Source organism: Gigantopelta aegis, chromosome 6, assembly GCF_016097555.1.
Source record: "Gigantopelta aegis isolate Gae_Host chromosome 6, Gae_host_genome, whole genome shotgun sequence".
Classification (NCBI taxonomy): Eukaryota; Metazoa; Mollusca; class Gastropoda; order Neomphalida; family Peltospiridae; genus Gigantopelta; species Gigantopelta aegis.
Window position 1 is genome coordinate 51,312,405 of NC_054704.1, and position 72,089 is coordinate 51,384,493.

The 72,089-nt window shown below is 36.7% G+C and overlaps 1 protein-coding gene across 3 annotated transcripts; it reads right to left on the minus strand.

Moving 5' to 3' along the window:
- Positions 1–2,903: 2,903 nt before the first annotated feature.
- LOC121375836 (oncostatin-M-specific receptor subunit beta-like) lies at positions 2,904–57,193 on the minus strand. Of its 3 annotated transcripts, none has more exons than XM_041503503.1 (18): positions 57,155–57,193; positions 47,018–47,159; positions 28,418–28,563; positions 26,018–26,308; positions 23,517–23,646; positions 22,347–22,543; positions 21,170–21,315; positions 20,147–20,309; positions 19,577–19,671; positions 18,884–19,109; positions 18,030–18,205; positions 17,432–17,609; positions 14,269–14,427; positions 10,987–11,142; positions 9,849–9,942; positions 5,359–5,443; positions 3,540–3,650; positions 2,904–3,036 (listed from the first exon to the last, which is right to left on the minus strand). In XM_041503503.1, the coding sequence occupies exons 3-18, from the start codon at positions 28,512–28,514 to the stop codon at positions 2,941–2,943; spliced, it is 2,400 nt and encodes a 799-aa protein (XP_041359437.1). In that variant the 5' UTR covers positions 28,515–28,563; positions 47,018–47,159; positions 57,155–57,193; the 3' UTR covers positions 2,904–2,940. The 3 variants fall into 3 exon arrangements, with proteins under 3 accessions (XP_041359437.1, XP_041359438.1, XP_041359439.1); XM_041503504.1 differs by having other exon boundaries at positions 46,713–47,159; XM_041503505.1 differs by lacking the exon at positions 3,540–3,650 and having other exon boundaries at positions 2,912–3,036.
- Positions 57,194–72,089: the final 14,896 nt, after the last annotated feature.

The window sequence follows — 72,089 nt, forward strand, 5'->3', positions numbered from 1 at the left end:
AAAATACTTTCTGTGTACATTTTAAATTCTCTTGCACATGTGCCATACATTTCTTACAGCTACAGGTACATTCATTAATCTTTCCTTTTGAATCTTAGAAAAAACCCTGCATGTTTTGATTATAGACATCAAAATATATGTAAAGTTAATTAATGATTAAATGCTATTAACAACAACTTCTGTATATTAACAATGAAAGCCAAGTTTATCTGAAATGTGTAAATTGTGAAATGTTTGCAAGTATATAATTCAGGCATTCTTGATGCTAATTAGGGAAGATACATATATTATTTACAACACTTAGAATACGGTACAGGTATTGGGTTTTAATTTGGTAAATGATTTGTTCTATTTTTTAAAAGTAGAAATTATTTAATAATTAGCAGAATAACTGAAATAACTAATGTTATGACACACAGATACTTGTATATATATACATCTTTACCCCACATTTGTGTGAGAATGAATATGTTAGCTGGAGATGAAAAAGAAAGAAATGTTTTATTTATATTCAGACATATGGTTAAGGACACACTACAAAACACTTCATGGGCTACTCTTTTCCATTAGCAGCAAGGGATCTTTTATATGCACCATCCCACAGACAGAGTAGTACATACCACAGCCTTTGATATACTAGTCGTGGTGCACTGGCTGGAATGAGAAATAGCCCAATGGGCCCACCAACGGGGATCGATCCCACACCGAGCGAGCGCTGTACCACTGGGCTACGTCCCGCCCCAGTTGGAGATGGAGTACACGTTCTATATGTGCATGTTATTGGTTTGCCACTACCTTATTTTAAACAACTCATCAGACCATATTCTGATTGAAGGTTTCTTTAGTTTTTGATACACAAAATCTATATAATTTAATGCACTTGAAATAATGGCTAATTAATATTATTATTTTGGGAGAATTGTTTTCGAATATGATGAAAATAAAAAAATAACCAGTACTCTGGAATATTAACTTAAACAAAATAATGTTATGTTGTTCGCACTTCCTCTTCATTCAACATAAATATTTCTAGTTGGTCATAAGATCAACGAAGATACACTGATAACAGATGTGTTAAAAAGCTACAGAAGTAAATTACTATTAGATTTGTCAAGAAAACAAAATCAAACACATCATGAAATGCATGCTACCACATACACACAAAATAACAATTCAGTGATTTAATTATATTGTCTTGAGATCAATTATCAATGGATTTTGGTTTGTAAATGTAGAAAAATACACCTGATTTCGCTACATCTTTTGGGTACAGAAACCTAAACATCTACAACTATTGTCCCCCTCAATTATCTTCTCTGTACAGTTTACATGCTATTAAACCCCCCACCCCCAATTATTGAAAATGTCTGATGTTAGTGATGTGATAGAATTAGAACATATCAAAATCACATCATAGGGAGGGGAAGGAAGGTCAGGGTGAAAACGAACCCTATTTCAGATGTGTTTAATTTGATGTTTACCCAACTTTGTTCCTACATGTATATTTGATCAAGATTTAAAAAAAATAAAAAATAAATAAAAAGTAAAAGTAAATAGTATTTAATATGTTTTAGCCATCAACCCATTTTACAGTTCAGTAGTTGGTGACTTGTCATCATTGAACTGTGGGTCTTCAAAATAATGATGTGGCAGTTGCTTCATGTTTTAGCCATCAACCCATTTTACAGTTCAGTAGTTGGTGACTTGTCATCATTGAACTGTGGGTCTTCAAAATAATGATGTGGCAGTTGCTTCATGTTTTAGCCATCATTTTACAGTTCAGTAGTTGGTGACTTGTCATCATTGAACTGTGGGTCTTCAAAATAATGACGTGGCAGTTGCTTCATGTTTTAGCCATCAACCCATTTTACAGTTCAGTAGTTGGTGACTTGTCATCATTGAACTGTGGGTCTTCAAAATAATGACGTGGCAGTTGCTTCATGTTTTAGCCATCAACCCATTTTACAGTTCAGTAGTTGGTGACTTGTCATCATTGAACTGTGGGTCTTCAAAATAATGACGTGGCAGTTGCTTCATGTTTTAGCCATCAACCCATTTTACAGTTCAGTAGTTGGTGACTTGTCATCATTGAACTGTGGGTCTTCAAAATAATGCAGTGGCAGTTGCTTCATGTATTCACTCAGCGGCCTGGTGACGGAGAGAGCGCCGCCACCTGGGACCGTTAGCTCACTCGATGACATCTGATCGGCCGATGAAGAGGAAGGCAATCCTAGTAATTCAATCACTAAGGATCGTCAGGAAGTGTCACGTAGTCCAAGTTCACCGGCAGTGTCTGCAAGCCATCGACTCCAACTTGGCTGTAGTCTGCGAAATCGTCACCTTCATTGTCCAGCCCTTCTGGCTTACCGCCTGTCCTCAATGATGCAACGGCATCGCCAGCACGTGATGTCAAACTCTTTCGTCTCTTATCACCATGATCCAGCTTCTCTTCAATCTCTGGTGGAGGAGTGTCCGGGGCAGGGCAGCTGAACACAAAGCCTAGAGAAGGGGACTGGGGTGGGACGTAGTTTATGTTCTGAATCTGCTGCAAGTGTTTGCTGCTTGGTTCACACAGCTTCACGAAATGTTTTTCTGATTTACCCAGTTTTGGGCTCTGATCAGAATGGCTGCCAGGTGCTGCATTGGTCTGTCCTTCCAGTCCAAATTTGGTGTAACTTTCTGCTGAAGTGTCGACCACGACATCCTCGGGAATCTTTGAAACTGTCTTCGGCTTTTTATCACAGTTAGAATTGACAGAATCGTCCAACATATCCAAAGGATGCTTCCTTCCAAAGCTATTGCAGGAGGCTGATGCTATCGCAGAGTCATCACCCATTTGTGCGATTTTGGACCTTGTCCTTATGATTGTACTTGTCATCTGATCTAGAGTTGTCCTCCATGTTACCAAGGAGACAGGTTTCTGAGGTAACACTAATATTTCTACTCTCTGTTGTTGTTGTTGTTGTTGTTGTTGCTGCTGTTGTTGTTTGCCTTGGTTCCAATTGGCTCATATTTGACATCGTCTGATGGGTTAGACTGAAAAGTCAAGAAATCACACTGAAATTTAAGATTACAGAAATTTGTTTACCACATATTGAGTCAAACATTTTAATCTGTGAAAAATATTTTAAAAATACATGATACAGGGTTTATGATGATTGCCATTTTTGAACTGTACGAATCAATAAGTCTTCGCAAAAATATTTCAAACTGAAATCTTGACAGTAACCATGTTAGAATTTCTTTTCTTTCTGTTCTTTTGCTGGACAATAAGAGTCGATAACTAAATATAGAATGTGGCCTTTTGAATATTTCAAAATGTTAATCTCCATGTTTAAGTTAACTCTTTAGCTCTTGCTTAAAGAAAATGTTACTTTCAATCTTAGACAAAATATGTTAATTTTTTAACTAATCAGAAATTATGTTACTTTAATACCTTTTTTTTCAGTACTTTAACAAATCATAAATATTCATATTGTTATGAACCAATCAAAAAGCATGTTACTAGCATCAAAGCAAAAAGCAGATGATATATGTACCCCAGCACTGGAATATCCATCATCCAGCATACCCAGGCCAAATGGTGCTGCGTCTGGTCGCAGAGGAAGTGGGCGATCGTGGAAGTGATACTTGGGGTTGTTCAGAGGGTACTGGTGCAGAAAGCAGATGTGAGATAGTTCAGTCAAGCAATTAATAGTAACAGTAAACTACTTTAATAATAGAGAGGTTTAAACCCTGTCCAAGCCTGCACAAAGATTTAAAAAAAAATTGGATAATGTTAGTTTGGCATCATGTAAAATGAAAATGGAAAATGTTTTGGAAATAATAAAAATGTTATATATTTTTTATGAGCAATTTGCAAAAACAATGGTCAAGATTGAAATAAAAACAGCAATACTTCTCCACAGTGAACAATGTTTCATGCTCCATGGAGAATGAAATTAAAGTGTGATGAAACATACAACATTCACACAAATTTGTTCATGCAATTTAAAAAGTTTTATTGGAAACTACTAGTATTCTGAATTAAAATGGTTGTGAGGAAATTCAATAAATACCTGATTTCAATAAAATTATGTACAAGTTTGTATTTACATGTAGACTCAAGTTAAGACTCTTAATAAGGGCTCACATGTACCGAAAAAAAGAGTTTATTTTGTTTAATGACACCACTAGAGCACATTGATTTATTAATCATCGGCTATTGGATGTCAAACATATGGTCATTTTGATAGTCATAGAGAGGAAACCCGCTAATTTTTCCATTAGTAGCAAGGGATCTTTTATATGCACCATCCCACAGACAGGATAGCACATACCACGACCTTTGATATACCAGTCGTGGTGCACTGGCTGTGACGAGAAATAGCCCAATGGGCCCATCGATGGGGATTGATCCCAGACCGACCGCACATCAAGTGATCACTTTACCACTGCCCCGACATGTACAGAGTACAAATATGTGACATTCTGTATTTGATTATGCCAAACTTCCATCACTACATGAACACAGTCTAGATCTAAAGTTTCAAGTATGTGCAAGCAATGTAAACCTCTCCATTATAAAAATGGTTCTAAATTTTAGTGTTAAAATTTTTTTTTTTTAAACATTAGTATATGTGCAAATAAACTTATTTTGTGCATAAAATGTTTAAACTTATGTAATAATGAACATATTTATATGTTAAACAAATAGAAATATTATATACATGTACATGTTGTTACTTCCAAATTCAAATTAACATTTAAAAAAAAAATATAAAAGATGTTTAAGAATAATTTACAAGACAAACCTTGTATTAAAAGCAGAAGCCAAAATTTAATATTGCAAATCACATCTAAAGACAGTGTGTAAATAATTCATCTTCACAATTTATGAATTGTTTTATTAATCCAATTCCCAGCAAGTCTCACAAATTTATACAGAACACAAGCGATTATAAATTATTATTACTATGACTTGAATAAACTTAGATATTAATTTTATTTCAATTCTAAACTATTTTTGGAAAACTTAAGAGAGGGAAAAATCAATATATATACTTAAAACATCTGAACATGAGTCTTAACAGATTAAATGTTTTGAGTGAAATTGACTTATTACCTGTATATATGTAAGTGGCTGTATAACCGTTAATAAAAATTTATTCAGTGTCATTAAAAAAAAAAAAATTCTCTTTTCTTTTTTTTTTCTTTCTTTTTTTCAAACTGACATCTCATGGACATTACAAGTTTTATAAAAACACTTTTCAGCTTCCTCCAACCATCCACAGTGTGATCAGTTCCAGAACTGTTCTTAATATTTACACTGATGTTGTCTTTGTGGCAGATCATGAGCTACAAGGAGAAGACACTTACACCCTGTGGTAACAGTGGAAGACTCTTGATGCTGTGTGGGTATGACACATGGTAGTAGAAATTCTTCTTGACTCGTACACATTTCCTAAAAGAAAGAAAGAAAGAAGTGTTTTATTTAACGACGCACTCAACAGATTTTTTATTTACGGTTATATGGCGTCAGACATATGGTTAAGGACCACACAGATTTTTTTAGAGGAAACCCGCTGTCGCCACATAGGCTACTCTTTTACAACAGGCAGCAAGGGATCTTTTATTTGCGCTTCCCACAGGCAGGATAGCACAAACCATGGCCTTTGTTGAACCAGTTATGGATCACTGGTCGGTGCAAGTGGTTTACACCTACCCATTGAGCCTTGCGGAGCACTCACTCAGGGTTTGGAGTCGGTATCTGGATTAAAAATCCCATGCCTCGACTGGGATCCGAACCCAGTACCTACCAGCCTGTAGACCGATGGCCTGTCACGACGCCACCGAGGCCGGTCATTTCCTAAAAGAAGCAAGTCACAAAACATAAATAGGTAGTTACTACAGACAAATATGTGTCAAAAAAGTGTAGTCATATTAGTTGCACATTGATGCATAGTATTGTGGTCCAGGCCCGTAGCCAATGGGGAGTCAGGGAGGGGGTGGTCAGTCGACACCCCCCCTCCTCCCCCCCACCGGTGGATTTTTTTTTTCTCAATATGAACCTGGACCCCCTTTACAACTCGGGTGCTTCGTTCCCTCGTGTGACCCCCCCTCGTATGACCTAAATGACCCCCCCTCCAAATCCTGGCTATGGGCCTGTGGTCTATTAGAGTATGCCTTATGGTCCAATACCTCTGACTTCAGGACTCTAGGTTGTTGTCAGAGTTATCTCACCCGTGGCCCATTTTAGTCTACACTCTATCCATTGAGCAATTCAGCTTGGGTGTCTCAAGCAGAAGCTCAAGCTCCTACTAGTATATCTCTCTGGGTCATTGAGACATACATGTCCTTTCACCCAGACCTGTCAACCCTCCCGGATTCCATGGGAGTCTCCCGGTATTTGATCAAATCTCCAGCCTACTGTGCGGCAGACAATTTCTCCTGTTAAATGACATTTTTGTAAGCATAAAAAAAAAATTGATCCCATTTTGCCAAAATAACATAAGGGAAGTAACTCATTCTCATTCGGAAAATGTCGACTACTTTTGGTTTCCGAGAATGTAACCTTTGCCGAAGTAAGACTTGTGGGATATTTATAGTTAAAAAATACATGGAGTTTATAAAATGATGTGTTATTATAACGTTTGTTGTCATCGTAATGGCTATGAAGCGTGTTGCCGCTAATTCAACAGGCTGTGTATAATATATTGCCATTCAGTGCCATTCAGTGTTGCCATATATATAACTATCCATTTAGTTCTAATAACGCCTCTGAATTGTAAAATGTCTTCCCACTAGATTACATAATGCAACTATGACGAATCTGAAGTGCCAGACTGGCCCAGAGTTGCATGTTAAAATCACATGTCACAGCAAGACAATGAAAAGACCAATTAGCTATATAAACATACTTGTGTCAGTTAATTTTGTATGTTTGCGCAGTAAAATGTTGGTAACAAAGGTACAATTCAAGAGATTATTTTTGTACAATTAATAAATGTTGTGTTTGACATAAAGTTACTCACGGAAATAGGTATAATTCCGGTAAATTTCACACAATGTCCGTAATGAGGCTTTTAATGGAAATACATTGCATCATTATAATGATTTTAAATAAGTACCACGGTAAAAACAAGGTACTTAGCTACACAATGTCATAACTGTAAGTGTATATTTAATTTACTAATTAATTTTTTGTTCCTTTTCTTAACATTTTTCGATAAAAGAGTTTTTGTTTTTTTAAATATGTATTGAATCATAATAATATTTAAACTTTAAAAAAATTTTTATAATAATATATATTTTTAATTACTAATTTGTTTTTTTTTCTTTTTTTAAATGAAAAGATCTAGGGTTAACAAGTATATATGACATTATGTAGTGTTCATATAACTTATCGTAATATATATTTTTTCTAAATCTTGCAATTTTGGGTTAAATTGTGTTAATTTAAAAAATCTCCTGCTTTTTTACAAAATCTCCTGCATTTTCAACACACACCTGCTTTCTCTTGACTAAAGGTTGACAGGTCTGCTTTCACCTCATCAAGGAATGGACCATGAGAGGGGGAAAGTGTCAAGCAATCACTCAATGCAGTATGAATTGGTGGCCTCTTAATACAGGGCATGTCTCAGTGACGTAATGGTCAGGTCAGGTCAGAGTGCTTTACGTGCACATTCAGAGTAAGCTGTTGTAGTGCACGCCTGCCAGGACAGGAAAGGGGTTGGGGTGGGTGGGAGAGGGGACTGCCCGCACTGGCAGGTGCATAAGAGCACCAACAGCCCGACCGAGGTCAGTAGCAGGCAGGGGGTAGTTTTGGTGCTATGGAATTTTGAAAGTCCCATAGGATTAAGCCAAAAAGAAAGGTTGCGCAGTTTCAATGAAGGAATTTTGTCACCTTTTGGAGTGTCACCTTTTGGAGTGGTCCGGTGAAAAATAAAGGAGAGCTATATATATAATTTTGAACTTAGTATGCTGAGAGTAGCTCGTTATTGGAACCTAGCCTATTGTTGTTGTTTGTCTCCCTAGGTTGTTCCAGTAGTGGCCCTTAAAAGGGCCTGGGGCCTAATTCACTAAACTCTCACAACTTTGCAATCTCGTAGTACAATATAAAGAGGATGCAATGTTGCTTAAGAAAGCCTAAGAGAGCTGTGTGAATTAGGCCACTGATCTGTTCAGATCGTGGCAGGACAACCCATGGGAGAATCACGTAATGGTTAAGCCATCAGTCTTAAAATCATTAGAAACTTGGTTCACATCACAGTATAGCCTTCTACTCAACAATGGCTCTAAGAAGAAGAAAAAAAGGGTTTCAGTTGCTCAGTTGGAAAATGCAAGGCGACTTAACTGACTTCTCTCTCAGTAAGTCCATGAAAAAAATCATTGCTATGGTTAACTGTAGCAAGTTTTACAGTGTTAAAAAAGTTTGTTTTTTGTTTAACGACACCACTAGAGCACACTGATTTATTATTCATCAGATGTCACTACATATGGTAATTTTGACATATAGTCTTAGAGAGGAAAACAGCTAAATTTTTCCATTAGTAACAAGGAACATTTTATATGCACCATCCCTCAGACAGGATAGCACATACCCGGCCTTTGATATACCAGTCATGGTGCACTGGCTGGAACGAGAAATAGCCCGATGGGCCTAACGATGGGGATCGATCCCAAACCAACCATGCATCAAGCGAGCACTTTACCACTGGGCTATGTCCCGCCCCAGTTTTACAGTGAGTTTTACGACTGTTCCAAAAGGCAATCTTAGTTGTAAGTGTCAGTCTAACAATTAAAATCTTTCAGGTGATGAAATCAAATAATACATTGGTTATTGATGGTAAGTTCATTACTAACTACTAATGTACTTGAAACATCTCAAATATATTCTATTGTATCGAATATCCATGAAGTAACTTTGCCAGTTTATTTGAGAAATGATAATTGCCAAATACATAAGACATGAGAATTATATCTCCTATATTTTTGTGTAATGGTCGTATAGTATTGCCAAGAAATGGGTTTTTTTTTAAAAATATCAAATGGCAAGTTTCATAAATGGTATTATGTGTATAATGGATCCAAATTAAAATAAAAAAAATTGTACTCTTCAAAAATCATCAGTTTTACTGTAATTTACGAAAGTTAGTCGTGATTGTAGGTATTTACAATGATAGTTGTGCCGAGATTGTTTTTTGAATGAGGCCCAGGTCAGTACCCACCTCAGTGGCATAATGGCTAGCGAATTCAAGGTTCAAAACCCAGTACCGGCTTCCAAACAGAGTGAGTTTTAACAGCTCACCAACTTCTCTCTCTCACAAACTATTAAAAATTAAAGGTGCAGGCCCAAGTTTTAACCCGTAAAAAATGGACACTACGTTTTGTTAATTTACAAACCTGTAACTCCTTTCGATAAAGTTACAATAGAGTGAAAGAAGAGTCTGTGACGTTAAAACGGCAAATATCCTTAAAAATAGACTAGAACTTGAATTAATAAACCTCTACTTCTCTCACGCACGTGCGTTTTTAAAAATATGAAAAATGCTTTTTTTGGTATTAGAAACACCAGAATGACCAGAAACACTTCGGTTCTACAGAAATGGATCATCTAAAGAATAAAATATAAATAGTGTTTGATTTCAGTGATCATAAACGGTTCCAATAGTGAAAAATGTGCCTTTAATTTAGTGTTTAAAAACTAAAGTCTGTCCCTTTAAAGATCCACCCGTTTTGTGGACAAAAAGTTCACTAAATTACTAAATGTTTGCTAACACAATCTTGTCTCCCTATAGTAACTTCACATCATATAAATAAATAAACTACAGTGTATGTAATAACAAAACTGTAACAAACATACTCACTTGAAAATAACGATGCCTGAAAATGCCAACAGTATGACAAAAAAAACAATGCCGACAACGATCCCCATTATAGCTCCAGTGTTGCGACCTAAATCTGAAAGGAAAAAAACCGAATCAGTACAATGTTTGCTAAAGGGGGCGAGACGTAGCTCAGTGGTAAAGCACTCGCTTGATGCGCAGTCGGTTTGGGATTGATCCCCGTCAGTGGGCCCATTGGGCTATATTTCTCGCTCCAGCCAGTGCACCATGACTGGTACATCAAAGGCTGTGGTATGTGCTATCCTGTCTACTAGGTGGTGCATATAAAAGATCCCATGCTGCTGATCGAAAAGAGTAGCCCATAAAGTGGTGACCACGGGTTTCCTCCCTCAATATATGTGTAGTCCGAAGCCATATAACTGTAAATAAAATGTGTTGAGAGTGTCATTAAAAAAACAATTTCCTTCCTGTTTGCAACAGGAAAAAGTTCATTCAAATTGTTAGAAACATGACCACCACCACTGATTGCAATGGCAAAAAGCTAACAAATCTACCTACTATGTAAATACACTACCACCAGGCTAAATGCAGCATCATTGAAAACTCACATCACACAGGCCTCAGTAATGTACAGATAATGGCTTAATGTAGAGATGATAATCAAGTTACTGTTTTGACAAAACATTTAAATCGTCTTTCATTCGTTCACATACCTTTATCAGACACACATCAGATGACTTTCCTTTGTACTAGGGTGTTGTTAAACATTCATTCATTCGTTTGTTTGAAAATCAAGTTAAAGTTTGTTTTGTTTAACAACACCACTAGAGCACATTGATTTACTAATCATTGGCCATTGGATGTCAAACATTTGGTAATTTTGACATATAGTCTTAAGGAGGAAACCTGCTACATTTTTCCTATAGTAGCAAGAAATATTTTATATGCAGGATATCACATACCAGAACTGTTGATATACTAGTCATGGTGCACTGGCTAGAACAAGAAAAGGGGGTCTTTTATATGCACCATCCTACAGACAGGATAGCACATACCTCAGCCTTTGATATACCAGTCGTGGTGCACAGACTGGAACGAGAAAAAACCCAGTGGAGAAAATCAAGTTAAAATGCAATGACTGAGACCAGTTGCAGCTTACCATTGTCAGTGACCTTGCCCTTGAGTGGCTGACTCTCGGGTCCAGGTCCAGCCCTGGCGACTGCCTCTGCCGTGATCCTGTAGAACACGTCTGGTTCGAGATCTCGAAGAATGTAGCTTGTCTCTGTGTTCTCGACACTCACATTCTGAACTGGATCTAGAACAACATGAGTAAACTCAAATCAGGGCATTCTCACAGTATGGTTTACTCGAGATTTAATGTTAACACCAGGGCTAGGTCTGGCACTCGCCAAATTTGCTAATTGCAAATTTTAAAAACAATTGGCGAATTTTATTTCAATCTGGGGAATAAATTTTATGTAATAATTGTTCTTTTATAAGAAAATAACTGGGATTGTTTGCAATTTTTAAGTTTAAATACATGATTTGGCAAATTTTTCTGCTCACCCAGAACTTGCCCTGTTAACACCACAAGTCATAATAAAATACAAAATAAATCAAAATTCATAAGTAAATAACATGATGTCACATCCAAGAATTTAACAAGTTATTCACGCATACACTCTCCAGTGGCACTGGCTGTACAGTAAGGAATAACATGTGTCATCAAAGTTATAAACAAGTTGCTCACCATAACACTCTCTTCCAGTGACAACGGCCTTACAGTAAAGACAGACAATGTTTCATCCAAGTTACTCACCCTTATTCTCCAGTGACATAGGACATAGGCCATACAGTAATGAATGATATAATGCCTCATCCAAGTTTTAAACAAGTTACTCACCCTTATTCTCCAGTGACACAGGACATAGGCCATACAGTAAAGAATGATATAATACCTCATCCAAGTTTTAAACAAGTTACTCACCCTTATTCTCCAGTGAAATAGGACATAGGCCATACAGTAAAGAATGATATAAGGCCTCATCCAAGTTTTAAACAAGTTACTCACCCTTATTCTCCAGTGACATAGGACATAGGCCTACATTAAGGAATAACATAATGCCTCATCCAAGTTTTAAACAAGTTACTCACCCTTATTCTCCAGTGACAATAGGACATAGGCCTACATTAAAGAATGACATAATGCCGCATTCAAGTTTTAAACAAGTTACTCACCCTTATTCTCCAGTGACAATAGGACATAGGCCTACATTAAGGAATAACATAATGCCTCATCCAAGTTTTAAACAAGTTACTCACCCTTATTCTCCAGTGACATAGGCCTACATAGGACATAAGGCCTCATTCCAGTTTTAAACAAGTTACTCACCCTTATTCTCCAGTGACATAATAAGCCATAATCCTCATCCAAGTTTTAAACAAGTTACTCACCCTTATTCTCCAGTGACATAGGCCTACATTAAGGAATAACATAATGCCTCATCCAAGTTTTAAACAAGTTACTCACCCTTATTCTCCAGTGACATAGGACATAGGCCTACATTAAAGAATAACATAATGCCTCAATGCCTCAGTGACATAGGCCTACATTAAGGTTTTCCAAGTTTTAAACAAGTTACTCACCCTTATTCTCCAGTGACATAGGACATAGGCCTACATTAAAGAATGACATAATGCCTCATTCTAGTTTTAAACAAGTTACTCACCCTTATTCTCCAGTGACATAGGCCTACATTAAGGAATAACATAATGCCTCATCCAAGTTTTAAACAAGTTACTCACCCTTATTCTCCAGTGACAATAGGACATAGGCCTATATTAAGGAATAACATAATGCCTCATCCAAGTTTTAAACAAGTTACTCACCCTTATTCTCCAGTGACATAGGACATAGGCCTACATTAAAGAATGACATAATGCCTCATTCCAGTTTTAAACAAGTTACTCACCCTTATTCTCCAGTGACATAGGACATAGGCCTACATTAAAGAATGACATAATGCCTCATTCCAGTTTTAAACAAGTTGCTCACCCTTACACTCTCCACTGACATAGGCCTTACAATATATTGAATAACATAATATATAAAATATGTAAAAACAAATGTCTTAAAACTATCTTAAAATCCCATAATATGGCATAGTGAATAACATAAAGTCTCATATAAGTTTTAAATAAGTTACTCAACCTTACTCTCCAGTGACATCGGCCTTACAGTAGTGAATAACATAATGCCTCATCAAAGTTTTAAACAAGTTACTCAACCTTACTCTCCAGTGACATCGGCCTTACAGTAGTGAATAACATAATGCCTCATCAAAGTTTTAAACAAGTTACTCAACCTTACTCTCCAGTGACATCGGCCTTACAGTAGTGAATAACATAATGCCTCATCAAAGTTTTAAACAAGTTACTCAACCTTACTCTCCAGTGACATCGGCCTTACAGTAGTGAATAACATAATGCCTCATCAAAGTTTTAAACAAGTTACTCAACCTTACTCTCCAGTGACATCGGCCTTACAGTAGTGAATAACATAATGCCTCATCAAAGTTATAAACAAGCTGCTCACCATTACACTCTCCAGTGACATCGGCCTTACAGTAGTGAATAACATAATGCCTCATCAAAGTTTTAAACAAGTTACTCAACCTTACTCTCCAGTGACATCGGCCTTACAGTAGTGAATAACATAATGCCTCATCAAAGTTTTTACTCAACCTTACTCTCCAGTGACATCGGCCTTACAGTAGTGAATAACATAATGCCTCATCAAGTTTTAAACAAGCTGCTCACCATTACACTCTCCAGTGACATCGGCCTTACAGTAGTGAATAACATAATGCCTCATCAAAGTTTTAAACAAGTTACTCAACCTTACTCTCCAGTGACATCGGCCTTACAGTAGTGAATAACATAATGCCTCATCAAAGTTTTAAACAAGCTGCTCACCATTACACTCTCCAGTGACATCGGCCTTACAGTAGTGAATAACATAATGCCTCATCAAAGTTTTAAACAAGTTACTCAACCTTACTCTCCAGTGACATCGGCCTTACAGTAGTGAATAACATAATGCCTCATCAAAGTTTTAAACAAGTTACTCAACCTTACTCTCCAGTGACATCGGCCTTACAGTAGTGAATAACATAATGCCTCATCAAAGTTTTAAACAAGTTACTCAACCTTACTCTCCAGTGACATCGGCCTTACAGTAGTGAATAACATAATGCCTCATCAAAGTTTTAAACAAGCTGCTCACCATTACACTCTCCAGTGACATCGGCCTTACAGTAGTGAATAACATAATGCCTCATCAAAGTTTTAAACAAGTTACTCAACCTTACTCTCCAGTGACATCGGCCTTACAGTAGTGAATAACATAATGCCTCATCAAAGTTTTAAACAAGCTGCTCACCATTACACTCTCCAGTGACATCGGCCTTACAGTAGTGAATAACATAATGCGTCACATAACCAAGTGACTCAAAACAATCAAACGGCTGCCACTCAATTTTCAAAGCTCTATCATCCTTTATTCCAGAGATATGGAAGTTCTTTGGCGGTTTCTCTGGTTCTGAAAAAAATAAATTACTCTTTATTATCTATTAATTCCATTTATTCAACGGCTAAGCAGGATGAAGATGTAGGGTGGACGAATGCCCATTTGACCCAAGTTTTGAATAAAAATGTATCCTAAAATAGGTATTTGATAATATGAGTTCAGACGCAAAAACAAATAAATCCATTTTAGTAATTTAGTAGACGTTTTTTTTGTTATACTTTCTGTGTAAAACATATAAAGTCCACAATGGGCGATCTTAAGTTGAAGTAAGTAAAGTAAATAAAGGACAGAATTTCAAAAAACAAGGGTGAAAATTAGAACATAACACCTTGAACTGAGTAATGATAGTAGAAGTCGGTTTTTAGATAAAATGGCATTATCGTTTTTTGCGGCTGAACTCTCTATATATATTTATCCTATAACTTACCCATGATATTCTTGTCATAAACCCATGTGATAATTTAGTGTATTAACCCAGTTAATAATGGCATGCAAATTTGCAAGGTCTCTAGGTAATGTTTTTCTGCGGATGAGTCATTTGTTTACAAGACCTGTGTACCTGAGCGTAACGTTTTCAAAGAGTTAGTTAAAATGCGTGACGTCAAACTAATTTGTGCCAATTGTGATGACGTCATATTACTGATGATGGCGACGTTAGTACTGTGATTTACTAAAAATTTAATTAAAATGTTATTTTAGAATTATTACAGGATAAACAGAATTCGCTACTCATGTTTTTTATTATGTAAAATATCAACCTCGTCTAGTTAATCAGTATTTGTCTCAGCAGAGCCTCAACAAATACTGATTAACATAGATGAGGTTGATATTTTACATATTAAAAAATACTTGTGACAAATCCTCTTGGTTGCTTGATACATAGAGGATTCGTCACGAGTATTTTTTAATATGGGAAATATCAACCGAGGCTTCGTTAACCTGTATTTGTCGAGGCTCTGCCGAGACAAATACAGATTAACAGGCCGAGGTTGATATTTCCCATATTAAAAAATACGAGTGACGAATTCTATTTATCATATCACTGTCAATTTTGTTTATTTTCCACTTAAATGATTAATAAACAAAACCCCAACGCTCGGACGTAACAATCTGTTATGACGTATGAATACATGTACATGTCAATCACTCAGCTGATAATCGGTTTGTCAATACACCTTGAAGGTTATCTATCCTTTCTGAAACTAGGTTAAAAGCGGAAACAAAGATTGTAGCTATTTAAACAATTTAATACTAATTTAACAGTTTTATATATAAACCATGAAATTATAATAAAATAATTGACAATAGCCAAATTTTTCAAAATAACTTTTCGCGGCATTTTGCCGAGTACTACGTCATTGTCAGACATAGGCCTATCTACGTCACTGACCTATTTAAGGGCTTCATCAAGTTCAGTCTGAGTCTGTCGAAAATAAGTCTTCGTCGTTTTAGGGGGACAACAGGACTTTTAGGCTGAGCCACATTTATTACGATGTTGCTTTAGAAAGAGGTAAGACTGTTCGGTTCGTAATGTCCCCCGGTTTCTTTTCATACACTGATGTAAAACTTGCACAGAATTACATCGAGTTCTTTGGGGGGGCATTTCATGTATTGGTCTGGACTCATTGATTGATTGTAGATAGTTTTCAAAAATGCGCATGTCGTATAGGTTTGTTTTTGGCAGTATTCTTATTTTCATTTTCTGTAATGACATTACCAATCATCGTATCATCTACTTCTACAAATCTACGAGTTTTGTTTTTGGGCATGTCGGATTGTGGCGTCTGCTTCGATGTCCGTGGATCTACCCTATCCCGTTTGCACTAACTAAATGTTCTGGTGACAATTCAGCTTGAATCATAACTATATAATTACCGGAAGGTAGAGTTGCTTTGATTGTAGCACTTCCTTTTTTATCGATAGTAACGCTATCTCCGACTTCAAAAGACGCCATGTTTGTTTGTCAACAATTTTGACAGGTGAAAATAGTTCTACGTTTTCGGTATATAATTTGCATAATAATGTAATTTGCATACTTATGTTCTAAATATTTGCATACTTATGTCTCAAAATATGTGATTTATGTAATGGGCGTGCCCAATGCTATTCCTTAGTAGTGATATGATAAATAGAGAATATTTCATGTTTTTTGTCAAATATGAATTATATCTCATCGAGTGAAGTTTGCAATCATATCTCAAAAGTCACACAAGCGTGATGAATGTGATATGATTGCAAACTTCACGAGATGAGATATAAATCATATTTGACAAAAAACATGAAATTTTCTATTTATTATATAACTTTTGGCAATTTACCTTTATTTTTAAAATGCCAGCAGCAAAATAGATCTGGTTTTCTTACAGTGATGATAACACATTTTAGAGTGAAATAGTGAAATTTTCACTCTAAAATGTGTTATCACTGAGTGACTGATAATACTTTAATTTCACTGATATTTTAAGATATTTCACTAAATGTTATATAATACATGACTATTATTATGTTTAGGTAGAATTACTTTTAAAATGATAAAAAGCAACAAGAAGAATTCCACGGAATTAGACGGACATCCACTTGTACAACTAAAGTTTCATCGACCTAGGACACAAAAGTTGACACCATTGCCGCTAATGTCAAAAAGTAATACTTATAACTCACATTTTTACTTTGTAAAGATGAGTCAAAAAAAAAAACACAACCCATTATTATGTTAAGAAATATATATGTCTTAATAAATTTAAAGGCCAGGGCCCAATTTCACTAACCATTGTAAGCCTAGTTTTACACATAAAGGTAAATCTACAACTAAAACACAATTCTTATTACTATTATAGTACAACAAATATAGTTAGAAATATGCGCCATTTTCCTTAATGATGTAATTTTCTTTCTTGAAATAGATGCCAAACACTTGTAAATGTATGCTCGGTATAACTGCTAGTCACAGACATACGAAGTTTTGTGAAATTGCCCCCAGAATAGCAGTCACTACAAAGTGTAAAAATATACTCACTTGCTCCTTTAATATATGTGCACGGACTCCATGTTATTCCACTGCTAACTGTCCTGCCAGTCTCAGAGATTACCTCCCTTGAAATGCCAAACAGATGGCCATTTCCACTAACTTCATCTGACGATACATACTCATATGATGTCTGGCTTACTGGCAGTGAGATCCAGTCAATTTGATCCTGGGGAGACAATAACAACATGTACATACAGTCAAACGTCCAGGTTAATGTTGTATTATTGAGCTTATAACAAATTAATGTTCAAGTATGTTATCGTGATAAATTGTATTTCCAAATTTTCATGTGTACAATAATCAAATGGATTAAGAAACAGGGAAAAAAGTATAATTCTTTCAGGGTTTTGGGATCCAATTTAGGTGACCATTGGTCATGTCAGACAGGTGACTGCTTATTAATATCATGAGTGCAATGACATTAAAAATTATTTGGGAAGGGGAAAAAGTTGCTGATTAACTATAGCAGGTGAACACCGATTACAGGTGGCTGATAGGGCAGGTGGTTCTTTTTTTTTTTTTTTTTAGGGGGGGGGGGGGGGGGTTTAGGGCAGGTTTGACTATATTAAAGTGTATGATAATTTACCTCACAGACTAGAGGCAGATGTGATCTCTGACACCAGTACAGTGTGTAGCCCAGTGACTGAAGATTGAAGTCGTAGTTCATCTCTTCAGAATGTGGTGGCAACCAGTTCAGAGTGAATCGTGGATTCTTAGAGTGGCTGGAAGACTCCACAAGCAAATAACCAGGTCCTCGAGGCTCTGAAACATGTCAATTATTAACTCAAATTTAAAAATTAAAAACTCAGGACAGTCCCTTTCACTAATGAATATAAAAAAAAGAGAAAGTTTTGCTTTGTTTAACACCACCACTAGATCACACTAATTTATTAATCTTTGGCTATTGGATGTCAAACATTTTGTCCTTCTGAAATGCAGTATAAGAAGAAACCCACTACTTTTACGTGTGTCAGGTTTAAGTTGCTTCTGTCAATCTTTGCTATGAATCTTTAGTGGGACTTATTTTACCAACTTTCATTATCCCAATGTGATTAAAGCCTCCCTGGTCTAAAAGAGGGGCGGGGTGTAGCCCAGTGGTAAAGCGTTCACTTGATGCGCGGTCGGTCTAGGATCGATCCCCATCAGTGGGCCCATTGGGCCATTTCTCGCTCCAGCCAGTGCACCATGACTGGTATATCAAAGGCCATGGTATGTGTTATCCTGTCTGTGGGATGGTGCATATAAAAGATCCCTTGCTGCTAATCAAAAAGAGTAGGCCATGAAGTGGCGACAGCGGGTTTCCTCTCTCAATATCTGTGTGGTCCTTAACCATACATGTATGTCCTTAACCATATAACCATAAATAAAATGTGTTGAGTGTGTCGTTAAATAAAACATTTCCTTCCTTGTCTAAAGATGTGAGATTGAAAAACGTCTTACTTCTTTCACTCCTTGGAATGGACAAACTGGAGTTGGTGGGTGAGTAGCCCATGCTGTTTCTGGCATACAGCCAAACTTGATAGTCTGCTCCTGACAACAGCTGGAGCGTAGCAGACGTCTTGAACTCTGAGTTGATGAAGAAAGTTTTCTTGTCTTCTTTGTCAGTTGGAAGCAGTTCCACTTTATATCCCAGGATGTGACCATTTCGGTGACGTTCATCCACAGGCTGGTAAACATAATATGTTGATGTATTAGACAGAATTATTCATATTATAAACAGTGGAAAAAGAGGAAACAATTTTCATTTTAAGACATATCTAATAATCAAAGATATTATAAGAAGCCTTTCTTTTGTTACATGTTGAGAAATGAAAAACTGAGCTACACATTTAACATTAACAAAGACAATTCACCAAACTGTTAGTAACAAATTTCTATTTTCAATGTATGTCAGACTGTATTCTGTCATTTATTTATATAATAGGGTATAGTGTACACATCTGCAACATATGACATAGGCCCAGTTTTGGTGCTGAGGTTTGTTGCTAATGTCTTTCTCTATAACACATAATTTTATTAATACAAAACTGGCAATGGATTCTATGTTGCATGTTTTCTGATGCATGTGGATCATGAATTAACCAGTTTTAAATAAATGCATACATGTACTTAGAACATACAATCTTGACTTACCTGCCAAAACAGGGTCACCTTCCGACATCCCTCAAAATCATCGCAGGTTTCCTCAGTAAAACCACCAGGGCTGATCTGGGGAGCTTTTCCAGGCTCTAAATAAAATCCCAGAGGTGACCATGTTAACTTTTGTGTTAAAAAACTATGACCCATGAATATCAATACTACAACCCCTACCTCAAAGTATTAACTGAAGAAAATGGTACCTTTCATGGCTCATTTTCGGTATAACCAGATGTTTTTTACAACACCCCAAGTTTTGCAAATAAAATTAGTACTTTTTTCCACAGGTACCCCATACATGTTTCAAGCACAAGGCTACTTGACACAGTGGTACTAGATGAAATAAAATTGTGGTTGTTTTTTTTTGCCCAGATGAAACTAATTTTTTTTACAACCAACAAACTCACATTTACCACCAATCACAGGACTTGTGGTGTTAACTTCTCTATCAAAAGTTTGGTGCATTTCAAACTATGACCCAGCCAGAAGTTATTTGGTTTAGTACTACCCTTATACCTGATGGATGCTTTACTAATGAACATAAACTACATTCTAAACAACACGTACTGTTTTCGGCTGTCTGGCTCTCTATTTTCTTCCACCCACTCCAGAACCCGTCTGGCATGTCGTCTCCGGATGGAATGGGTAAACAGGCCACCCAGAACTTGTAGATGGTGAAGGGATTAAGACCACACACTGTCACATGCTCATCTTTGATCTGGCTCATTTCCTGCAAAAAAAAACAGAAAATTTAATTTTAGTCATTTAAATTCAAATCAAAATTTCAATTAATTTAATTGTAGTGCATTTTAACGGAAGTACAGTGGACTCTGTCTATCTAAACTGTTAAATCCTGATTTCTGTGTAAACTAGTATGATCACAGTCTCCTTCAGTGACAACAGTTTGGATGAAATCTATCCAACACTCTGTGTATACTGGCACATTTTATCAGTCTCACTTGAATCCAGGCAATTTGTACACTGTACACATATTGTTAAAGCAGATTGCCATGTCCTGGTAATGCATAATAGTTGCTTACTAATAGATGTTCTGGATCAATCATGATTGTAATTTTTTTTATATGCCTGGGCCAAATTTAACAAAACATAGTAAGCCTAGTTTTGCACATACACGTAAATTTAGACTAAGCCACAATTCTTATTACTATTATAGTACAACAAATATAGTTAGAAATACACGTTTTATTTTATTTTGTCCAAAAATGCTCCATTTTCCTTAATGATGTAATTTTCTTTTCTTCAAATAGGTGCCAAACACTTGCAAATGCTACTTACAGACATAAAGTTACAATGTTTTGTGAAATTGCCTCCAGAACCTTAAAAGGATATAGGCACATAAATACACTTTAAATTTAAGCTAATGTTTTTCATGAGCACACAAACTGCAATCTTTGTTTTTCACAACCCGTACCCTTCTAAAAAGTGTACATCAAAAATAAAAATAATTTTTTTCTAAATACTGCATACTATATAATATTTAACAGCCGTTATTAACAATGTCTGAAACTGTTGGTAAACATTTGTTTTTTTTCCTTATTTTCCTTTACTTAAATGAGAGCATCATTTTACCATCCAGTCAGCATCCTTGTCCCACTGAGGCCGATAACGTAGTCTATACACCTTCTCATAGGCCACCTTGTTGTGTTTCCAATGCAGTGTGGCACATGTACTGTTCTGTGATGTCACCATTAAGTTTTCAACATGGGCTGGTTTAACTGGAAAAATAAATTGTTTGAAATATAGCACTTTTGAAAATTAAGATGAAAATTAAAAATAAACAAAATTAGGTTGCTAATTAAATACATTCCTCCTACCATCAACATTTTTCTTATCTCCTAAATTCAGGGCCATAACTCTAAAAATGAGTAAATCACCATGAAACTTTAGCTCAATCTGTAAAGATATATACTAAAGCTATATATGCAAAATTTCAATAATAGGCATTGTAAAAATCTCAAATTTTCACATCTCCTAAATTCAAGGGCCATAACTGCGTCAAAAATGGGTAAATTGCCATGAAGGTCAAAATTTAGCTTAATATCTAAAGGTCTTCTGAAAAAAAAGAGTCCAGAAAACAAATTTTCACATCTCCTGTTTCAGACTTAATCCTACGGGACATTCAAAATTTCATAGCATCACAAGTGCCTCCACCCGCTACCGACCCTGGTCGGGCTGCCGGTGCTCTCTTGCAGTGCTCTCCCACCCACCCCAAACCCTTTCCTGTCGTGGACAAAGGAGCCGATGGAAGTTGACACCTGCACCCATGACAGGCGTGTGCTACATCAGCTTGCTTGGAAGGTGCACGTTTAGCCCTTTGACCTGACTTGACCTGAACTGACCTGATTTTAGGGGTAATTCAACAAATAGGTAATTCAAAATCTGGTATATTTGACAGTTTTGTCTTCTATAGTCCGTCCCATCATTCTGTTAAAATGTTTTTTTGTAAATAATTTCAGTTTGTTTTGACGTAAGAAAAAAAGTAAATGTGTTTTGGAAATAACAAAAAAATACAATTTGTGTGTATAATTTACAAATCAATCGGCTCGGAAATAAATAATTTGTAGTAAATTACATAGTATGAAAAAATGCGATCCCATTGGGATGGACTATAAAATAATTACTGGATGCTTATCAGCACACCATGCATTTTCTTCCCCATTTCCCCCTAATAAAAACTTTTCTCACCTAGTGTTATAAATCTCATATGATACACACACAATAACATATTTAGATCCTCTGCGCCTACCTATGAGTCTGGAGTCGACATGAAATGTCTTTGACTTGACCTCCGTGTGCAGTTTTCCGTTCTGGTTCATGAGGGTTGTGTTGATCATCATGTAGTACGGGAGGTCAGGTATGAACGATTTCCCCACATCGTCGTCACCGTCCACCCCTTCCCATGTACACGACGTCTTCGTAGGGTGGGGACAGTCCTCCTGAGATCTGAGAATGAATGGATGGATGGATGGATGGATGGATGAAAGAATGAATGAATAAAAAGATGGATGGATGGATGGATGGATGGATGGATGGATGGATGGATGGATGGATGGATGGATGGATGGATGGATGGATGGATGGATGGATGGATGGATGGATGGCTTGACTTGACTTGAAGATTTTTACATGCTTATATACCACGAAGGTTTCGAGCATGTCTATCCTGAGTCCTGTCTCTGGATGGGATGGATGGTTATGTAGGGAAGAAGTATATACAAAATAAAAATATGGACAATCTTAAAACAGATTATTTTTTTTACCGAAAAGAGTAAAGGAAGTAATAAAATAAGAATGGAAAGTAGAGGTAAAATTAACATATGGTCTATTTTTAAACAAAAAAAATATATTTATGATTTATTTTTTCTTTACGGATATAGTGAGATTTTGTGTTATCATTGCAATTATTAGTCTCCATGTTAATTAAAATATAACATAAGAATAATTATAAAATAAAATGACTAATGTAAAGGAATACAGATAAAATTTTGTATATTAAAAAACAAACAAAAAAGAAAACAAGAAAAGAAACCTCAAAACATTTTAAATATTATTATGTTTTTTATTATTATTTAAAAAAACATTTTTTTTAGCTTGAACTGAGATGACCATTTACAGTGAAAACATAACATTGTGTTAAATTCAAATGTTAATGTCTTCCTGTGCTGTGAAAGTACAATGTTTTTGAATGGATGGGTGGCATAACTAGAAAAAGGACCACTGATGTAAATCTTCTTTTCAAAAGCGGAAAATCTGATACTGTGTGTTTGTGTGTGTGTGTGTGTGTGTGTGTGCATGTTTGCGTGTGTGTATGTGTGCATGTGTGTATGTGTGCATCTGACACCTATATGGGCTTTCAATCCTTTAACTGGCACATTCAGTTACTGTGATTAAAACCAATTCCTTAGTTGTTACTCACTGTCGAGCCCACACCAGCGTGACGAGGATGTTATCCATGTTGATGTAGTTGACACCCAGATCCCACGTGCATCGCATCGTCTCCCAGTTAAACACGCGGCAGTCGATTGACTCCACAGGCTTCAACTCATCTGGCAATAGCAATTTTACAAATTGTAAATTTTATAGATTTTTACATATTTTATTTACGGTTATATGGCATTGGACATATGGTTTAAGGACCACACAGATATTGAGGGAGGAAACCCGCTGTCGCCACTTCATGGGCTACTCTTTTCGATTAACAGCAAGGGATCTTTTATATACACCATCTCATAGACAGGATAGCACATACCATGGCCTTTGATGTACCAGTCGTGGTGCACTGGCCGGAGCGAGAAATAGCCCAATGGGTCCACCGACGGGGATCGATTCCAAACCGACTGCGCATCAAGCGAGCGCTTTACCACTAGGCTACGTCTCGCCCCCTTTATTACTGACAGATACCCTGTTACAAATCATTGTCCCAAACCAGGTATACATGACCCAGAATATTTCTAAAATTTACTAATGTACGGCAACCTAGAATTACAAAGTGCTATTTTAAGATTAATAAATAGATTTGTTTGCCGTAGGTTAAAATGCAATGAGCGGATCATTAAAGGGACTGTCCCAAGTTCATAAGACTTTCCTGAGTAATAATGCCTTTTTCAATAACTAAAATTACATTTTGAATAAATGTTAATGTTTTATTTAACAACGCACTCAACACATTTTATTTACTGTTATATGGTGTCAGACATATGGTTATGGACCACACAGGAAATGGGTTTATTTAATGACGCACTCAACATAATATTATTGAGAGAGGAAACCCGCTGTCGCCACTTCATGAGCTACTCTTTTCGATTAGCAGCAAGGGATTTTTTATGTGCACCATCCCACACACAGGGTAGTACATACCATAGCCTTTGATATGCACTGGCTGAAATGAGAAATGGCACAATGGGCCCACCGACATAGACTGATCCTAGACCAATTGTGCATCGAGCGAGTGCTTTACCATTGGGCTACATCCTGACACCTTTTGAATAAGTGTTCTTGTTTTGACAAACATACCCACTTTCACTCTCTACTAAGGGAATATTTCGTTTTGATGCTATGTAACAATGATAGTTTGGTTGGAACAGTCTGATTATATTGCGATGGACAAAACGTGAAAACCGAAGTTTGTAAAATAATTTCCTTTGGTTCAAATATTGTACATTATTGTTCTCATGTTCTGAAAATAAGAAATATTTCAATATTTATAAGTTGTTTTTCATGGGTCGACTTATAAACGGGTCAATAAAACGGGTCAAGTTTTCAGGGCTTGAAATTAGGGACTCGACTTATAGCCGAGATCGACTTACAGATGAAGATATACGGTAATTCTCATCATCCTAATTGCCTATAGTACAAAAAATGTAGCTTCTTTTTAATTTAACGTCTTATTTCCAAATAAATTTTTCAGTACGGAATTATTGGGAGATAAAATCCTGTTTGGATTAAAAAAGTTAAAGTTTGTTTTGTTTAATGACACTACTGGAGCACATTGATTTTATTGGATGTCAACTATATGGTCATTTGACACAGTCAGAAAGGAAACCCACTACAGTTTTCAACTAATAGTAAGGAATCTTTATATGCACCATCCCACAGACAGGATAGCACATACCACTGCCTTTGATATACCAGTCATGGTGCACTGGCTGGAAGGAGCTTGTTTGGATTACTACAAACATTAAAGTGATCAGAAAGAAACCTGTTGGATATACAGACACCATATTATAGACAAGAAAATACACTTCATACTGCATGGTATGCAATAGTACTGTATTTTCCCATGTATTATTAAGTTTTGTTTCTTGAATATACCGCTGCTTTCGCTTTCTGTTAATTCTGGTGACAGGGGGAAAACAGTACATCTTGCATTCACCATTGATTTTGTGGTTTAAAAAAACAATGCGCATAATATAATTGTGGTTCGTGGGGGTTTTCTTGGAATAAACGTTCAAAGTTGGGAGTGCGCATTATACACCGATGCGCACAATACATGGGGAAAATACGGTAGTCATTACAAAGGCTTAATAGTCGGGAATATGTTTTTTTTGTGGGGGTTTTTGTGGGGGTTTTATTGTCCCAGAAGAATACGTAGTGTTAGGGTTGGGGCCCTAAATCACTACTACAATACATAGCATATATATATTAATAGTAACATATACAGGTAAATACATAGACATATCTAGTATGAAGAAATATTCTTTAAACTCCTCTAGCGCACTGACCTAAATTGAAAAGAAAGATAAAGAATAAAGAAAAGAATAAAAAGAAAAGAAAAAAGAAATAAGAAACGAAAGAAGGAACAGAGTTACTTCGTGCATAATTGCGCATATATGACAGTATGGGAATATGTTACAATAGTAACAAACTTGGAACAGTCACTTTAAACATATATATTCCTTTCCTAGTTTTAGAACTTACATTCAACCATGACATACTGCCGTCCCAGGGTCAGTGGCTTCCTGTCCAGAGTTCTGTTGATCCTACAGTAGTACGTCCCTTGATTGGCGGACGACGTCACTGGATAATCCAACCGGATGGTCCGCGAGTTGACAATTTTGGTGTACTTGCGAGGTATGGATCTGGTGGTGTTTCTGAACCTCTTCACAAAGTACATGGAAGACGAGTTGGTGTGAATGTGCACGGCTGTCAGGTTGCAGTAGAGGGTCAGGTTATGTCCAATAAATACCACGGGGTTATTCGGTCGCACCGCTGAATGAAACAAACGAGAGAGAGAGAGTGGTCAAATAAAACAATGAGAAAATGTAAACAGAAACATGTATAATGGACTTCTATCTATATCAGGTTTATCTATAATGTGTACTTCTCTTTGTATTGAATCGTAAGTCAGGAAATGTGAATTCCCAAATTATACTAATTTTAACAGAATATACTTCAAAGCAAGAAAAAGAAGGAAATGTTTTATTTAACGACACACTCAACACATTTTATTTATGGTTATATGGCATCGAACATATGGTTAAGGACCACACAGATATTAAGAGAGGAAACCCACTGTCACCACTTTATGGACTACTCTTTCCGATTAGCAGCAAGGGATCTTTTATATGCACCATCCCACAGACAGGGTAGTGTATACCACGGCCTTTGATACACCAGTCGTGGTGCACTGGCTGGAACGAGAAATAGCCCAATAGGCCCATCGACGGGGATCGATCCCAGACCAACCGTGCATCGAGCGGGCGCTTTACCACTGGGCTATATCCCGTCCCATATACATCAAATACAAACTACAGCATTGTATAGCAACATGTCCTCTGTTCAAGCAAATTTTCTCCCCACACCCAATATATACCATGACTTGAACATCCCACTAAAAACTTTGCCTGCCATAGTCTAGACACCTCTGCATAAATTCCTTTATTATCTATATGGTTCAACATAATCGAGTTAATAATAACCATACGAAGCACACATGTAATAACAAGTGTAATGACGTAATTTTGGGAAGAGACATCATAACCTGACGTTGCTTCTCCAGTCCTAGCTCAGACTGTGCATTTGAAATATGACGTCATTTCATCGTCTCCTTCTAGTTGGGTCTTGTTATTCATAAAGAAAACAACAATAATAATATGGATAATAAAGAAATTATTACACTCGTGTGTGAGTCGTACTGGTAAAAAAAAAAAAAAAGTTTGTTTTATTTAACGACGCCACTAGAGCACATTGATTTTTAATCTTATCATCGGCTATTGGACGTCAAACATATGGTCATTCTGACACTGTTTTTAGAGGAAACCCGCTGTTGCCACATAGGCTACTCTTTTTTACGACAGGCAGCAAGGGATCTTTTATTTGCGCTTCCCACAGGCAGGATAGCACAAACCATGGCCTTTGTTGAACCAGTTATGGATCACTGGTCGGTGCAAGTGGTTTACACCTACCCATTGAGCCTTGCGGAGCACTCACTCAGGGTTTGGAGTCGGTATCTGGATTAAAAATCCCATGCCTCGACTGGGATCCGAACCCAGTACCTACCAGCCTGTAGACCGATGGCCTGCCACGACGCCACCGAGGCCGGTCTCGTACTGGTATTACGAAACTCGTGTCAGGATTCATGCATTACCCTCGCTCTCACTCGGGCAATACAAAAATCCTGACACTCATTTTGTAAAATCAGTATGACATACAAAGCTTGTACAAAAATATCTATGTAGAGCGCCAGCATATAATACATTTAACCTTTTTACATCAGCTTAATTTCCTGTTCTATGTATACTATTCACAATACAAAAAAAAAGTATTTTATATGTTCTACCAATATATCATGTTCTGTCAATACATCAGGTTACCAAAACGATATGACGATATGTGCAACAATTTTACTGCGTATTAACAACTCCATTCTACAACTTTATCATGTATAATTCACTGAAGTGTTTGGGATTAAACATATTTTCCAATTAAGCTACTTGAATGAATGAATGTTGAATCATACCCAGGCCCATAGCCATGATTTTGAGAGGGGGTGGGTGTGTGTCATTTAGGCTTATGGTGAGGTACGAAGTGCTTCAAACGAGGGCGCTTTGCACCTGAGTTGCTTAGGGGGATCCGGGGGCATATTGAAAAAAAAAAGTCACCGGTGGGAGGGAGGGGGGGGGGGGGTCGACCAACCCCCCTGACAACCCATTGGCCGATACCCCAGCATGGACAATATATCAGTTATTGGGTGTTAAACTATGTAAAACATTTATTATTATTTTATTATTATTAATAGTGTAAAAATGCAACAATTATTTGGTTTCTGAGAAGTATGAAGATGGTGTATGATTAACTTGACATGAACTGAACACTTACTTCCATTTTCTTCAAAGACAAAAGCCCAAGCTGGACAAGTGAAACAGCAGACAAGACACAGAAAAGATTTCAAAGCTTTAAACGTTGTCAAACCCATCCTTCCATCTCCTTCATGTTTAACATGGCACGCTTGTTACAGGCTCAGTCTGAAATAGGCAAAAATATCAAATACAGTTTAGTAAAACATATTTTTCGTCAAAAAAAACAAAAACATAAAAAGCACATTTTTTAATTGGAAGCTTTATTAATTAATACAGACTTATCATACTTGATGACCGACAGTGTGGTAGTGGTTAAGCCAATGGTGGGGGTGGGGTGGGGTGGGGGTGGGGGGGGGGGTTATGTTAACAGACAAGTTTATGCATTATGCAGAAAGAAAAAAAAATCAGTTACAACAGATATGTATGCTTCCTTAATTATGTCAAGGTGGGAGGGATGTAGCCCAGTGGTAAAACGTTCATTTGATGCACGGTCGGTCTGGGATCGATCCCCGTCGGTGAACCCATTGCGGCATTGGGCTATTTCTCATTCCAGCCCGTGTACCACAACTGGTATGTACATCAAAAGCTGTGGTATGTACTATCCTGTCTGTGTGATGATGCATATAAAAGATTCCTTGCTGCTAATTGAAAAAAGTACCCCATGTAGTGGTGACAGCGGGTTTCCTCTCTCAATATCTGTGTGGTCCATAACAATATGTCTGATGCCATATAATTGAAAATAAAATGTGTTGAGTGAGTCAGATTCCTGCCAGATATATAAGCTAACAAATCACATCAAAGTGACGTCATCATACAAAGATATAAATATGTAGCTTGAATTAAATAAAATACATACTGCAGAAGCCTGCCATGTAATTAAGCATGCCAAATAAAGAAACCATGTAAGCTTGCATGCTCCAATTATATTTATGCAATACTAGCTTAAGGCCAATAACCAGCTTCGGTGGCATCATCGTTAAGCCGCTTATATGTACCATCCCATAGACAGGATAGCACATACCACAACCTTTGATGTACCAGTCGTGGTGCACTGAATAGAGCGAAAAATAGCCTAATGGGTCCACCGATGGGGATAGATCCCAAACTGACCACACATCAAGCGAGTGCTTTCCCACTGGGCTACATCTCCCCCGCCCCCTAGGCTACATCTTCCCCGCCCCCTAGGCTACATCTCCCCCGCCCCCTAGGCTAATGGTTAGTGGACACTGGGTAGTGAAGGAGAGCTTGGTGTAGTGGCCATAAACCTTCTCCAATGTACCAGTACTGGCATATAAGAAATCACACCTACACAGAATTAAAAAATATATATGTATAAATACCACAGATCAATGCTAGCTTACAGAACTTATTTCTTTTTAATTTAAGAGATACTAGTGACAGTGTGCTAACTGTATTTGCCATTTGCATGATAAAACTTCAAGAGAATATTGCCACCCCAGCACCACTGTGAAGAGCAGTACACCATCACAGTAGTCGTTCCAGCCAGAGCTCTACAACTGGTATATCAAGGGCTGTGGTATGTACTATCCTGCCTGTGGGATATCTCATATAAAAGATCCCTTGCTGCTAATTGAAAAAGAGTAGCCCATGAAGTGGCGACAGTGAGTTTCCTCTCTCAATATCTGTGGTCCTTAACCATATGTCTGATGCCATATAATTGTAAATAAAATGTGTTGAGTGCGTCGTTAAATAAAATATTTCCTTCCTTCCTTCCATCGCAGTGAAAGATTTGAAAGGTTGTGCAGAACAGTCTGACAAACACAGCATGTGGTTATGTCAACATACACAGCTTGGAGAAGTATTCAGCGATCAGTTTTGTGTATGTACGTACAACTAAACACACCCAGGTACATCCATCACTGTACAGAAATATATCTACACAAGTGAGACCATGGGCCTAATTCACAAAGGTCTCTTAGGCTCTGCTAAATAGTCTTTTAGCATTGCACTGCGGGATCGCAAAGTTGCGAGAGTTTAGTGAATTAGGTCCATGTCTGTTTGACAATTCATATGTACTATAATAATCAATGTCCATACACATAAACATGTGTACAGAATTATTTCAGAATGAAAGCAAAAAAGGTATACTTGCATACGTGATGAAAACAACTGTCTACGCTATTTCCAAGTACTTTATGCAAGCACCTACATACATGTATATCTAATATAATTATTGCAAATAATATAATAATTAAAAAAACATGCATACACACACAAATGCAGCCTTAAATGACCAATCAAATAAAAACAACCTGCATGCTCCAGAGCAGGTCACTTGAAATTAATTTAGAGAATCTCACAAAACAATTCTAGGAATTTCAGTGAAGATCCCAATGTACAGTAAGTCTGTGTTTAAACAAGCAGGCACTCATAACGGGAAAAATAAAAATAATAATTTCTCACTGAGAAATTTCTCACTGAGAAATTATCATGCACTGGTTTAACGTACACTACTATTGGACGATTTGACACCAACAAACCAATCACCTTGTCGGTATTAAATATGACGTCATCACGATTTAGTCAAACACACACAATGGCGTCACGTAGTTTAAAGCATTTGCGTTTACATCTTTCTGGTTTCAGTGATAAACTTGTAATAAAATGGTAGTTTAATGTAATTCATTACAGATTATTTTTTACAGAATATATAGAACTTTGGGTTCTGAAAATTATCTGTGAACTGTGAATAAAATACAAAGTTAAAGCAATAGCCAGAACAGTAAAGTAGTTTACGTCATTTCTATATACATGGACATGTAGCCAATATAGGCGATATCGAAAATAAAGGCTTTTAGAAAGCCCCACATACCTGGGGTAATAAATAGAATAATAAACTCGGTACCAGTTATGAAGTAATTTTCACTTGTCACTCGCTAAAGCTTGTCACTCGCTAAAGCTTGTGACATGTGAAAATTATTTCACTCGGGACATAAATTTGATAATAACTGGTAACTTGTTTATTATCCTCTATGTACCATGCAGCAAGTTCCCTAAACAGCCTTGTACATGTATATGAAAGAATTAATTTAAGATAAATGCAAGTGTTTGGCCAGCATACATCTTATTTGTGTTCATGTTTAAGATCCCCAAAACATTTAAAATAAACATTCATTTATCACGTTTCATACATTTGGCTCATATAGTGTTTAAGTGGAGTATATGTTACTTAAATTTATGACAATTTACATGCATTAGGCCTAACAAAAATTGTGTATTTTAGGGAACAGGTTCAAAAACATTAGGTAGGGTACATATAGGTCATCTCTTCTTCTTTTTTTTCTTCTTTTTTAAAATGTACATGTATTCTTTTCACCTATATACATGTTTATTAATAAAAAAAAATTTAGAAAGAAAACCATTAAAAAAAGAAGAATGGTTGACTGTTTTTCTCTCGGTATGGTCGGATTTCTGGAAACATACAGTTTTTTTAAAAAGCTTTATCACCAAAGTAAAACTATTAAAACCAAATCCTATACAAAAATTAACAATTGTAAGTCCATCATACAACTATCGAGTTAATAACTCCATCAATCATTCTACAAATAAGACTGAATAAAATACTTTAATTTATACTTTATAGAAATCACTGGCCAGTCCAGTCTAGTTACCACTGCAAACATTAGATACACGTGTAGCCTACTTACTGTTACAGCGAACCGGGATACTTTCCTTTCCGACAGTACATTCGTTATCTCACAACTCATGACAGAAACCATTTCAGTTAATGAGAGTCTATGACTATAATGTATAAGAACTTACTTACATGGTAGTTAATAGAAAATGTATGTCCTACAGTCATGTCCACATGAACTCAAACAGATAAAAGCCATTTCCTTGAATGTGGATCAGGTTTAGTTATCGCGTGAACAGTGGGTCGGGCATTCTTGGGTAGAGGTACATATCTCGGTACACCTGAATTAACATGTCAAGTGGCTAGGTGCAATTACAGGAAACAGAGCAATGTTTTACAAGTGAAACTGGCTCTAAGTTAAATACATGTAGCTATATACATGACAGGTTACAAATGTAACATTCATATCTCTTGTAATTTTCTCTATCACAAAATGTAAAAATATTGACAGCATATTTAAACAGGTTAAATAACACTTTTTGTTTACTTTCTGTCCATGTTGACTATGGTAATAATATATTATTTTTATAATGATTGTACAGGAAAAGGTTTTCATATACATGCTAGGGAGAAGGTTTTAGCTTGGTCGGTTGAGGTGCTTGCGTCACAGATCGAACCACTTCGGTGGAACCATTCAACTAATTGGGGGTTTTTTCTTGTTCCAACCAGTGCACCACAACTGGTCAGCAGATGTGCTATGTGCTTTCCTGTCTGTAGGAAAGTACATATAAAAGGTCCCTTGCTGCTAATGGTAAAATGAAACAGGTTTCCTCTGATGACGAGTCAGAATTACCAAATCTTTGACATCCAATTAAGGATTGCTTTTTATCTTTCGGTTGAGGTGCTTTCACAGATTCACTTCGGGTACCAACAAAAAATAATCATCCGCAAACTGTGTGTGTTTTCGGCGAAGCCATTCTAACATAAGTTTTTGCGGATGATCTTTTTTTTTTTTTATTTCTTTTATATTCACCAGGGTATGAACAAAAATAATCATCCGCAAACTGAATCGGCGAAGCCATTCTCACATAAGTTTGCGGATGATTTGAATCATATTTGCTAATAATAACACTAAAACTTCATACTTTATTTTGAATTACTTTTGGTCCATAAACCATAACACTCAATAAGACCACTTGCCCATATACAATGACATCATCAGATATGACGTTCCTTGACGACGTAATTTTTACGTTCATCGAGAATTGAACAAACTCCCGTTGCTACGTCTGGACCAATGGGATGATGTTATGTTGTAATGAATATAACGTAAATTTAATTATTAGCTGATGATTAATTAATCAATATGCTCTAGTGACGCCGTTAAACAAAAAGAAACTAACTGTATATAATTTAAATGATGATTGTATAATGTACAGGGAAAGGTCTTCATTTACATGTGGGGTGGGACGTAGCCCAGTGGTAAAGTGCTCGCTTGATGCGTAGTCGGTTTGGGATCGATCCCCGTTGGTGGGCTCATTGGGCTATTTCTCGTTCCAGCCAGTGCACCATAACTGGTATATCAAAGGCTGTGGTATGTACTACACTGTCTGTGGGATGGTGCATATAAAAGATCCCTTGCTGCTAACTGAAAAGAGTAGCCCATGAAGCGGGTTTCCTCTCTCAGTATCTGTGTGGTCCTTAACCATATGTCTTATGCCATATAACTATAAATAAAATGTGTTGAGTACGTTGTTAAATAAAACATTTCATTCATTGACATGTATTTGCTAAAGGGGTGGAATCTAGCTCAGTCGGTAGATCAAGTGTTTATTCATTTAGGTTTATTTATTTTCGTGCTTATATCCAGTTAATGTTCAAGCATGCTGTCCTGGGCACACACACCTCAGCTATCTGGGCTGTCTGTCTGGTTAGTGAGAGAGAAGTCAGTGAAGTGGTCTCACATGTACTCACTGAGCCATTAAACTTGCACCACTAAGGCCGTCCCGCTTTCCTTCCATAAACCTTTTTAGACCAAGACCAAATTGTTTAATGTGCACATTCAGAGCAAGCTGTTGTAGTGCACGCCTGTCCAGGGCACAGGTGCTGGCCTCGACCGGCTCCTCCGTCCAGGACAGGAAAGGGTGAGGGTGGGAGGAAGAGGGACTGCCTGCACTGGAAGGTCCGACCAGAGCTGGTAACAGCAACCATAATATACATTCATGTACCTGTGTATTTTGGAAAATTAACACATGTATGTGGTCACATACTACTGTATGTAATTAGATTATGTGTAAAACAACAATTATTGCATTATTATGGACTAAATGTTGGAAATTTGTCATTTTAGAATGTTATATCACACATGTAGCAACATAAATCTACTCACATTTTGACCACTTCCTCTTTGCCAGTTCATAAAGACAAATATCTACAAAAGACTGAGTCCCCTTATAATCTACTTTTAGTTTTTTTTAACGTTTGAATTTTTTTTTTTTAAATTAAACCCTGCCTTTGTCAGATATTCCCATCTTGTGTTGATTATCTGGGTTATAGTGACATTTAAGTGCACTTCACAATGTTATTCACCACTGTGAGGTATTTCATTTCAAAATAAAACTTGTTGTTTTGATCACATGAAGATAAATAGTACATTTGTAAGTCTACAATGCAGAGTATATGCTACAACCTTTGACATCAATGACTTTAAATTGATATAGTTCATGAGTTACAGATAATGAACACACACAAAAAAAGCCCAACTGTGTCAGTGTATAGTATAATTACATGCAGTCAGGAAAGAATACGGTATCAGTGTCACCTTGTTTAATCACTGCCTATTATATAGTCAGGAATGTAGTAACAATGTACTGACAATGTTCTACACAGCAGACGTTTTCAATCTTTCTTTGTGGGAACCAGATTATACTACAGTGTTTGATTAAATAATAGAAAAATGTAACATATATCCCCTTTTGTCCCATACATGCCTGAACGTTAATTGGATATAGGTACGTTAATATAATACACACAGAGCATTCATACGTTAATATAATACACACAGAGCATTCATACGTTAATATAATACACACATAGCATTCATACGTTAATATAATACACACAGAGCATTCATACGTTAATATAATACACACAGAGCATTCATACGTTAATATAATACACACAGAGCATTCATACGTTAATATAATACACACAGAGCATTCATACATTAATATAATACACACAGAGCATTCATACATTAATATAATACACACAGAGCATTCATATACTCAGGGGCAGGACATAGCCCAGGGGTAAAGCACTTTGGCTGATGCGCGGTCAGTCTCAGATCGATCCTTGTCGGTGGACCCATTGCGCTATCTTGTTCTCCACAATTGGTGTAACACAGGTCATGGTATGTACTGCTCTGTGGGAAAGAGTAGTTCATTGGCATGCTGGCAGCAGGTTTGCTATCTGTGGTCATTAACCATGTCCGACTCCAGAAAACAATAATCAAAATGTGATCAGGGCTTCGTTAAATAAAACATGAATTCCTTCCTTCCATACACTCATACCAAAATGTGACCTAAATATATGGCAGCAGTGTTAAAACACAGTTCACCAGCTAGTGCCCCATGATTGGCAGAGGTGGATCTAAGGGGGGGCCTGCCCCCCCCCCCCCCCAAACAAAATTTTCATTGTTTTATGATCCCCTCCAAACCTCCCCCAAAGTTCCCTTGGCATTCCACCTCATGCCCCCAATGGATTTTCTGGATCCGTCACTGATTGGTCAGTGAAACCTGTCTAAACTGGACCCTGAATGAAACAGAATCCTGTCATAACAGGCCAAGTTCCATGGTCCCGAATTTTTTAAATTGTAAAAGGCAACTGTTGCGACACTGGATCCTGTCTAAATCAGATATCAGATAAATATTAGGTCCCCAGCATAAACCAATTTAGACAAGATTCCACTGCATTACACCAAAGACTGTAGTATATATGTATATACTGTGGGTATGGGTAATTGTTGGCATGCTTCCATAAAAGAACTGTTCAAGCATTCCTGTTGTGGACACAAACTCTGACTTCACCAAAGAGTTCTGTGCAAAGACAGGCAGGCATGTGTCCACTCAGTTTAACATGTTTTATTACCATCTAAAATAAGAAACAGAAGAAAGCCTATAGTAAGGCCTCACCCAGCACTTTACAATAAAATAAGTATATAAGTAAACAGTCAACATTACATAAAATTGGTAACTCCAGAATTGTTTAAGTAAGAATGTTTTTTAAATAATTTATCCAATTTGGGCAGGATCCAGTGTTTACACAGGATCGCTTTATAGAATTTAGAAAATTCAAGACTATGGAACTTGTAACTGACATAACAGTAACAGATGAATCAAGACAGCATCCAAACAACTTCAGCATTTTGTAAATTTCATTTTGATTTTTAAAAAAACAAAAAACATCTCCTCTTCCTGTATATTATATGGATAAAATCCTAGTACTTGATTTAAAAGGACTTAAAACTTCATAATCTATTGCATGTGTGAGAGGATCTATATAAAGCTGTTATCTTGTTCAAACAAAGGTAGAGGATATGGTTTCATACAACTTGACACCCATTGCAACAGGTGAAGCCAAAGTAAATTAGAGTGTAGCAGCTGAAATATCACTGATTATATACTTTAAAACTGTTTGCTTTTCACAGATGTCAAATCATGTTTTGGGGTTGTTGTTGTTGTTGTTTTATTACATTGTGAAATTGCATTTGTTAAATTTCATTCATCCATACATGTAGGGGGAAGGATGCAGCCCAGTGGTAAAGAGTTCACTTGATGCGCTGTCGGTATAGGATCAATCGCCGTCAGTGAACCCACTGGGCTATTCCTCGTTCCAGCCTGTGCTCCACAACTAGTGTAACAAAGGCCATGGTATGTACTATCCTGTCTGTGGGATGGTGCATATATATAAAAGATCCTTTGCTGCTAATCGAAAAGAGTAGCCCATCAAGTGGCGACAGCGGGTTTCCTTTCTCAATATCTGTGTGGTTCTTAACCATATGTCTGATGCAATATAACCATAAATAAAATGTGTCGAGTGTGTCGTTAAATAAAACGTTTCCTTCTTACATGTATACTTATTTTGGTGCTTTATCAAATTAAGGTCCAAGCATGCTGTCCTGGACACACACCTCAACTACATGTATCAGATTTGTCTGTCCAGGACAGATGGTTAATGGTTAGTTGTTAGTGAGAGAGAAGTCGGTGTAGTGGCCTTACACCTACCCATTGTCGTTAAATTCCCTCTGAGTGGGAGCTGGTACCAGGATGCGAACCTGATACCTACAAGTTGTATGTCAGATGGCTTAACCACTACACCAGCAAGACTAGTATTAGTTAAATTAGAAACTTTGCTTTAAATTAATGAAAACAAATTACTGGTAAAAGGTGTGAAGAGAAAAAATGTCCATGTTTCACAGAAATTGGAAGAAGGAAATGTTTTATTTGACGACACACTCAACACATTTTATTTACGGTTATATGGCATCAGACATGTGGTTAAAGACCACACAGATATTGAGAGAAATATTATATGTTTCACAGAAATTGCGTGCACCACTCAAGCAGACAGAATGGCTGGTGGTAATGGTGAAATTACAGAAATTACAGAAAATGATGTCCCAGGAGCGAAGTCAATTCACAAATCTGTTCAAAAGCACATAAATTTTCAACTAAAGCAATATCTGAATTACGTGTTGTGGGTTGAACTGCATGGAAAAAAAAGATGAGCATGCATTAACAAAAACATACCTCACCCCCATCTCTCCTACTCTGGACTCGGGCAGACAATGTCAGTTAAACGTTTGTGTTTTGTTTATGACACCACTAGAGCACACTGATCAATTAATCCATCGGCTATTGGATGTCAAACATTGGTACATGTAATTCTGACACACAGTTGTCAGAGGAAACATTTTCCTAATGCAGCAAGGGATCTTTTATATGCACTTTCCCACAGACAAGAAAGCACATACCACAGCCTTTGACCACTTGTAGTGCACTGGTTGGAACGAGAAAAATACAATGTCAGAAGCTTTGCTCTAGGTGGACATCTCTGAACTGTAAAAGGATATGGACAAGCAAATAAGTTATGTTGAGTTGGAGTTAATTCAGTCAAACATCTATTTTCCTTGAAGAAAAATGGGAAGGTCATGCATGTTAACGACCAATATATATTCTATGTTTATGGCCTGTATACTGCCTGTATCAAAACCTAGGTATCACAATAAGTTGTGGATGGGTGGCTGACCATTCTATGTTTATGGCCTGTGTACTGCCTGTATCAAAACCTAGGTATCACAATAAGTTGTGGATGGGTGGCCGACCATTCTATGTTTATGGCCTGTGTACTGCCTGTATCAAAACCTAGGTATCACAATAAGTTGTGGATGGGTGGCTGACCATTCTATGTTTATGGCCTGTGTACTGCCTGTATCAAAACCTAGATATCACAATAAGTTGTGGATGGGTGGCCGACCATTCTATGTTTATGGCCTGTGTACTGCCTGTATCAAAACCTAGATATCACAATAAGTTGTGGATGGGTGGCCGACCATTCTATGTTTATGGCCTGTATACTGCCTGTATCAAAACCTAGGTATCACAATAAGTTGTGGATGGGTGGCCGACCATTCTATGTTTATGGCCTGTGTATACTGCCTGTATCAAAACCTAGATATCACAATAAGTTGTGGATGGGTGGCTGGGTGGCTGGGGCACAAACCTTGTATTATAATTTGATTTTCATATACATTTATTTTATAAAATTATAATCCAGTCAAACATATTCCTGTGAGGTATGATGATGACATCCTGTGTGATATTACTGTTCTAGCCTACGTAGGCCCCTCTATTAAAACTTGAATATCACAATATGTTGTGGGTGGGTGCATGGAGGGCAAATACTGTGGTAGGACTTTCCTTTGGCACTGTCACGTAGCGTAGGCTATAATAAAGAACATTATAAATACTTATCATAGAGTTAGGGTTAAGGTTAGGGTTAGTGACAGTGCCAAAGGAAAGTCCTTCCAATACTGTTTATTATTATGATTTTATTTCCGTATCTATTTATTATATAAATTGTCATGCATGTATGTCAGTTTTTAACTGATATAAGATGAAAACAACCCGTGTTCTGTATATAGTCTGTGCATAGTCTGTACATGTATATAGGTATCAACAGTTTAAAAACATATTATTACATTAAGTTGTGGGTTGGAGGCATACACTTTTTTTTATTGTTTTACATTCAATATTAAGCATGACTGTAAAAGGTGTTTTTTACTTATATATATATATATAATGCTTCTTCCATTGTTTGAACACAAACAACGTCTGTTACCACTTCTATCAATTTGTGGGGAAAGGTCCTAATATAGGCTTATGGCTGTCGACCAATCCCTACCGCCATGTAAAAGATGGAATAAATATTGTTTAAAATAAACAATGTCTGCATGGTGTGTTGCGTCTTGCAAATGACTCTATTTTTTTAGGATGTCTTCATTTCTGAATAGTGCCATGACATCAATGAGCTATATTTTTCATTTTTTAAGATATCTTTAAGCCTGAGAAACAGTACAAAAACAAGAGCATGTCTTAATAAGTGAAAATAAGGAAGATTTGCAATGGTAAAAAAAACCAGTTCAATGTACAACAAAATATTTAGGTAACAAAAATGTAATTAGCAATCACAACATGGCAAGTATAAGTTAATTAGCAAAAACAACAACATAACTTACCACAAAACTTATATAATCCATCAACTTTGTGTTATCAGAAACCCATCGAATTGCATATAATGATCTGCATTACTTTCCTCAAACAGTAAAGCACACAACCAGCAAAACACCTGTTCTAACTTGCACTGATCTAGTACGCAAACTGCACTGAAAGCTATGCACAGAACAGCTCACCCTGGCTGAGGCCACGTTATAATAACATTACATAATCCCAGTGTTTACCTGAAAACAGGTCATTAGTGTCTCCACCAGCTGGCAGCTACTGGTCAGTCTGCTCACCACTCTGACCAACACACTGCTCCGGCTCTAATTAAATCAATATAAGCCAATTAGCTGGAATAATTAGGTCTGATTACATGGCTGACAATATGGCAGTTGTGCACACATAGGATTGAAGTGTATATACTGTTTAATTAATATACTACCTGACATTGTGTGCATACATGTAGGTGGAACAAAGTTAATGCACTTCTGTTTTATTTATATTAGTTATCAGTGTTTACATGTTTGCCATTTAATTATTAGGTGTTATTTTCCTGTATTACCTGCCAGCATGTGTGTTTTACAGATGCCTGTTGGGCTACTTGTAAGTAAATAAACTGATGTTAACAGTTAATTTCAGTTAGTTATTAAGAAATATACAAAAGAGCCAGTATGTCGACAGATTCAGGTTATACCAGCTCTGGTCCGTTGTGTAGTGGTTAACACATTGGACTTCATATCCCAGCACCAGTTACCACCCACAGAGTTTAACAACTCAGTGGGTAGGTATATATAAGGCTATTACACATAACTTCTCTATCCTGTCATGGACTTGGTGCACTCGAAAATTAATTACCTTGTTGTATAAAGTTAAGTCCCGCTTTATTTTTAGAACATTTGGTCTTACCAACAAAATTTCGAAATTCTCCCCATCATCTCAACTGCTCCCCCCTCCCTTATCCCCTACCCCTTCCTGCCCCGGAACCACCCACTGGCTATGTCAGAGGCTGGACCCGTGGTAGGCGTGCCTGAACCTTTATTGGATATGGGCACGTAAATAGAGTTCCCATTCCCATTCCTGTCATGGACAGAACTCTCTGGCAAAGTCGGATGCTGTGCCCACGACAGGCATACTTGAACAGTTCTCTGATGGAAGCATGCCAAAAATTACCCACACCCACAACGTCTATCATTAACCACTAACAATTACCAACCACCATCCCACTGTCCTGATAAAACAACAACACAGATAGTTGAAGTGTGTGCCTTGCATGGACAGCATGCTTGAACCGTAATTGGATATATAAGCACGGAAATAAGTATAAACAACCAACCAAAACCCTCCAGATATATACAGCTAATGTACACCATCAAATACTGAATAATTCATTTTCAATCATTGATTTATTTTTGCCATTAAACTGGACCAGAATGTCCATCTGCCTGTCTTCTTGTTGTACTAATTACAGCTTGACCAGCAGACGGTAACACAAAATAAGAAACAGCAATGAGTGTATAAGCTGGCTTCTACATAATATCTAGCCAACCGGCCTCGGTGGTGTCGTGGTTAAGCCATAAGAGATAAGATAAGGCTGGTGGGTACTGGGTTCACAGCCAGGTACCGGCTCTCACCCAAATTGAGTTTTAGGTGTAGGATATGATATATGGTAGATATATACCATTATTTTTTCCTAGTGATTCGTAAATTGTATACACTTCCAACCCTCCTCTATAGCTCATATATTAAACTTTTTTCATGTCTATAAAGAGTGAAGAAACCCCAAAATGCTTGCACTCTGAATTGACCCATGCAGCTTCTCTGATTAAATCTAAGACTGCTGATAGTTTTCATGATCATACTGACCAAAAGTCATGAAAACAAACATATTAGATACAAATAAATAAACAGCTAATTTGACAGGGACAAGTAAATTGATTGTTTACTAAGCATTTATATAACACATATTGGGCCAAATTAACAAAGCCTGTTTATGTCTTACACGCGTGTAACTACACACATTTACAATGCTTAAACACCTGTTTATGTCTTACACGCGTGTAACTACACACATTTACAATGCTTAAACACCTGTTTATGTCTTACACGCGTGTAACTACACACATTTACAATGCTTAAACACCTGTTTATGTTTTACACGCGTCTAACTACACACATTTACAATGCTTAAACACCTGTTTATGTCTTACACGCGTGTAACTACACACATTTACAATGCTTAAACACCTGTTTATGTCTTACACGCGTGTAACTACACACATTTACAATGCTTAAACACCTGTTTGTCTTACACACGTGTAACTACACATATTTACAATGCTTAAACACCTATTTTTGTCTTACACGCGTGTAACTACACATATTACAATGCTTAAACACCTGTTTATGTCTTACACACGTGTAACTACACACATTTACAATGCTTAAACACCTGTTTATGTCTTACACGCGTGTAACTACATTTATTTACAATGCTTAAACACCTGTTTGTCTTACACGCGTGTAACTACACACATTTACAATGCTTAAACACCTGTTTATGTCTTACACGCGTGTTACTACATACATTTACAATGCTTAAACACCTGTTTATGTCTTACACAAGTGTAACTACATTTATTTACAATGCTTAAACACCTGTTTGTCTTACACATGTGTAACTACATACATTTACAATGCTTAAACACCTGTTTATGTCTTACACGCGTGTAACTACATTTATTTACAATGCTTAAACACCTGTTTATGTCTTACACAAGTGTAACTACATTTATTTACAATGCTTAAACACCTGTTTATGTCTTACACGTGTGTTACTACATACATTTACAATGCTTAAACACCTGTTTATATCTTACACCAGTGTAACTACATTTATTTACAATGCTTAAACACCTGTTTATGTCTTACACGTGTGTAACTACATACATTTACAATGCTTAAACACCTGTTTATGTCTTACACGTGTGTAACTACATACATTTACAATGCTTAAACACCTGTTATGTCTTACACTTGTGTAACTACATACATTTACAATGCTTAAACACCTGTTTATGTCTTACACGTGTGTAACTACATACATTTACAATGCTTAAACACCTGTTTATGTCTTACACGCGTGTAACTACATTTATTTACAATGCTTAAACACCTGTTTATGTCTTACACGCATGTAACTACATTTATTTACAATGCTTAAACACCTGTTTGTCTTACACAAGTGTAACTACATACATTTACAATGCTTAAACACCTGTTTATGTCTTACACAAGTGTAACTACATATATTTACAATGCTTAAACACCTGTTTATGTCTTACACAAGTGTAACTACATATATTTACAATGCTTAAACACCTGTTTATGTCTTACACAAGTGTAACTACATTTATTTACAATGCTTAAACACCTGTTTGTCTTACACAAGTGTAACTACATACATTTACAATGCTTAAACACCTGTTTATGTCTTACACAAGTGTAACTACATATATTTACAATGCTTAAACACCTGTTTATGTCTTACACAAGTGTAACTACATATATTTACAATGCTTAAACACCTGTTTATGTCTTACACGCATGTAACTACATTTATTTACAATGCTTAAACACCTGTTTATGTCTTACACAAGTGTAACTACATATATTTACAATGCTTAAACACCTGTTTATGTCTTACACAAGTGTAACTACATTTATTTACGATGCTTAAACACCTGCGTCTAAGACAAATTGGCTTCGTATATTCGACCCATTGTAGGGGCGAGACGTAGCCCAGTGGTAAAGCGCTCACTTGATGCATGGTTGGTTTGGGATCAGCCCCCCCCCCCCCACCCCCCGTCAGTGGGCCTATTTGGTTATTTCTTGTTCCAGCCAGTACATCACAACTGGTACATCAAAGGCCATGGTATATGCTATCCTGTTTGTGGAATGGTTCATATAATAGATCCCTTGCTACTTATGGAAAAATGTAGCGGGTTTCCTCTCTAAGACTATGTCAAAATTATAAGATGTTTGACATCCAATAGCTGAAGATTAATAAATCAATGTGCTCTAGTGGTGTCATTAAACAAAATAAACTTCTTCTTTTTTAAAACCATATGTCCAACGCCATATAACCATAAATAAATTGTGTTGAGTGCATCGTTAAATAAAAATATTTCCTTCCTTCGGCCCACTGTGTTTGGCTAAGTTTACTTGAATTTGGCCACACATTTCCTTCCAACGGAATGGGAATGGAACTCTATTCCACAAGGGTTCAGACACACCCACCCCGGATTTGGTTTCTGACATAACCAGTGGCCAACTCCGGGGCGGGAGGGTTTCCTTCCAACCAAATTTGTCAAACTGCTAACAATATTTATGGCCTAACTGTAAAACAGCTTGATACAAGTGACCCATTCAATAAAATAATTACCTACATTGGATTAAGACAGCCAACCTTAATTGTAGTGTCAGAAACACCAGCAGATCGAACATGCTTACGCAAGTATCAACGTCTCCATGCATGCTAATGCACACGAAGCACCATCTGAGAAGCTTACACAATTACCGACTTTAGCAGAGTCTCTGAGCTTGTCATACTTGTTCATCATCTGCAGTGCTTATGCAATTACAGCGAGTCTCCACACTGGCCAAACAAGAAAAAACATGCCAGAAAAGAATGCCAATATTGATAACTACAGACCAGAATGTGACCGTAAACATGTCAAAGATTGAAGAAAAAAACTTTACATTTTTTTTTTTCACTGGTTGGATGTGTTTATTCTATAGTTGAGTCATTCATTTCAATAAACAATGACATTCCAACTTCTCAATTGTGCCGAGTTCAGCAAGGATATAAACAAATTCATCTCCAATATTAAAATATTTAAAATGAATTCCTAAATGTGGACATTTGAATTTTTTTGTTCACCAAATCTAATAAAAGGAGAAGATAATGTTTGTTGAATGATTCCGCAAGAACACTGTTTAATCAGTGAACATTTATTACTGTCATGGACAGAGGAGCCGGCGGCCGAAGCCAGCACCTGTGCCCACAACAGGCGTGCACTAAAACAGCTTGCTCTGAAAGAAAGAAAGAAAGAAAGAAATGTTTTATTTAACGACCCACTCAACACATTTTATTTACGGTTATATGGCGTCAGACATATGGTTAAGGACCACACAGATTTTGAGAGGAAACCCGCTGTCGCCACTACATGGGCTACTCTTCCGATTAGCAGCAAGGGATCTTTTATTTGCACTTCCCACAGGCAGGATAGCACAAACCATGGCCTTTGTTGAACCAGTTATGGATCACTGGTCGGTGCAAGTGGTTTACACCTACCCATTGAGCCTTGCGGAGCACTCACTCAGGGTTTGGAGTCGGTATCTGGATTAAAAATCCCATGCATCGACTGGGATCTGAACCCAGTACCTACCGGTCTGTAGACCGATGACCTATCACGATGCCACCGAGGCCGTGCTCTGAAAGTGTACGTCAAACCCTATGACCCAACCTAAAATTTATTTTAACTGGGACTGAAGAACTTCAAATGGGAAGAAATTAAACAGCTATTTGTTGCCAGAAAGTGGAGGTTCTGGGTACATACAAGTGTATATTAAGAAATTAAACAGCTATTTGTTGCCAGAAAGTGGAGGTTCTGGGTACATATAAGTGTATATGAAGATTTTATTCTTTATTTGTTATTAATACAGTGAAACCTCTCAAAACTGGACCATCTATAAAATGGAATCCCCTCAAAAACGGACATTTTTCACGGCCCTTTTCTAAATATCTGTACAGAAGAGAACCTCTCTAAACTGGATAACTCTTAAAACCAGACTTTGTACTTGGTCCCAAGGGTGTCCGGTTTAGAGGAGTTTCACTGTATATATATTATTTTTTTTGCACAATAAAACAATAATTCATATTTAACTATGTAGTTATACACTATGCATTAGGTCTAAAAAAAAATCAACACACACATAGGAAATCAATAAATTTGAATGGTTACATGGGATCCATAAATGTGCTGCTTGCATCACATGGCATATTAATGATATTAAATGCATATTAAATCATGCAAATTCCTCCCCACACAAACCCCTGCCTATGTTTATTTTTAAGTATTTTAAGACTGATCACATAGCGGAGGTGGGACACACCGTAATTAGTTTATGTCTGGTGGGTTTTCTAAAACAATTCTCTGTGCATACATGGTTTAAATAAAATTGTATTTTGTGAGTGGTGGAATATAAATAAAAACTGCCTTCCACCTCACCTAGAGAAAATTAAAGTGTTTTGTGGTCATATCACATAAGACTGTCCTTTTTGTCTCATCTGTAACACTGATTGTTACAAATAATTTAAAATAATTGAAGATTGTAGAACCAAAATCTGTATATACATATACACAGTATATATATATATATATATATATATATATATATATATACACACACACACACATATACATATACACATACACATACACATACACATACACATACACATACACATACACATACACATACACATACACATACACATACACATACACATACATATATATATATATATAAACAGCACTGGGCTTAGGAACAATTTTTATTAAATTATACAATTATGAATCATTGTTTTAGTTTTAAAAGTACAGTAAAATCCCTCAAAACCGGACCCTCGGAAACTGGAATTCTCTTAAAACAACTTTTTGCATGATCCCTTTTTAAATATCAGTACCAAAAATAACCTCTCTTAACCAGATACCCATTAATACCAGACTTTTTACTTCATTCTGATGGTGTCTGGTTTAGAGACGTTTCAAGGTTTTGAAATAACCAGTGTTTAGGAAACCCATATACGAAATGGCCCTTTTATAAATTATACAAAAGCTAAATAGCACATGAATACAGTTATAGACTTTGCTCACCTTGATCAAGAATTTATTCCATTTGTACACCGCTAATTAAAACATGTTTTCCCCATGTATTCTGTCAGGTATAGACATCCACAAATGAACTGACAGACGGAATACACTATATACACCACCGACCATGCACGTACCACCACTGTGGCATGCAGACTGGCCAGCCTGATAAGCAAGGTAAACTCCGATTAGGGTCAGCTCAGGCTTGTGAAAACAGGACAAAACTAACAAATCAAGATGTGCTTTTGGAGAAATAGTATCCATTCACAGCAATTGTTGATTGTGACAACAGAACAATATTGACATACCTTGCCAGTTTGTATGGATAGTAGTATCAGCCCGACATTTACACAGGTTTCTCCCAGAACACAGAGGAATCTGTACAGAAGTCTTTCTTACAGGATTACTGTAAAGAAGTCGTCAAATGTGGAAATCCAAACTTCATTGTTCCTGGAAAGTACAAAGAAAGGAACACAATTTAATATTTGAATATCTACTTTACCTGAAGTTACACTGAAGCAATCATAGGACATTGTTGTGTGGTGTTAATTGAAAGCAGTGTGCCGTAACAAAACAAATAAGTGGGACTTGGTGTCATGTATGCGGTTGTACCCAGTAACTATTCATACACTGTCAAATAATGCACTGGCTGTTATGATGGTTATAATTATAGTTTCAAGACATGTTGATGAAACATCCACATATGTATGACATGTTGTTAAAAGATTCTGTATGGCCTATATGTATGTCATGTATATAATAATGAATAATATGCTTTATTACCCATATGTTTAAACTATTTTGGTACATATCAAAGTGCTACGTCCCACTAGAACGTCAAGTGGGTCGTAAAACACCTCAGCATCGTACAATGACATCATACAACTGGCCACACTGACCGGCCTTGGTGGTGTCATGGTTAACCCATCGGATAAAAAGACTGATAAGACTGGTAGGTACAGGGTTCACAGCCCGGTACCGGCTCCCACCCAGAGTAAGTTTTAACGACTTAGTGGGTAGCTTTAAGACCATTACACCCTCTTCTCTCTCACTAACCACTAACCCACTGTCCTGGACAGACAGCCCAGACAGCTGAGGTTTGTGCCCAGGACAGCATGCTTGAACCTTAATTAGATAGAAGCACGGAAATAAGTTGTAATGAAATGAACAACCGTACCGGAACATTAATCAAACGAGTTTAGTGATATAAATAACTGAAATCAATTCTGGTTAATAAATAGGATATTAAACTCGCAACCATTTCATATCATGTGACAATGTTCCTCATGAAATAATTTTCATTGTCACTCGCTACAATTGAAAATTATATCCCTCGGGACATAAACATGATACGAAATAGAAGCTCATTTAATATTTCTATAAATACAGTACATTGTGAAAAGAATCCATCCTTAAGAATTGTCACACTCAAAACTTTGACATAATTTACATGAATATGTCCTATATCCCCAATTCCTCTTTCTCTCATCAGAAGTCTCTACATATCTGTCTCTTCATGCCTGTCTGTCTAGTCACACACACACAGACACAAATATATACAAAAATTACTTTTGTTTAATCACACATAATCTTCAGAGAAAACTCGGTACATTTTACCATTAGAAACAAGGGATCTTTTATCTTAATACCATAAGACATCTTTTCTATGCAGAAATATATATATACTCAACAACAAAAGTTTAGCTAATGTTAAAAGAACATAACATTTATAAATTAACCTATTTTTATTAATTAGTATTCACATCTAAAATGTTTACCATTTACAAACAACATAAACTCATCAACCTTTGCCTTAACACAACAGGATGACCGGGTTTTTTTTAAAGTTTATTCAACCATGGCAAATTTAGACGTCATAAAAGATATTTGCTAAACTTTCGTTGTTGAGTATACATCAAACAGGGTCTAGTATTCATATCAAAGATATCTTAATTGCTCTATGAGTGCACATAAATCCTGCCGGCCGGCCATTATTGAGAATGAAGCGAACATTTAACTTAATATTGTAAAATGAATTACAACAAGTCATCATCAGATAATATTTGGTTATAGCTGTTTAATCGATAGAAATTACAAACACAAATACCGTATCACCTGCCTGCAATAACCGTGAATCTCTTTAAAGAAAATACTATCTGGAGTCAAGTGGGCTATGCCATGCTCGTGTCCGACAACGCGGCTTTGGTAAATTGGACAAATGATGGAATTACCGTCAAGTTTGGACAACTCTGCTGCTTTCTCAAGAACCAGTGAATCGTCCAGCCGATGGTAAACATGGTGCATGGCGCCAGTGTAGTCTTTCTGTCACTGTTTGCCGACTGCCAATCACGGAATGCAGACAGTGCAACATGCCAACAAATTGTGCCATTCTTCAAATTGGCACGTGTGAACAAGTTACCAAAATGTTTACTTTGATTGGAGATAATTACAATTTTTTTTTTTCTAGATGATTTCGACAACAAAAGCGAACCAATTGGGTGAATAGTTTTGAACAAGGACCCAAATATGCCTAATGATCATATTCTGTGCCTGAAAGACCATCGCTGGACACACTGGAGACATTTGTCAAGATAATTACTGGATATGTTTTGTGTTACATTGATGGAAGATTTGTAAAACTGTAATATGTGTCCTAGTTCTTTAAAAGCATGTAGTTGCTATATATATGTCCGGATAATACAATAATATGAAGTACTAGCAGTGGATTAATGGCTGTGCATGGTTCCTTGTATGGATAAATTCTAATTTTAAGCTTCTAAAATAATATAAATCACTTAAAAGTTAATATATTGCATTATCAAACCATCCAAGCTTCCAAATCAATATAAATCACCAAATGTGAATTAAAAGTGAATATATTTCAATATCAAACCATCAAAAAGTTAATATGAAAATAATACAAATGCAGTATTTTAAACAGTCATAATTTTATTATACATTGTCTGGTTAACTGAAATTAAAATTTCTGTCCAAATTCATGAAATTGCTAGTATATTGGGGGTCCAGCTTAAAAAAACCCCATGAAACTTGCCTGATGCATGTTTGATCTAAGATCGATTTCATCTGTGGTCTCAATGGGTTTGTTCCAGCCAGTGCTCCATAACCGGTGTAATAAAGATCCTGGTATATACTATTTTGTTGATGGGATGGTGCATATAAAATATCTTTAAATGCACTTTCCAACAGACTATCTATAGACATATATATAACTATAGCTTTGCATTTGATGTATTACTTATTGGGCATGTATTAGTTCATGTGGGAAAAAACCCAGTCTATTGAGGGTGATCCAGCCTGCTCAACCACTGAGCTACATCCCTTCCATACATTAATTTCATCTCATTTATACTTATTTCTATGCTTAAATCCAATTAAGGTTCAAGCACCCTGTCCTGGTCACACACACTTTAGCTATCTAGACTGTTGGTGGTTTGTAAGAGAAGTCATGCAGTGTTGTTAAAACTCACTTTGGGTGGGAGCCAGTACGGGGCTGCGAACCCAGTAACTACCAGTGTTATGTCTGATGGCGTAACCATGACACCACCAAAAGCCAGCGTTTCATGTATACAGACAGCAAACAATTTACATTGCAGACACACACTACACTGCAAGATGATGCACCTGTAGTTTACTCATTATAAAAACAAATCATTATATTTGGAAATTTTTAGTCATGGTAATTACGCAGCAGGCTTCATGGATCACACGTTTCTAAAAACACACGAATCAGGGAAACAAGATAGTGACATGTGTTTGTTTACATTCCGCAGTACTCTATTTGCCAAAAGAAATGTTTCTTTTTTCACTTATACATACTAACTCAAACACTGTAATTTGTTTCTGCACACCTTCGTTTCATACAAAAATAAACTTCAAAAAAGAATTTTAATTTGGAATTTGCATTTGAAACAGGTGTCCAAATCATTATATATAATAATATTTTGAAGGCCAGTCACAACTTTGCATATGCTAGCAGTTTTGTTACTTTTAATTATCGCCTCAAAGATTGTGTTTAGACAATATATAATTTAAGATACATTTTACAGACAAAGTAACATTTGTTTTAATTAGTTCTAACTTATACTCAAATCTAAATTAACATTTTATTATCTTGTAACTCTCTCCAAGCATATATGCAGGATACATCTAGGGAGGCTGCAAATTAAAAAACCCCAAAACATCTACAATATTTTAAACCAAACTGACATGCAGTATGCCATTTTAAGATACATGTACATATTGTATTTCTAACAAACATATCTTTTTAATGATTTAAAATACATAAATGAAATCACATTTTCTTGTTTAATATACATGTATCAATATTTGTTCATAAATTTGAAAGTTTGTTTTGTTTAATAGCACCACCAATATCTGTTTATATCCAATGTTCTTTTAGTCAGCCTTATGTTTGTAGTAGCTTAAACATCATGTACTTCAAATTAATGTTTTTATTTTTTTATACGTATGAAATTATTGTGAGATAAAATCCAGTTTGGGCTAAAAGAAAAATGTATTTGATTAAATCTATGTCAATGGGGAATAACAAACAATAAATTCAATAAATGAAATGAAATTTATTGAATATTATGCCCTATGTTCTATACTTTAACTACACACCGCAAACATAATAGAGTATTGTATAATATACATATTTTAAGTATGGACTAACGAATATAATTAAAGCCGCAAAGTAAAGAAAGAAAGAAAGAAATGTTTTATTTAACGATGCACTCAACACATTTTATTTACGGTTATATGGCGTCAGACATATGGTTAAAGACCACACAGATTTTGAGAGGAAACCCGCTGTCGCCACTACATGGGCTACTCTTCCGATTAGCAGCAAGGGATCTTTTATTTGCACTTCCCACAGGCAGGATAGCACAAACCATGGCCTTTGTTGAACCAGTTATGGATCACTGGTCAGTGCAAGTGGTTTACACCTACCCATTGAGCCTTGCGGAGCACTCACTATGGGTTTGGAGTCGGTATCTGGATTAAAAATCCCATGCCTCGACTGGGATCCGAACCCAGTACCTACCAGCCTGTAGACCGATGGCCTGCCACGACGCCACCGAGGCCGGTGCCCCATGTAATGACTGGTGTATATTAAAGGTCATGGCATGTGCTGTACTCTCTGTAGGAAAGTGCATATTATAAAGAATTCCTTTCTGCTGGTAGAAAAACAGTTAGCAGGTTTTCTCTAACACTATATGTCAGAATTACCAAATGTTTGACATGCAATAGCTAAAGATTAATTAATCAATGTGCACTTGTGCTATCATTAGACAAAAAAACCAAAAAAAAAACCCTGTTAAATAAAAGATTTTTGGAGGCACTTTAATTTTCAGGGTGCTTAGCCCCAGCATCCTCCCTATGATCTTGTGCCTGTTCTCTATATCCAAATAACTGGTTTACTTCTGTGAGAACTAGGCACACTAAAAACCATTAAAACCTTTTTCTCAAATGCAATTTGTTTTTGATCCAGATAAGCTTTTTTTTAACACTTTCCTTAATGGCATGGCTCCTTGCCATTAGAAGCAAATGACCAATAAAACAGCTGGAGCTGAAGGCATCTGCTGCATAAGAATGACAAAAAAAACCCTAAAACATCACAAGCTGCAGCAAATTCAAACAGTCATTAAATTACTTGAGCACGAAATCTAATTTACATGTTAATGTGTGGCTGGACGTAAAAAAAAATACACAAATCTAATCATGACGTGATTTCAGAGCCAATAACAGGGCAGAAAAAAACACCCCCAAATCTTTGATCGTATCGATTTGCTCCACATGATGGTGTAAAGACAAAGATTGCAGACATTGGTTTGTAGGATCTGTCAAAACAAAAGCTGTCACAGCTAATTGACGTCACTTGTGACTGAACATAAAACTGAGCTTTTCGTGACTGGGGCGCAGTGAAAAATTATACTGTCAGATGCCATCACGGTTTTGTCCACGGGTCAGAGGTGTGTCATTTACAGTATTCTGTTTTATAATTTGTTCTTCCGTCATTAAGATGAATATGGCATGTGGTATTAGTCATATATCACTGTGTTATGCCTCATTAAATTCATTTCCTCAAGTGAATTTGTATGTACACACATACACATACATTCAGAGGGAAAGAGAGAGCAACATAGACAGAGACAGAGAGAGAGAGAGAGAGAGAAAGAGAGAGAGAGAGAGAGAGAGAGAGAGAGAGAGAGAGAGAGAGAGAGAGAGAGAGAGAGAGAGAGAGAGAGAGAGAGAGAGAGAGAGAGAGAGAGAGAGAGAGAGAGAGAGAGAGATGATCTCGAGAGAGATGATAGAGAGAGAGAGAAACACACACACACACACACACAGAGACACAGAGAGAGACACACACACACAGAGAGGGACAGAGACAGACAGAAAGACAGACAGAGACAGACAAGAATTTTATGTTTTTTCATTCAAGAACATTATGTGACTAGTAAAATCACTCAAATTGATCCCATGGGACAGGCAGGAGACAATGTTTATGTACACCCAATACCCACAAAATACAGTTTTATTTAAACCAAGTACCATTTAAGTATGCATAGATTTTGTTTTGTTTACGGCAGACCCATCAAGCGTAAAATAATAATTAATGCATGTGCTACCAACCTCCCCCACATGATCAAATCTGGAACTGCCTAAAATGAAATAATTAAATAATGAAATAATTAAAATGTAAAATTATATATATATATTAGTCAATATAAATCCTTCTACAAAACTGTTTGTTGTAAATAATTTCAGTTTGGTTTGACGTAAGAAGAAAAGTAAAAGTGTTTTGGAGATAACAAAACTATATATTTTTGTGTGCAATTTAGAAAACAATTGGCTCAGAAATATATAACTAGTAGTAAATTTCATATTGTGAAAAAAAAGCATTCCCTGTGGGACAGACTGTAGTTGGTTTGAAAATAAGATGTATCCAGGTTGGTAAAGGCCATAGATTTATTAGTAAAATAGAATAAACATGTTATAGCTCTGTATAGCTGTGTAACATGTCCAAAGATACAGAATATAAACCCCATTAATCGAAGTAAAACTGTTTAGAAGTGCAAGATTATTAATAATGCATGTCCTGTCAATTCTTATAAACGGTACCTGACACCCAGTTACACTGTGTGTATTAACTTGATGACATAACCCATTTGTGTGCTAAATTTATCTACACAGAACGTGAATAGAGAATACTATCGGAGGGCCAGTGTACACTTTCCGTTATTGCCCAAATCCTCTGTAATGCCGATAGATTTCCCTTGTCGCAACAGCACATGCGATACGGAACGGAAAAAAAAAAAATTCATACGAATACTCTCCAACCTCCAGACGGGTTTTGGAAGCTATCGCAATAGATAACGCTCATGATTTAAACAGCATCGGCGAAAACCACTGGCATTATTGTGATGCATATTTCTTCATCTGGAAGCTTTCTAAATGATTGACGTTAATGCACGGCAAATGCCCCGCGAGCTCGAGCCACCAGTTGAGAGAACTGTGTAGAGGGCAGCACGGGACCCGAGGACTATCTACCGGACATTAATTTGTCAATTAATATGACACGGATATCTGTATCAGTGATTGCACCACACTAACATAAGGCTGGGGATCGGGACTCCATACACAGACTGTCATGTTCCGTCCACTCGGAGTCAGCGAGTGTTCCACTCTGAGTCGGCGAGTGTTCATGACCGTATGTATGTTGTTAGCTCTCTCTCCAGTCTTGGAGATAAAGAGACAGGCACAGCAGATAATAATGCCATGATCGGATTATGAGCATATCATGGCTTTGTTTTGATAGCATCTGATAGGCAGAACTGCTTTGATAAGTTTGAAAGGATCTTAATGGTTCTTAATGCCACTGTAAACTTGCTGTAAATGCGACCATCTCCAGGGTACGGGACTGATGTTTGTGTTAGATCGCTCAGTTCCAAGTGAATCAATAACCGCTTGAAAAATGTGTACACACGAAGTAGCACAGTTTTTTTGTATTTTCATACACACAGTTTACACAGTTTAATATTAGTACATTAAGGGCCAATCACAATCACCTGCATTTTCACCAACGTACAAAATCTACGTTGAGGGGTAGGAAAGGGTTACATTAATGCCAGAATTCATTTTTAAAATGAAAATAAAAAGAAATATCTATTAAAAAAATATCACAGACAAAATCAATATATTGGTGTAGAATTTAGAAGTGAAAAGGAAAGTAACAGCCTTTGTATGCTTGTGAAAATGAAAGTATATAAATGTATGCTTTGATATGTAGGTACATGCAACATGCCAGGTGGGTTTTGTTTTGGGGAGGGAGTTGGGGGGTGTAAATCCGAAATAACTAAATTGGATTGATAATAGTATTAATGCAGGGATTCTAGATTATGGTAGCCCTATTCCCATGGCTAGTGATATTCAAGGTTGGGCTAGTAAATAACTACTATTGCCATGCCCGACAGCTAGTGACAAAAAGAAGTCAAATGTTGCAGTTAAGTCTTATTTTGTAAATATGAATATCTTGTCCCCCCCCCCCCCCCAATGTTAGTGTTTTTAAGCTCCCTCTTTAAGCTCCCTCTTTATGTGATTATTACTATTATTTAGTAAAGCAGGGCTAGTGAATTTTTAATTGTGGCTAGTAAATGTTTTAAATCACTGATCCCATGGCTAGTGAATTTTATAAAAATTCTACATGTAGAAGCCCCGATTAATGCATAACTTGCAGTTTATCAGAACTTCAATAATTACATGTAAATTTAAATATATACAGATTGAATGCTTAATGTTGGCTAATGAAACAAAAATCATTTAGTCTTATGCTAGGTTCAGACTACCAACTGCCATGACAAAGTTGGCCAACTTTCTACTCTCATGACTTCTACGACTGGCCAGTTGCTACAACACTCTTACAAGTCGATTTACATCATATACAACTCATAACGACCGATTAGTTATTAATCTGAGTGCACCACTCATAAGATGGGAGTTGGAGAAATTACAATACATCCATCGAATTGGCGGCCAACATTAAAGTGACAGTCGATAGTCTAACTTTAACATTACATGTACATGGTAATTATATCTTTACAAAAAAAGGTATCTATAACCCAGTACATAATGTTTATACATATTTATTATATACATAGCAATGAAATATATAGATCTACGGAAACCATAAAAGTCATATCCGGTGAAAAGTCATATTTTCACTGTATTTTAGCTACAGTGAAAATATAGAAATCGTATTTACTTTTTTGTAAAAGTGCATGATTAAATTATCTCCCTTTGTCTCGTTTCTTCGTATTTAAGTTTAATGATTACCAATGCATCTGATCGTATTTGAAAAATAAAAAAATGTAATTTAAACAACTGTACCTATTAAAAAGGGATACGAAGTACAATTACGATAAAATATCTAAAACGAATTGAATACGAAGCTAAATAGTGATGACAATGTAGTGTCATCGAGTGTAAGTGTAAGAATTTAACGGAATTCGACTCGTTTTGTTTTTGTGGGAGTTTTTAGATGATCGCTTTGTCAGGTATGTTTGCACCGCAGTATTATTAAATAAATGTTAATAAAGATCAATTTTATTCAAATTTCTTTTTAAAAGTCTATGGTCAAGTAAATTTTTTAGCAAAGTTTCATAGGAAGAAATATATCATGACGTTATGTGTTTTCGATAGGATAAGGTAAAGATATTACCAAGAAGCGAAGATATTGTCAAAAATTAGGAAATATGTATATAATAAATAGACCATTTCATGGTGTTTTTTCTGAATACGATTTTTATGTCAACTCGTGATGTGCGAAAACCATATTTTCACTCATTGCTTCGCAATTCGTGAAAATATGGTTTTAACACATCACTCGTTGACATAAAAATCGTATTCGAAGAAACCCATGAAATAGCCTCTATATATTCATGTATATACATGTATGCATGTACATGCATATCTGTGAAACCAGAAATAATATACAAATGTTTTTAACAACACAATGTGCAAGTATATGACACATGTACAAAAGATATATATATACAGTACGTAAGTACAAATATACCAGTATATCACATAAGGAACATATACCCACGGATAACAGGTGTTGATTTCATAGCTTGCATAAGAACATAAATTAATCCATTACACTATATACATGTACAAAAAGACAAGAATCACCATGATGCCTATTATAATGTAACCAGCACTTTAGATATACACGTGTACCAGTATGCACTCAGCCACCATGTTTTGTCATAAAACTGTTAAACGCAGCAGTTACATTTTCACGCCGACTATATAATATTAAATATATAACGTACACTAACTGACCCAGAGTATGATCCACTCATACCCATACGGTCACAGTTTGTTCTCAACTCACAAACATTGAATAAGATGACAAAACTCACCATTTTTCTTAAGCCAGTCCATTAAATGTTGAAACCATATGTATGTGCTCATGTCACTATGATGTAGTGTGTACCACTGTATATACCAACAACAAATAACGACAAAGATATGCTCCATTTATCACACCCAGTATGCTTCTTTTTTCCACACTTGACTAAACACATGTACTTTCTTATAACAGTGTCACCTAATGTTAGTGGGGTATTTGCCAATAAATGCATGGCATTTTATTTAAACTATGGTGGTGGTGGTAATGGTGGTGGTGGTGGTAATGGTGGTGGTGGTGGTAATGGTGGTGGTGGTAGTAGTATTGGTGGTAGTAGTATTGGTGGTGGTGGTGATGTGTGTGTGTGGGGGGGGGGGGGGGCTTGTGACAGATACAAACTCACCAGGAATAAAATATTAATTACAGTATATCCAACCTCTCCATGTTATCAACCCTGGAATAACCCTAAGTAAGATATATGAGTACAATGAACAGCATGTATCCGCATACATACAGTCAAACACATTTATAAAGACCACCTTGGTACACAAACACACTGGCCTTTAGGAACAGGTGCACTTTATATTTATACGGAATAAAATACAAATATTTACATGTACTGAAAGGGATAATGTCTGAAGTACTTACCCATTACACAGTAAGTCTGTTTTACAATGTCTGACTGTAATACACAGTCATTCAAAGCTTACTGCGTAGCTGTTAGTAATAAGAAAACAGTGACGGTGTCACAAGTAATAAATGAGGAAACCCAGTTTCATTTATCAGTTACTGGGAAATGATCTTCCTTTATTTCTGTGAATCAGTCCAACTTGAGTAGTTTATCTGTGCACAGCATGGTCTAATAAAATTGTTATACCACCACAAATATTGGTTTAACTTGATGAGAGGGTCATAACTTTATAATTCAAACACATCATACCAAATTAAATACAATATCAGCTCTAATGGAAGTAATTAATAAAAACAAAATCTACAGGTCAGGGGTTAATTTCACAAAGCATCGTAAGACTAGTTTTGCATGTAAACATAAATCTACAGCTAAAACACAATTCTTATTACTATTATAGTACAACAAATATAGTTTTAAGTACACATATTTCATTTTCTTTGGTCATTAAAATTCTCCATCTCCCGTAATGATGTAATTTTCTGTGTGAAATAAGATGCCAAACACATGTAAACGTAGGTTCAGTATAACTGCTAATAGCAGACGTAAACTTATGATGTTTAGTGAAATTGGCTCCAGGGGTTAATGTTTAACTATAAGTACTAGTATATATGAGGTTAGTGAGAAAGAGGTCCTACAACTCACTACTGAATGATTAAAACTGATTGACTGATTTTTGGAGCCTGTACTGGGGTATGAACCCTGTACCTATATGCATCATGCTTCAAGAGTGTTGAGAATCTTATGGCATAATGACTATGCCACTGAGACCCACTGGAAGTTGATGTACATAGACCCACTGAGAGAAGTTGATGTACACAGACCCACCGAGAGAAGTTGATGTACATAGACCCACTGGGAGAAGTTGATGTACATAGACCCACCGAGAGAAGATGATGTACATAGACCCACCGAGAGAAGTTGATGTACATAGACCCACTGGGAGAAGTTGATGTACATAGACCCACTGACAGAAGTTATGTACATAGACCCACCGAGAGAAGTTGATGTACATAGAACCACTGGGAGAAGTTGATGTACATAGACCTACCGAGAGAAGTTAATGTACACAGACCCACCGAGAGAAGTTGATGTACATAGACCCACTGACAGAAGTTATGTACATAGACCCACCAAGAGAAGTTGATGTGCAGAGACCCACCGGGAGAAGTTGATGTACATAGATCCACCGAGAGAAGGTGATGTACATAGACCCACTGGGAGAAGTTGATGTATATAGACCCACTGACAGAAGTTATCTACATAGACCCACCGAGAGAAGTTGATGTACATAGACCCACTGGGAGAAGTTGATGTATATAGACCCACTGACAGAAGTTATCTACATAGACCCACCGAGAGAAGTTGATGTACATAGACCCATCGGGAGAAGTTCGTGTACATAAACCCACTGAGAGAAGTTGATGTACATAGACCCACTGAGAGAAGTTGATGTAAATAGACCCACTGAGAGAAGTTGATGTATATAGACCCACTGAGACAAGTTGATGTACATATACCCACTGAGAGAAGTTGATGTATATAGACCCACTGAGACAAGTTGATGTACATAGACCCACTGAGAGAAGTTGATGTATATAGACCCACTGAGACAAGTTGATGTACATAGACCCACTGAGACAAGTTGATGTACATAGACCCACTGAGAGAAGTTGATGTAAATAGACCCACTGAGAGAAGTTGATGAAAATAGACCTTTATATCTTTAATGTTACACCTCCCCACTGAGCTATGTATTTACTCTGGCATGAGATGCTGTTAGTGGGATAGGAACCCAGCACCACCCAGCCTTATTAAACCAGCTGACTTAAACAACATTCTAGATTAAGCACAATTGCTCATAACAGCTCTGATGTACTTACATTTTATACACATCTGAAGCAGCAACATCATAATCATAATTCAGTTCTGCTATCCAGTTTTCTCACTGAGAAAAAAAAACCCAACACTTCTGCTTCCAAACAGCCATATAGGAATCAACAGCCAAAGACTAATGATAAAAACCTCAGGAATATAAGAACATCAAATCAGAGTCATTTCCATCTCGACGAAATTGGCTCTCCAATCCTCCTTCCACTCGGCTTGAAGAAAGCACAATTAAACTAATGAACTTGCTGTATACTGTGAATGTTGAGAGAAAAATGCCATCACCAATGTCTACTTGAGCAGGTTCCCGATAAAATTTTAGTGTTCTTCACAATGATTGAGCTATAAGTTACTAAAATCAATAGACACGGTTTCGCTGTGCAGTTAGGTAAAACTGCTCAACACGGCGAGAAGCAAACATCAACAGAATAGCAGCATAACTGTGGATGAAAGATAAGACTGGACCTGTCTGTCTTTGTAGAGTTAATTCAATTGCATATCATACATATGTCATATATACCGTGAAACCCCTCTAAACCGGACACTTAGGGACCATGTACAATGTCTGGTTTAAAGAGGTATCCAGTTTATAGAGGTTAATTTCTGTACTGATTTTTTTAAAAAGGACTGTGAAAACTGTTCAGTTTTGGGGGAATTCTGGTTTACAGAGGGTCCACTTTTGAGAGGTTTCACTATATTGGCTGTTATAGACAGAACCTAGGGTAAGACAGAATGACAGCTCTATACTAGTATATATTTTTTTACCTGTTACAGTGGTTTTCATTTCAATTCAGATAAACATCCATTCACTAATATCAATGAATGTTTATGTACACTCCAGCATGAAAAATACATTGGCTATTGTAATCCAAGATCCAGATTACATAACAGCCAAAAATAAAATTTTACCCTACACCACTTGGCCCTGTTAATATCAATGAATGTTTATGTATACTCCAGCATGAAAAATACATTGGCTATTGTAATCCAAGATCCAGATTACATAACAGCCAAAAATAAAATGTTACCCTACACCACTCGACCCTCTTAATATCAATGAATGTTTATGTACACTCCAGCATGAAAAATACATTGGCTATTGTAATCCAAGATCCAGATTACATAACAGCCAAAAATTAAATTTTACCCTACACCACTTGGCCCTGTTAATATCAATGAATGTTTATGTACACTCCAGCATGAAAAATACATTGGCTATTGTAATCCAAGATCCAGATTACATAACAGCCAAAAATTAAATTTTACCCTACACCACTTGGCCCTGTTAATATCAATGAATGTTTATGTACACTCCAGCATGAAAAATACATTGGCTATTGTAATCCAAGATCCAGATTACATAACAGCCAAAAATAAAATTTTACCCTACACCACTTGGCCCTGTTAATATCAATGAATGTTTATGTACACTCCAGCATGAAAAATACATTGGCTATTGTAATCCAAGATCCAGATTACATAACAGCCAAAAATAAAATTTTACCCTACACCACTTGGCCCTGTTAATATCAATGAATGTTTATGTACACTCCAGCATGAAAAATACATTGGCTATTGTAATCCAAGCTCCAGATTACGTAGCAGATAAAAATAAAATTTTACCTACCACTCGACCCTCTTAATTTTATTATGCATATACCATTGCTGATTACAAACCAGGACACCAGATGTATCACATTTTGACCCTGCAAAGGGGTCAAATCCAACATGGCTACCAAAATTGTAGAGTTTAGTAGCTTTTACATTTTTATGTCCCAGATATACATGTAATTGCAAAGAATAACATGTACGATCATTAGATGCAATATTAAGGCATATCATCAATCCACTTTCAGTTTGCACTCATGTGGGGTTTTTATCAAGATAACCTAAAAGTAATTACTTTAAATTATGGACCAGTTAGAAGAAATTTTCAATCCATTAAGAATGTTTCTTACAAAAAAAATATTACCATCTTTCCAGTGGAAGGTCACCCTTTAGAACCTCAAATAAACCCTAAGCCATCTTTTCTTTAAAATATTATATAAGCATAAAGAAAATGTCAATATTTTAAAATGAAAGTGTGGTTATTTAAAACCATTCTAAATATATATATATATATATATATATATATATATAAGCCTCCACCCAAGTGAATATTACAAAGTGGTATTTTAAAATAGTTGGCTGCTTAATACAGTTTAGTGTGTATTATATTAGATATTTTGGTAAACTATTTTGTGGATACTTAGTAGCGGTGGATGTTTTAGTGGGTGTGATGGGCAGCATGTCATTTAAACATAACTTAGTTGTGAGATGTTGTGAGATGTAATAAAAGAAACTTTCCTCTCTTTCACGCTTTTATAAAGTTCTGTGGCAGGACGTACCTGCCTCGGTGGTGCAGAGGTTAAGCCATCAGACTACAGGCTGGTAGGTACAGGGTTCGCAGCCCAGTACCGGCTCCAACCTAGAGAGAGTTCTTAAGGGCTCAGTGGGTAGGTGGGTAGGTGTAAGACCACTACACCCTCTTCTCTCTTACTAACCACTAACCAACTAACAACTAACCTACTGTCCTGGACAGACAGCCCAGATAGCTGAGGTGTGTGCCCAGGACAGTGTGTTCGAACCTTAATTGGATATAAGCACGAAAATAAGTTGAAATGAAATGCAGGACGTATAGCTCAGCTGATGAGTGATAGGTATTCAGATCGATCCCACTAGTCGACAAAAAACTTTTTTTCACTATCCCAACCAGTACTGCATGACGGTTATAGCAAAGACCATGACATGTGCTCTCCTGTCTGTTGAAAAATTAACATAAGAAAGAAAGAAATGTTTTATTTAACGACGCACTCAACACATTTTATTTACGGTTATATGGCGTCAGACATATGGTTAAGGACCACACAGATTTTGAGAGGAAACCCGCTGTCGCCACTACATGGGCTACTCTTCACTGGTTGGTGTAAGTGGTTTACACCTACCCATTGAGCCTTGCGGAGCACTCACTCAGGGTTTGGAGTCAGTATCTGGATTAAAAATCGCATGCCTCGACTGGGATCCGAACCCAGTACCTACCAGCCTGTAGACCGATGGCCTGCCACGAAGCCACCGAGGCCGGTATGAACATAAGAGATCCCTTGCTGTTATTCAGTAGGAATAACCCTTACAGTGGCAGCAAGTTTCTTATCTAATACTCTAGAGCAAGTGTTGAAATAACTGTACATCAGAAACAAAATAAGCAGAGTTGGGCTGAGGTGTTTAAAGGGACAGACCCTAGTTTCAACCCATGAAAATAAACACTAAGTTTAGTTAATCTACAAACCTGTAACATATTTGGATAAAGTTACAATTGAGTGAAACATGAGTCTGTGACTTCGAAATGGTGAAATAACCTCTAAAAACAGACTAAAACTCGACTCCGTAATTGTTACTTCTCAGACGCACGTGTGTTTTTAAAAATACGGGAAATGCATTTTGTGATATTAAAAACACCATGATGACCAAAAACATCTCTAATGTACAGAAATTGATAATCTAAACCATAAAATTTAAGTAAAGTATGATTTCAGATATCCAAAAACGGCTGTAATAGTCCAATACATGCCTTAGTGTTTAAAAACTAGGGTATGTCCCTTTGACAAAAATTCCTTTCCTTAAATTTCTCTTAAGACTGTAAACTTGGGTAACCTTTACCAACCTTCCAAGGAGACCAATTGTGCCAATACATACATATTAATAAAAAGATGAAACATTTGTGGTGAGGCCACAGTGTGACGGAGATTTAATGCAGCAATGGAACCGATTAACATTAACAATTTATTGTGCCTTGCACACTGAATACACATTCTAAATGGCTTTCACAGACAGGTCATTTTAGGCTACTCCTCCATGGAATACAAACGATTTTCACGAGAAATGGCAAATGTTAATGGATCCATTAAGAATTGTTCAGGGGACAAAATATTGTCACTACTATACATTAACATGTACTCTAGGTGCATGAATGTTTGGTTTTGATTCCATTTCCAAAATCACTGTGTCACATTTTTATTGTAGGTCACAGACTTTTCACTGTACAAGATTTGAATCCTGCCGTTCTGTACATAAGTGATTTCTGTGGTGACAGTTTTCAAATGTCCAGTTCTTTTTAATTACTAATATATATCCAGTGTTTCAGATGCATACATAATATTCTATACTGGGATTGTGGGATAGATGAGTAAACAGACACATGGCAGAACAGACAAATGGATGGATGGATGGATGGACGGATGGATGGATGGATGGATGGACGGATGGAAAGATGGATGGACGGACGGACGGATGGACGGACAGACAGACAGACAGATGGACCAATGGATAGATGGACCAATGGATGGATCAATAGAGGGATTGATAGTTGGATGGATGGATCAAGTGATCAATGAATGGGTGGATAAATAGATGATCATATCTTTTAATTTAAGTCAAGCTATATTGAAGTTGATTTGAAGTCACAAAAATATATATGAGTCATGTTTTGGAAAATCAATAAAAAGAACAATGCAATTTCAAATCTCTTTGAAATTCAGCAACACATTAGACCACTTTTGAACAAGAAATTTATGCTAAACAACCCTCTGTGGAACACAAATGATATTCATGAGAGCTGGCAAATGTTAGTGGATTCATTAAGAATTATTTCGGGGGCTTTATAAGCATGGCAGTACTGCAAATGAATTTCTGAAAATAGCGCTTAAGTTTTGTATATTTAATGTTAATGGTCACTGTGTCAAGAAATGTAATTTAGATCACAGATGTTTCAATACTATACAAAGACAGACACAGACAGAAATAGAAAGACACAGACACAGACGGATATGGTTAAAGTTTGTTTTGTCTAATGACACCACTAGAGCACATCGATTTATTCATTACTGGCTATTGGATGTCAAACATTTGGTAATTTTGACATATAGTCTTAGAGAGGAAACCCGCTACATTTTTCCACTAGTAGCAAGGGATCTTTTATATGAACCATCCCACAGATAGGTCGGCACATACCACAGCCTTTGATATACCAGTCGTGATATACTGACTGAAATAGAGAGACAGTTACAGTTTCTTTTGTTTAACGACACCACTAGAGCACATTGATTCATTAATTATCGGCTATTGGATGTCACCCATTTGGTAATTTTCACATATAGTCTTAGCGGAAACCCACTGCATTTTTCCATTAGTAACAAGGGATCTTTTATATGCTCCATCCCACAGACAGGATATCACATACCACGGCCTTTGATATACCAGTTGTGGTGCACTGGCTGGAACAACCATGCATCAAGCAAATGCTTTACCACTTGGCTACATCCCACCCACCCAGACGGATACAGAAACACAGACACAAGGGATGCAAGGGACAGTGAGCAAGCAGAGAGAGAGAGAGAGAGAGAGAGAGAGAGAGAGAGAGAGAGAGAGAGAGAGAGAGAGAGAGAGAGAGAGAGAGAGAGAGAGAGAGAGACAGACAGAGAGAGACAGAGACAGATAGAGAGGGAGGGAGGGAGGGAGGGAGGGAGGGAGAGAGGGAGGGAGGGAGAGTAAGAGACAGACACAGAGAACAAGAGAGAGAATCAGAGAAAGATGGTGGTAAAAAAAACCCCCAAAAAACCTAAAAAGCAGCAAAAACCCAAGCCACAGTCAAACTACGGTAAATTTAATTTAATACCAGAAGTGCCAGCCTAATAAAAGAAGGATGATGAAAATTTACAATCCTGACACATGATCAAATGTGGATGCTCAGGAATTCTCCCTTGGAATAAAACTCTTTTGATCACGGTGATAATGAGGAAACGGGGTCACAGTATCCACGCGCGCGCGCACAGACTCCCTCGGTACCGCTGGCAAAGTTGATAATTATGGTGGCAGAAAAAGTCTATTCCTCCTGGGACCCATTTCATTGTGTTTGCTTCACTTAGATTAGAAGCTTTGCCATAAATTGTACGGCGACTAATCCAGCAAATGTGCCTGCACTCTTTGTGTGTGTAGAGATAACATTAAAAATGGAATACAGAGGAACAGAATGTTTGGTCACTAATACCTCAGCATTATTATTTATTAATCAGTGGTGTCAAACACGGTTAATAAAATGATTTCAGTGTCTGGAAGAAACCTGCTGCCAGGAAAGAGCTAGGCTACTATATATCCTTCCACTTAATAGCAAAGAGTTTCAGCAGCCTCAGTGGTGTTGTGGTTAAGCCATCGGACTGGTAGGTACTGGGTTCACAGCCCGGTACTGGCTACCCAATCAGAGCGAGCCTGAACCTTAATTGGATATAAGCACGAAAATAAGTTGAAATGAATGAATGAACAAAGTGTTTTTCAATATACCCTATCCCACAGCAGGACAGTACATACCATAATCTTTGCTACACCAAGAGTGGAACCTGTGTTGAAATGGGCAATAATCATCTCCATGTGGAGACAAAGAACATGACCTCTGGCTATATCATACTGAACAGGTTATTATACAACCTATTTGTGAAATATGGATATATTCATAACAAAACAACATAGCCATTGTAGTAGTAAATTTATCTGGAAGTAAGGGGGGATGTGGGACGTTGCCCAGTGGTAAAGCACTCGCTTGATACGCAGTCAGTCTGAGATATCGATCCCCATCAGTGGGTCCATTAGGACATTTCTTGTTCCAGCCAGTGTGCCACGACTGGTATATCAAAGGCCATGGTATGTGGTGTCCTGTCTATGGGATGATTGGGTCATCATGCATATAAAAGATCCCTTGCTACTAATGAAAAAAGGTAGTGGGTTTCCTTTCTTAAGACTATATGTCAAATTACCAAATGTTTGACATCCAATAGGCGATGATTAATAAATCAATGTGCTCTAGTGGCGTCGTTAAACAAAACAAACTACATGTACTTCTCCAGAAGTAAGTGTATGTCTGTACAGATTCAGTGAACCAAAGCTGTGACAGAATTTCAAAATACAATGTAATAAAAAATATATATATCGTCTCAGTATGTATTATGACGCGGTATGTATTTTGGCACGCTATCTTTAAATAGCAATTGTGCATCATCAAAGAAAAGCTATGATGTCAAAAGCAGAAATTTTTGTTGACGGAGGTATTTTTGATTGATAAGAATAATGCAATGTTTTCAATTTGCCAGTTTGCGGTAAGTATAAACAATTAAAAATGCCATGTAATTAAAAGTACTATTTTCCGTAAGGCACTTTTTTAACATACATAAACATCCCTCTATCTCCAAATTTTCTCAATTAATTTTACTCACCTGCTGCACGAAACGTTGTTGTCCACTACTATTGAAATAAACACATGGCAATTAGATCACCTCTACGTCAATCTATTTTTATGTACGTCCAAATGAGTCCCCTGTCTTTATTTTATATGCACTACATACGATTATATTGGGTCAGGATTAAACGACATTCAAGTGCATATTACATCTTAGAATAATATCTATTTCACATGAAATGTAAAGTGGACATTGTTTTTAATAATACTAATACTAAACAAACAAAAAAGTCTCGAATGGCTGTCAAATTTACTCCCACCTGATCAATGTACAAATAGTAACTATGTTTCCACTGGGCTATATGGTTTACATGTGACAATCTGGTTAAAATGTATTTTAATTGTGTTATTTTTTACGTGTATTATTAATATAGAATTTATGGACCACCACACATCGTTTCCAGTTGTTTAGAGTTGTTTTTCTTGAATATTGGTCATTCACAAGTTATCTGGATGTTCCGCGTTAAAATACATACTGCCTTAAAAAGATTAGAATATTACAGTATGCACATGTAAGCTAAAACTAAAACTAAAAATCTCACTATATATTAAATTTAATGTTTATATTTCACTGATATATATACATTAGGTTATGTCTCTTTAAATAATAACAAGAAAAACATCGTTATTTTTACACTACGTGAGATCGTTGCTTATCTGCGTCAAAACCCATACCGCGAGGATATGTTTTTACATTCCCATCATTTTATAAAACAAATTTGCACTCACAATTATTATTTTTTTAATTCATTTTATGTTAGTAGTCAACTGACTGAAATTTTCTCAAAACAAACCATAATGATATCAGAGACTTTTTTAAAAATTCACTGACAAATTTTGCATGCAATATTAATGTCTTAATTTCATGGCAATCAAAGTAAATAAAAATGTAGAATTATATCCGACTTCTGAAACACGGATTCTGTGTGAAACATCGGAGATGAAAAAAAAAAAATCAAATTTCTGTTTTCATTTGCCGAATGCAATGAGACTGCCAATGTGCAGAGCGCAGACCATTTATTATGCTTTTTGTTATTCTCAGCTGCAGCCGAATCCATGAATTTAAATAGCAAACAGCTAGCAGACACCGAACAAAATCTTATGACATGGCAACCGGCATGATAGAGTGATATTCTGAAATGTGACACCAACTCAAAACAGACTGCCATTTCACTGATCAATAGTTTTAGAGGACAAGAAATATAAATTAATTCAGCACTGTGTAGAAAAAGATATGTGGTGGCTCTTGATAATCAACCTAGTGACAGAGTATACTGAGAGAGAAAAAATAAGGGAACGCGTCGTATTACCAACCAAGTTTAATTCACCATTAGTGTTATAATGGTAATAAATCTTAAAGGGACTGTCCTGAGTTTCCTGCATTGTAAGATGTTTCTGACTAATACAATCTTTTAATGTCTAAAAATACGCATTAAATATATATTTTGTTTTTAGAATATCAGTGTCTGTATATTCAATGTGTTTCTGGTCATCTTAATATTTGTAAGAAGCCCAAACTGGATTTTGCCTTCAAATAATTTCATACATACGAAATTAAAAAAAAAAAAAGGAAATAAAATGAAATTTAACCTAGTACAACTACTAGAATGACCAGAAACATGTTTAATATACAGCCACTAATATTTTATGCAGAAAAATTTATTTGATGTGTAATTATACAGTCATCAAAAAGTGTCTATTAGTCAATCACATTTTTAAAATTGCAGCAAACTCGGGACTGCATGTGTCCCTTTAAAGCAGAGATTAATTTTTACTTGTAGAATGTAGGAAATTGCATTTCAAGACATCTATTTTAAAAAAATTTAGGGGGAGCATACCCCCGAACCCTCCAAGAATCTTTGCTTTGTGGCCTCAATCTCAATCATCAAACCACACCACCACCACCCACCCCGCCCTCCACCACTCCACTCCACCCCCACCCCCCAATATCTACTCGCTTCCACGGTGCCTGTAATGTCTGTATAGAATGAAAAGATGTGATGTGTAATTGGATGTCAGTAATGGAGTTGACTTCTAACACTGTGAGTTAAGGGTTTTGTTGCAGTCATTCTATATGCCATTAGTGTTGGTGTGATCCCTCATTTCTTTCTGTCATTATACATGTATTACTCTTTGAAAAGGACTGGTTTATTCAGTAGATATCAGGTGGCTAATAACTGATCTAAAAGAAAAAGATGCCAAAAGTGGCTAGGAAAAGAAAGACACCACTAGAGCCCATTGATTTATTAATGATCGGCTATTGGATGTCAAACATATGGTCATTTCTGACACAGTCATTTTTCCATTAGTAGCAAGGGATCTTTTATATGCACCATCCAACAGACAGGATAGCAAATACCACAGCCTTTGATATACCAGTCGTGGTGCACTGGCTGTGAGGCTAGAAAAAGAACAGTTGTTTCATTACACCTCAGCATAAACTACGTGTATGGCTATTTTGAGTCAAACATATAGTTATGAGGGCATTTGGTCTAGAGCATGAATTAATTAATGTTTAAAGACACCCCAGCATGAAAAACACATCAGCTATTGGGTGTCGAATCATGGTAAATGCAAAAATTATGTCTAGACCATGAGAGGAAAGCTGCTGTCACCATATTGACTACCAACAAGAATTCCACGGAATTAAATATCTCCCCAACCATAAACATTTTCAATACATAGGGGCAAGACATAGCCAAGTGGTAAAGCGCTCGCTTGATGAACAGTTGGTTTAGGATCGATCCCAGTCAGTGGACCCATTGGGGTATTTCTCATTCCAGCCAGTGCTCCACAACTGGTGTAACAAAGGCTGTGGTATGTGTTATCCTGGCTGTGGGATAATGCATATGAAAGATCTCTTGCTGCTAATTGAAAAAGAGTAGCCCATGAAGTGGCGACAGCAGGCTTCCTCTCTCAATATCTGTGTGGTCCATAACCATATGTCTGACGCCATATAACCATAAATAAAATGCGTTGAGTGTGTTGTTAAATAAAATTTCCTTCCTTTCCCCTACCATAAACATTTTCAATATATAGGGATAAACATCCATCGGTGCAACTGGGGCGAGAAATAGCCAAGTGGTAAAGAGCTCGCTTGATGCGTGGTTGGTTAAGGATCAATCCCCGTCGGTGGCTCCATTGGGCTATTTCTCATTCCAGCCAGTGCTCCACAACTGGTGTAACAAAAGCCGTGGTAAGTACTATTCTGTCTGTGGGATGGTCCATATAAAAGATCCCTTGCTGCTAATCGTAAAAGAATAGCCCATGAAGTGGTGACAGCGGGTTTCCTCTCTATATCTGTGTGGTCCTTAACCATAGGTCTGATGCTATATAACCATAAATAAAATGTGTTGAGTGTGTTGTTAAATAAAACATTTCCTTCCTTCCATCAGTGGAACTATAAACCAAATTTTACTGACCTAGATCGTGAACCATAACATGAAACTTTAATACAAAAGTTAATGCCATCACCGCCATTGGAAAAGTAATACCTATATCTTGCCTTTTTACTTTGTCAAGGGGAGACAAAAAGAAACAAGGGATCTTTTATAGACAGAAGAAACTCTTTACTGTAGCAACATAAGTTACTCCTTTCAATTTGTACCGGCCTCGGTGGCGTCGTGGCAGGCCATGGGTCTACAGGCTGGTAGGTACTGGGTTCGGATCCCAGTCAAGGCATGGAATTTTTAATCCAGATACCGACTCCAAATCCTGAGTGAGTGCCCCGCAAGGCTCAATGGGTAGGTGTAAACCACTTGCACCGACCAGTGATCCATAACTGGTTCAACAAAGGCCATGGTTTGTGCTATCCTGCCTGTGGGAAGAGCAAATAAAAGATCCCTTGCTGCCTGTCATAAAAGAGTAGCCTATGTGGCGACAGTGGGTTTCCTCTAAAAAAAATCTGTGTGGTCCTTAACCATATGTCTGACGCCTTAACCGTAAATAAAATGTGTTGAGTGCATCATTAAATAAAACACTTCTTTCTTTCTTTCCTTTCAATTTGTAGCATGGGGCATTACATTTTATGTGATGCACTTTCCAACATGACAATCATGTTCTTTGATCATGATATGCCAGCTGTGGAGTAGTGGTTGTACCAGGAAATAATCCATTAAAGATAATTGATCCTACAGACTAACTAGTTGTTCACCAGGCTTGTGTTTTAAGATACGTGATCACTTGCACCTGCCATCTCCCACCTCAAATACATTTTAGGCTTGCTAACAACCACCTGCATACACCAAGGTAAAGTATGTCTTCATAATGCGGGTTTTCATAAATTAAATAAATGGATGGATGGATGGATGGATGGATGAAGAAAGAATGAAAGGATGGATGGATGCATGGATGGGTCGATGGATGGATGGATGGATGGATGAAAGATGGCTAGAAGGATGGATAGAAGGATGGATGGTCAGATGGATGGTTGAATGGATGGATAGAAGGATGGATGGTTGGATGAACGGGTGCATGGGTGAGGTTATGAATAGATGGATAAGAAGTTACAACCAAGACATTTGGGGAAGTGATTAGGATGGACTTGCTTAAACTTTCAGTTGATTATAATATAAACACATAAATAGCTTTGGTTGGTTCAAATAAAAAATTTAAAAATTGCTTGTTGCAATCTTATCTCTCTCTCTTTTACCAGTAGACCATTTTCTTCCATCTTTCACCACCTTGTACCTTTATTTTTGTAAGAAAAAGAAAAACAAGAAAAACAAGAAAAACAAAAACAAACATTGTAGCAGTGAGGTTGACAAGATGGTTGGGTTACCATAAGCTATTAATTATTTCTTGGGATGGTATATACAATGTATGGGAAACACTGTGATATATTCTGTTCAGGTGAAAGCTCTCTTAAATAAAACAGAATAGGTTTATCCTGCATTCTAGACAATGGTTTTTGTAAATATCTCAGTAATCTGACACTTGTTTTCCTTGTGTATTACTAACAGTGTTCCATGGTGTGGTCAAACAAACATTCCTTTCGTTCAGTTTCCTTTAGAAATCGGAACTCTGTTACCGAGACACCTTCCTGAACAGACG

Bases quoted from the DNA above. Each gene is read 5' to 3' on its own strand.
- LOC121375836 (XM_041503503.1), bottom strand. From the start codon at position 28,514: ATGGGTTTGACAACGTTTAAAGCTTTGAAATCTTTTCTGTGTCTTGTC. The intron at 23,647-26,017 runs GTAAGTTCTAAA...TGCTATTGCCAG, and splicing joins GCAGTATGTCATGGTTGAAT to ATGAGTTGAAGCCTGTGGAG. The intron at 18,206-18,883 runs GTAAGACGTTTT...GACATGTTTCAG, and splicing joins CATTCCAAGGAGTGAAAGAA to AGCCTCGAGGACCTGGTTAT.